The 72,089-nt window shown below is 37.9% G+C and overlaps 3 protein-coding genes across 5 annotated transcripts; 2 read left to right on the forward strand and 1 right to left on the reverse strand.

Annotated features, from left to right (window-relative positions):
* Positions 1 to 24,906: 24,906 nt before the first annotated feature.
* LOC132839356 (interferon-induced protein 44-like) lies at positions 24,907 to 27,495 on the forward strand. The gene is made up of 4 exons (XM_060860293.1): positions 24,907 to 25,206; positions 25,573 to 25,719; positions 26,057 to 26,228; positions 26,670 to 27,495. Exons 1-4 carry the CDS (start codon positions 25,078 to 25,080, stop codon positions 26,831 to 26,833), a joined length of 612 nt encoding a protein of 203 aa, XP_060716276.1. The 5' UTR covers positions 24,907 to 25,077; the 3' UTR covers positions 26,834 to 27,495.
* Positions 27,496 to 32,265: 4,770 nt separating this feature from the next.
* On the reverse strand, positions 32,266 to 35,479 carry LOC132839882 (interferon-induced protein 44-like). The gene is made up of 7 exons (XM_060861110.1): positions 35,456 to 35,479; positions 35,256 to 35,362; positions 34,724 to 34,757; positions 34,316 to 34,511; positions 33,442 to 33,591; positions 33,200 to 33,283; positions 32,266 to 32,448 (listed from the first exon to the last, which is right to left on the reverse strand). The coding sequence occupies exons 2-7, from the start codon at positions 35,347 to 35,349 to the stop codon at positions 32,266 to 32,268; spliced, it is 741 nt and encodes a 246-aa protein (XP_060717093.1). The 5' UTR covers positions 35,350 to 35,362; positions 35,456 to 35,479.
* A 16,287-nt stretch (positions 35,480 to 51,766) lies between these two features.
* Positions 51,767 to 58,948, forward strand: LOC132839345 (uncharacterized). Of its 3 annotated transcripts, XM_060860275.1 has the most exons (13): positions 51,767 to 51,784; positions 52,343 to 52,400; positions 53,716 to 53,749; positions 54,176 to 54,380; positions 54,504 to 54,650; positions 54,857 to 55,016; positions 55,297 to 55,397; positions 55,874 to 56,097; positions 56,524 to 56,722; positions 56,853 to 56,999; positions 57,134 to 57,293; positions 57,599 to 57,699; positions 58,176 to 58,948. In XM_060860275.1, exons 2-13 carry the CDS (start codon positions 52,358 to 52,360, stop codon positions 58,359 to 58,361), a joined length of 1,707 nt encoding a protein of 568 aa, XP_060716258.1. In that variant the 5' UTR covers positions 51,767 to 51,784; positions 52,343 to 52,357; the 3' UTR covers positions 58,362 to 58,948. The 3 variants fall into 3 exon arrangements, with proteins under 3 accessions (XP_060716258.1, XP_060716260.1, XP_060716259.1); XM_060860277.1 differs by lacking the exon at positions 51,767 to 51,784 and having other exon boundaries at positions 52,370 to 52,411; XM_060860276.1 differs by lacking the exons at positions 51,767 to 51,784; positions 52,343 to 52,400 and adding an exon at positions 53,306 to 53,330.
* The last annotated feature ends 13,141 nt before the right edge of the window (positions 58,949 to 72,089 follow it).

Genomic DNA, 72,089 nt, shown 5'->3' on the forward strand with positions numbered 1-72,089 from the left:
GTATTTAATTTAAGTTATTAAAAAAAAGATGTATATAATAACAGTTTGCACTACCTGTATAACCAAATGATTACCTTCTCCTTGATCTTCTTGCTGGTGTAGATCTTCCTTAAGTCCTGTTGAACCAGTGGACATACTACATCTGGTCTTGTCATGATGATTACTTGAGGCATATCTGGATGATATGATAAATCATTTACAAACAATCCATACAGTATGAACAACATTCAATACAAACTAATTAGTCAGTAATGTAAAAGTTGATTAAAGGTAGATTTAACTTGCTTTTAATTGATGGAACATTATTACTATTATTGTGTTAAAGGTCTGTATTTCTTCCCTGAGATTTTGTCCTAACACAGAGAAGATTATCATCTGTAATAAACATTCTTACTCCGTTCTGTAGCAGCCTGACAGATTTTTTTCAGCTTATCAATGACCCCATCCTTCATCATTGATATTTTTTCTGCAGCAATAATGTTGACCAGGCATGTGGTTTGATCCTCGACACTTGGGTTGCTTCTGTAGTTAAAATCTGTCATAGGTGTATCAAGCTGAATGTGAACAGCGAAGAATATATATACTGTATATATATATATATATATATATATATATATATATATATATATATATATATAGATAGATAGATAGATAGATAGATAGATAGATACAGATATAATTCACATGTTAATATCATATACTTTAACTGCATGTACACTTTACTTACATTGTGTCCTTCCTGAAGTAACCCGTATATGGCTCTGATGATGTCGTCTGCTTTTGCACCAGACTCTCTGTCCTCAAGTCCCATGATATCATTAAAGACAAAAGGCAAACTGGAGCCATCTTCTGCTTCAATATAATGAGTTTTGTACTGTAAGACAAATTCAGATGTATCATTTACTTTGTGTTCCTTTAATTCCGTATTATCTGTTTTTTTTTTGCTGCTGGTATCTCATTAAAATCTAATTGTGCCTGAAGTAGTATTTAAACATTAGAAAATGCTTACCTTTGTTGTGAATCTGGTACCTCCTGTGCTGTCAACAAGAGCCCCAGAGGTGATTCGTCCTTGAAACGCATTATTGACTGAGTTTATAAAACTGGACTTTCCTGCTCCGACTTCACCAACAACCAGAATCCTGACAAACCGAGCACTTGTTCCCTTGAGCCTGAATGTCCTCAGTTTATGTTCAATTTTGTCCTTTTCTCTATTAAAATCAGAAAGTCACAAACTTCCCCTTAAATAAATGATATAAAGCATGACACTGAGCATGCAGATAAGTTTGTGTACTAATGTAAAGTGTAATATGAGCTACAGAGGCTGTTCATTCATTACATAACCCAAAGAGAGATAAGCAGATTATTGTGTTTATTTCTTATTCATCTGTCTACAGGATAAAGAAAGAAATAAAGTAAGAAACATTTTTTAATAAATGGTTTCAAATAAAGAAGATCAATCCTTTTGGTTTCTGAGCAAATGTATGTTGTAACAGGTTCTGTTCAGAAGTGAGGATGCATATTAATTACAGTTTAGGGGTAAAATTAACACCATGGGAACATTAAAGAGGAAAAATAGTCATTTCTCGCTCAAGGCAATGAGATTTTCTTCTGTATAATTAAAGAAACTTACCCCCAAGGCATTCTCCTCCATGGTTGATCAAATTCTGAAGAACAGACAACCATATTCAGTATTTACACAAACAGTGCAGTCGAACGTATGTGTTCAGTATTCAGAATGTTTACAGTCTTCTGGTTCTGCAGCAAACCTAATGTGATTTTTCTGTCTCAATCACTTCAACCAGTCACAATGAAATATTCATTTGTAGTGAATTTAAAACACAAAGCATGAATTTTAATGTAACACTTTGTGATTACAGGTATACTGTCAGTGATGTGAGTAAAAACAGACCCAAATGCAGGAAGGGTAAAAATAAACAGGTTTATTAACTAAATCAACAATACAGGAACACAGAAAAGACAAGATACGACAAAAGACGGCAAGGATTCCGTGCTGCCATAGGCAACGTGACACAGCTAAATACCCATGACAATCACACGTAAGTAACAGGTGTGCAGAGGCGGGGAGGAAGATACAAGGGCAGGCAGACATGTGACAGAACATAAACAAACACACATGGCCAAAAGTCCAGGCTGGATCCTGACAGTACCACCACCCCCCACTCCCCAAAGGCACGACTCCCGAAACGCCAATCCCGTATCAAACCATATCCATGGAGACCATGATCCAGGAGGGGGGGAGCAAGGCACACGGAGGTGCAGCGAGAGTGTGTCGAGCAACGTAAATGGCAGTGCAGTCAAGCAGACTTCCACAGCTGAGCAGAAGGGTCGAAAGACATCCACAGCTGAGCAGAAGGGCCGAGCACAACCCCTGACACACCGCATCCAGACCCACGACTGAAAAAGCAGAATGGGAGGGCGGGAGGGCGGGAAAAAATCCTCCGCCACGGAGCAAAAAAATAAACAAAAATATAGGGCAAAATATAGGGCCTGCAACACCCCCGAACCCCAATAGGAAGTGAGGCGGCATCCTCCACCGGAAACCAGGAAGTGAATCGACGTCCCCCACTAGAACAGGTGCGGGGCGATGTTGCAGGACACCGAATAAAACAAACAAAACTCGGGCTGGTGACATCATCCGCCGGCAAAAAGTGATGCGGCGTCCCCCACGGGAACAGATGCAGACCGATGTCACACAAATAACAAAAGTCCAGGGATAAACAGGGCAGGAAAAACAGTCCGGAGTAAACTGTAAAATTACTCCCACAGAGCCGGTCCAGGCTGAAGCTATCCTGCTGGGTCTTTAAATGACGGAATCATTCTGTCAGCTCGGCAGGATAAAACAGACCCAAATGCAGGAAAGCATAAAAATAAACAGGTTTATTAACTAAAACAACAAAACAGAAAGACAGAAAAGACAAGACGCGACAAAAGACAACAAGGTTTCCACGCCGCCATAGGCAATGCGGCACGGCTAAATACACATAATTAGATCTCAGATGGATGTTGGTGCTGATGGGAATTATAACTATTGTATAAAACAATCATGTTACAATAGTGCAGCAGTAATTCAACAAGTTTTTTTCAGTGTGTCATTGCTGCTGGACTTGAGTTCTGATCACAGTTTCTGTCTTACCTTCTTGTTACGTCTGTAAAACTCGGCTGTGTAATTTGATAAATGATCTACTGCATGCACACGATTAGAAAAGCTGTTTTAAACTGAAATTTCTGCTTTAAACTGAATTCTCAAAGCATGAATCATGAATCAAAGCATGAATCCAAGTGTTTATCCAAGAAGTCGGCACAGCATTAGCACGCAGCGGCCACTCTGGAGTCAATATGGTGCTATTTACATTTTTCAAGATTTTATTTTAGGTTTCATTTTAGCCCGACTATTTATTGTCTGAACATACAGTATTTACACTGGTCGGTGCTGTTTCTGTCTATTGTCTCTTGTGTAATGTCTTTGTGTATTGTCTTGTAATTTTTTGTCTGCACTGTCTTTTGTCCTGCACTGTCTTTTCTGTCTTGTTTGTCTTGTCCTACACTGTTTACACCAGAATGCACAGTTGCACTTTAAGTGCCTAGGACTAACTGAGTCCTTATAGCTCTGTCTTTGTTTTATGTAACCCTGATCCTGGAGAAACATTGTTTCATGTCACTGTGTACTGTAACAGCTACAGTATATATGGTTGTAATGACAATAAAAGCTTCTTGACTTGACTTGAAAGTAGGAACATGTTTCCCATTCTGTATATTTGTTTCCACTTAGTCACTGTGAATCACACTGGCTCCAATTATGCCAAGAAACACTGATCACAATCACAACTTCTGTATGAATGTGTGAAATTTTTTTTTACATTTGTCTTACCAAGTTTGGGAGGTTGAGATGAATGTGGTCCAGAATGCTCAGGTCCCATTTTATACAATTAATTCTGTTGAAAAGTCATGATAGAAATAACGAAGCTGGAATCAACTTGAAATTCTGGATTATTTAAAATGAACTAAACAGAAGAGCAGTGTATGTTTTTATTTCCTTGTTCTACACAGGTATACATCTCTACTTAAATTATAAATCTGAGAGCTCCCGTTGTTATAGAATTCATTATTGGACTGAAAATGTAATAAGTAAATAATTGTTACATTTTCTAATGGTATAAATGGTAAGTTGTATAAATTCTAATGAGTGAATATCACTATATTTGTTTCCCAGTTGCAAAATCATGTTAGATGCAAACACATACACACATGTCCATATTTAATTAACTTCTGTTTAACACCCAAGAAAATTCTTAAAGCCTAATTGACATAATTTAAGATCAAAATGTTTATGTAAAGATCAGATAACAGTAAAAATAAACCCACATATACTCACAGTTTATGGCTGCACAGATCTATTGCATCTCTCCGCAGTGCCAGTTATATAGCATCAGTTGGGGGCTCCTCCTCTTCCTCCTCCTCCTGGGCTATTCTCATTCTAGTTTATTTGAAATGGAGGCATTTCCTGGAAATGGAAAGTGAAAATAAATTCCACATGCTGTTCAAAGAAAATCAGTAAATGCCATACACACACACACACACACACACACACACACACATCATTTTTTTAAACCACGTTCATTACCTTTTGCCATGAGACAAAAAGTTGAAGCTGAACTGGATCGTTTAATTCAAGAGAAAATAATTGAACCTGTGAAATTTTCAGAGTGGGCAGCTCCTGTCGTGCCTGTATTGAAGCCAGATGGATCTTTGAGACCTTGTGGAGATTATAGAGTGACTGTTAATCGGGAATCATCACTAGAGCAGTATCCTATTCCTCTGATGGAAGATATGTTAACAGTTCTGTCTGGGGGGGGGACAAATACACTAAACTAGACATGAGTCATGCATATCAACAGATGCTGTTGGATGAAACTTCTAAGAAATATGTTACCGTGAATAATTCACTTACACAAGATTACCTTTTGGAGTGAGTTCCAGTCCAGCAATTTTTCAGAGAACTATGGAGGGAATTCTAAAGGATATTCCAAGAGTAACAGTGTACTTAGATGACATTCTGTTGACCGAAAACAATGATCAGGATCATCTGAGGACATTGGATCGAGTGTTGCAACGTCTTGAGGAGTATGGATTAAGGTTGAAAAGAGGAAAATGTAAGTTCATTCAAAAAAGAAGTGGTGTTTTTAGGACATAAAGTTGATGCCACAGGTATTCATCCTGTTCCAGAGAAGATGCAAGCGGTAAAGGATGCACTGAGGCCAACATCAGTGACGGAGCTGAAAGCACACTTAGGTTTGTTGAACTTTTATAAAAGATTTCAGGACAGAAGCAGGACAGCATCAGCCTTGACCGGCCGATATTGGGAACATTTTTTTTTCTTATTGGATTTTTTTTTTCCCCTGGACTTTGCGGTTTTGGTGACATCGGTCCGCATTTTTCCGGTGAGGGACGCCGCCGCCGCGGGGGGCACCGCCTCACTTCCTGGTTGCGGGCCATGTCACCAGCCCGAGTTTTGTTTTGTTTTTTCGGTGTCCTGTGACATCGCCCCGCACCTGTCCGGTGGGGGGCGTCGCTTCACATCTGGTTTCCGTGAAGGACGCCGCCCCACTTCCTGTCCGCGGGGGGTGTTGCAGGCCCGTGTTTTGCCCTTTGGATTTTTTCTGTTTTTTTTTTTGTTCTGTGGTGGATTTTTTTTTCCCGCCCTTCCTCCCTCCCTCCCCTTTCCTGGTTTCTGAGAGGTGGGTCTGGCCGTGGTGCGTCGGGGGTTGCGCTCGGCCCTCCTGTTCGGCTGTGGACGTCGCTCGGCCCTCCTGTTCGGCTGTGGATGTCTCTCAGCCCTCCTGTTCGGCTGTGGACGTCGCTTGGCCCCCCTGTTCGGCTGTGGACGTCGCTCGGCCCTCTCGTTCGGCTGTGGACGTCGCTCGGCCCTCTCGTTCGGCTGTGGACGTCGCTCTGGCTGCGCCGCCGTGTGCCTTGCTCCCCCCACCTGCCTCGCTTTGTGTTTTGCCGCGACAAATTCATTGGCTGCCATTTACAACCAAGTAATGAATGGGACTGTAAACTTAATGACTGACATTTCTTTGTCATTGTAAGGAAGGTAAAGTAGGTAAACTTCAAATGGCATAGAAGTCATTTGGGCCATCACGACCAGACTGTATAACAGTTTCTTTCCACAAGCCATCAGACTCCTCAATAACTGAACACACACAGACGCACGCATGCACACACACATGCACACACATACACACGTCGGGGCCCTCTATGTACAAATATTCAATCAATTTAAAATGACAAAGACGTACAGAGAAATAATAAATTGTAAAAATGTTTGTGCGCGCCAACTACGAGAAAGGAAGAGAGAGAGAGAACAAAAATACATATGCACACGTGTGTTTAAGCTAAAACCAATCAGCAACAAGTAAAGATGATAGCCTGCCATGTGATCAGCTACTTCCAACCCTTCCAGCGAATAGCGTGTCGTCATGGAGCCTACGTCATTTCCCATACCCAATATAGTGTGCATTCTCTATGAACACTAGCAGATAATGTATAATTTTTGTGTTGAAGTTATGTTAACATTTACCATTACAAAATAGTAAATTAACTAATGAATGTTTATGTGAATTAAAATTAAAAATGTAAAAATTATTTTCAGACATTCATACACACGTTTCTTGGCATAATTGGAGCCAGTGTGATTCACAATAAACCCCAATGAATTCACTGGTATAATTCTGAATTCATTGAACAATGAATGATGGCAAGTTGTCCTGGACCATTTGCAGCAATACAGAGCCAAAGCATGATACAACCACCACTATGTTTCACAGAAGGTATGAGTTTCTTATGCTTGAATTCAGTACTTTACTTTTCCTCAAAAATATTGCTTCTCATTTAAACTAAAAGATTTTATTTTGGTCTTATTCATCCATAAATATTTTTTTCCAATAGTCCTCCAACTTGTCTACATGATCTTTAGCAAATCTCAAATGGGCAGCAATGTTCTTTTTGGAGAGTAGTCGCTTTCTACTTGAAAAATCTTCCATGCAGTAAAAGAGGCCTTTAGTTGCTTTAAAGTTACCCTGTATTCCTTTCTGACCAATCAGACTAATACATGTCTTGCTTTTTGACTGATTTTTGTTGGTTGAACACTTCTAGGTAGCATTGCAATGGCCTTAAACTTCCTCCATTTGTACAGAATCTGTCTGACTATAGATTTTTGTAATCCAGATACTTTAGATATGGTTTGTAACCTTTTTCAGGCAGATGAGCAACAATACCTTTTTCTGAAGTTTTCAGAAATGTCCCTTGTTTTTGCCAAGTTCCATTTCCACAAACACATGTTGTGAATATCTGACTCTGATATGTTCTTTAAATAAAATAGGGCACTTACAGTACAGCCACCTGATTGTCATCTAATTGATTAAAAACATATAAACTCTAATTTGAGGTTCACATACTTTTGCCACTCACATATATGTAATATTGGAACATATTTTCTACCGCTTTATCCGAACTTCTCGGGTCACGGGGAGCCTGTGCCTATCTCAGGCGTCTATTGGCATCAAGGCTCACTATAACATTTTCGTCTTAAATTTTCGCCCACAAATTAATTCTGTGATTTTGTCAAGGTGTTAACGATCAGTCTAATTGCTAGAAACATATAAATCCTCCGGTGACCCGGGTATGTAATGCTTCATGATGGCACTGCTGGCACTGTTGGAGGATTACGCCAATGGCAGAATAAGGAGAGATTGAGTTTTCAGGGACCATGATGATGACTGGCTAATAAGCCGATTTAGATTCCCTAGAGCTCTGCTCTTAGATCTATGTGATGAATTGGGTCCAGTATTAGAGAGGGCAACATGCCGGAACCATGCCATCCCAGTCCAAATACAAGTCCTCACCACTCTGGGGTTCTTGGCAACCGGCTGTTTCCAGCGGGAATTGGCAGACAGGTAAATTATTTATATAAAAAAAACTATAAGTAATCCTCAACTTTGTCTCTAAGACCTTTTTGTATATGAAATAATTCTATTGGAATCTATCATCTCACCCTATAGGTCTGGTATATCACAGCCGTCCCTGAGTGCCATAATATCTGTCGTTTTGAATGGTATACTTAATATGGGTAGTCGATACATCAGGTTCCCCTACACTGTGCGACAACAGGCCGAAATTAAAATGCAATTTGCAGCAATGTCTGGTTTCCCAAATGTAATCGGCGCAATTGACTACAGTCATGTTGCTATAAGTTCACATCTGAAAATGCGATGTTTGCTTATGTTTAACAATATTAAAAAGTAGAAACTGTAACAATTTTGTTTTTAATATAATTATAACAATGTTGTTTTTAATATAATTATAACCTGCAGGCGACTGTGGCTACCCCCTGAGACGCTGGCTCTTCACCCCATTTTTAAACCCGCAGAGCGCAGAGGAAACTCATTATAACGAGGTCCACTCTCGTGCCCGCGCAGTGATTTGCATTGACTATTTATGGTTAAAAATGGGCATGTACAGGGCGGGATTTGAGGCTGGTTCACGTACGCACATCTGCGGGTGATCTGTGATTTATAAAGGGAACATTGCTTAGAGGTGTGCGTACGCACGGTTTTATAAATCTGAATATTTTTTGGCATACGCCATTTTTGACTTTTGGGCGTACGCAAACTTTTAGTAGGGATCCTACGCACAGTTTTATAAATGAGACCCCTGATATAAATTAACTTCATAAGTTGCTTGATGTTCTCCATGCCAAATCTTTTAAAAATTTCTTCCTTTTTCAGCCATTTATTGCTCATGCCAACTTTTTTGAGACCTGTAGTAGGCATTAAATTTGAAATTAGGTAATTTAGTGAATAAAAGTATAGCTTTTTGCCTTTAAGTTGTCTACGTTCTATTGTGAATAAAATATTGGATCATGTGATTTCATTTTATTGCATTCAAATTTAAAAAAGTGCCAAACTTTTAGGGTTTTTGGGGCTTTTAGGGTTTTTTTTATATATATATATATATATATATATATATATATATATATACATATATGTGTGTGTGTGTGTGTGTGTGAAAAAAGGCTTATAAATTGTGCATTTTAATGACTGAAATTACTATTTGATCCCCTATCAACCAGCAAGATTTCTGGCTCCCAGGTCAGTCCCTTTAAGGGAGTCATTCATCTTGAAAACATTATTCCAGATCCCAGTGAAGCAGCATCATGTTAAAGAAATCTTGTAGTAGTGAGTGTTAAAGTTGAAGTCATGGTGAGTTGGTGAGCCAAACAAGTCATGGTGAGTTCGTGTGGATCCAATAAGGTGTTAGAATGAGCAAATTAATATAAACCTGTCATATATGTTAAATTTGTAATATTTAATGTTTTATATACATTATAATGTATAAGAAACAGTTGCACCTCCACAATTTTAATAAGTCCAGCCAACATTCCCTGTTAGTGTGTCTCTCTGAAAGAACATTATTGTAAGTGAAAGCTTAACCCCTGGAACTTAGCATCCACCTCTTAAAATAAAGTTATTGATCGCTTCACATTAATCACATGGTTTCCAGGAATACTGACTGTACTGGAAACTGAAAGTGAAATTATTCTCACTCCCTTCCTGCACCGTCCATTCCCATTAAATTAAACCCATTTATTTCTCTGCAATTGGGTCTGTGTTCTGTTTGCTTCATTTCTTTAGTCATACAGTGATACAGTTCTAGCTACTCCTAGCTATTCTATAACATAATTATATATATATATATATATACACCTATTGTGTTGTGCTGTTGTCTGACCTCCTGTGTGCATGACTGGTAGGTGTTTGTGACTAGAAATTGTTATTACCAGAGATTGTTTTTGTAGAATATGTGAGGGACAGAGGGAACTGGAGACGAGTTGGTGAGACTCAGGCTCATAAACAGTTACTAGCAGACCTTGGTAAGGAGCCAGATCAGGAGATGAGCAGACGTTGTGCATCTACATTTTACATTACATTTACAGCATTTGGCAGACGCCCTTATCCAGAGCGACGTACATAAGTGCTTAAATCTCTAACATTGAATACATTAATGCTGGATCACTAAGTTACATACTTAAGATACCATGAGTTTAAAACATTTGTTCAAAGTTACAATGAAAGTGTCAAAGGTGTGTTTTTTTTTTTTTTTTTTTTTTTTTTTTTAAAATGCAAAAGATAATGAAAGAAGTGCTAGTTGAAGTGTTTCCTGAATAAGTAGGTCTTCAACCGCCGCTTGAAAATAGCCAGTGACTCAGCTGTCCGGACCTCTAGGGGAAGTTCGTTCCACCACCTTGGTGCCAGTACAGAGAAGAGTCTTGTAGTATACTTGCCTCTTACCCTGAGAGATGGTGGAACCAGTCTAGCAGTGCTGGTAGATCGGAGGGTGCGGGGTGCAGTGCGAGGAGTGATGAGGGCTTTGAGGTAAGAGGGAGCTGGTCCATTTTTGGCTTTGTAGGCCAGCATCAGTGTTTTGAATCTGATGCGTGCAGCTACCGGAAGCCAGTGGAGGGATCGCAGCAGCGGGGTGGTATGAGAGAACTTTGGCAGGTTGAAAACAAGCCGGGCAGCTGCATTTTGGATCATTTGCAGAGGACGGATTGCGTTCATAGGTAGACCTGCCAGCAGTGCATTGCAGTAATCCAGTCTAGAAATGACAAGAGACTGAACAAGTACCTGAGCAGCCTGTGTGGACAGAAATGGTCGAATCCTTCTAATGTTGTAGAGAAGAAACCGACATGAGCGAGTCACATTAGCAACATGAGAGGAAAAGGACAGTTGATTGTCCATGGTTACCCCAAGGTTGCGAGCTGTGGCTGAAGGGGAGATCAGATCGTTGTGCAAGGATATAGCAAGATCATGACCTGGGGATGAATCACCTGGGATGAAGAGCAGCTCAGTTTTGCTAGGATTAAGCTTTAACTGATGAGCAGTCATCCATGATGAAATTTCTGCCAGACATGCAGAGATCCGGTCAGAAGCTGTGGCATCTGCGGGTGGGAAAGAGAAGATAAGTTGTGTATCATCAGCATAGCAGTGGTAAGAGAACCCATGTGAGGAAATAACTTCACCAAGAGAGTGAGTATACAGGGAGAAAAGAAGAGGACCAAGTACTGAGCCTTGTGGGACGCCAGTGGAGAGTCTGCGTGGAGCAGATGTCACTCCCCTCCATGTTACCTGATATGAGCGTCCTTCCAGGTAGGAAGCGAACCATTCCCAAGCTGATCCGCATATCCCAAGACTCCTGAGGGTGGCTAAGAGAGTCTTATGGTTGACCGTATCAAACGCTGCTGAAAGGTCAAGGAGGATAAGGACAGATGAGAGATTGGCTGATCTAGCAGCATGTAGTTTCTCAGAGACATCTAAAAGGGCTGTCTCTGTGGAATGAGCTGCTTTAAAGCCAGACTGGTTGGGGTCTTGGAGGTTGTTCTGTGAGAGATAGACAGACAGTTGATTAAAGACAATGCGTTCAAGAATTTTTGAAAGAAACGAGAGAAGTGATACCGGTCTGTAGTTACTGATGTCTGATGGATCCAGAGCAGGTTTCTTCAGGATGGGAATAACCCTTGCTCTCTTGAAGGTAGTTGGTACCTGACCAGATGCTATGGATCTATTGGTGATAGTTGTAATGAAGGGCAGAAGGTCTTGCGAGATGGTCTGCAGCAAAGTGGAAGGGAGTGGATCCAATGGGCAGGTGGTAGGATTGCAAGACTGGATGAGTTTTAGAATCTCTTCTGCTGTTACAGTTGAGAAATGTGACAACAAAGGTGTAGGGGAGTCCATACTCTGAGATGTAAGTGCAGTCGGGGCTGAAGTGAAGGTCCGGCAGATTTCCTCAATCTTCTCCTGGTAGAAAGAAGCAAAGTCTTCTGCAGTCAGGGAGGATGAAGAAGGTGGAGCCGGGGGGTTGAGCAGAGAAGAGATGATGTTGTGGAATTTCCGAGGGTCATGTGAGGAAGCTTCAAGCTTTTCCTTGTAGAAGGAAGTCTTGGCAGAAGTCACATCTGAGGAGAACTTGGCCATGAGTGTTCGGTAAGAATCAAGATCTGCATCAAGTTGTGATTTCTTCCACTTTCTCTCTGATGATCTTAGCTCTCTTCGATTGTTGCGCAGCACATCTGAAAGCCAAGGAGCAGAACAAGAAGTTTTCTTGGGTTTAGTGGACATAGGGCAGAGGAAGTCCATAGTTGAGGAAAGAGATGAGAGGAAAGTATCTGTGGCCGAGTCCAAGGGCAGTGAGGAAAAAGACTCAGGATCAGGAAGGGAAGAAAGAGTGCCAGAAGCTACAGAAGAAGGGGAGACAGAGTAAAGGTTGCGGCGGGTTAGAGCGAGGGGGTGAGAGGTAGTTTTAGGTAGGGTAGGGAGAGTGATGGTAAAGGATACCAGGTGATGATCAGAGACGTGTAGTGGGGTAGCAGTCACGTCTGTAGCTGGAGAAGGACGGGTGAAAACCAGGTCCAGCACATTGCCTCCTTTGTGTGTGGGGATGTAGCTGTTGAGTGTGAGTGTGAATGAGTCAAGAAGAGACAGGAGGGAAGAAGAATGTAGCTTGTCAGAGGGGAGGTTGAAGTCACCAAGCACTGTCAGGGGGGAGCTATCAGAAGGGAAAGCACTAAGCAGTGTGTCCATTTCTTCCAAGAAGTCACCTAGGGGACCAGGAGGGCGGTAAACAACAATGATAACAAGGTTAATTGGAGAGGTAACTGAAATGGCATGGAATTCAAAAGAGGAGATGGTTAAATGAGACAAGAGGAGAGGTGTAAAGCACCATTTCTTTGACAGCAATAAACCTGTACCACCACCCCTGCCTGTTTCTCGTGGTGAGTGAGAGAAAGCATAGGCAGAGGATAAAGCAGCTGGTGTAGCAGTGTTCTGTGGGGATATCCAGGTCTCTGTTAGTGCAAGAAAATCAAAGGAGTAATGGGAAGTTAAAGCAGAGATAAAATCAGCTTTTTTCACAGCAGACTGGCAATTCCAGAGCCCACCTACCACCACTGTTTGAGACTTACACAACAGAGGAGGGTAGATGAGGTTACTGGGATTGTGACCTCTGCTCTGTGGACGAGAGTGTCTGCGAGTGTAGGAATTGAGTACAGAGATGGGTTTAAGGCACATATTTGCAGTCAAGAGTGAGAATTAAGGTATGGTAGAATATAGCAAAACAGTATTAGACACAAAGTTTACAATGAGAGAGAGAGAGAGAGAGAGATAGAGAGATAGATATACTTACAAACCGCTACAGACGCTAGCGTCTGTAGCGGAGAACCTTCAATTTAAATAGGTAAGCCCTGCCCCCAATTCACACCTTAAGGTAGACTGAAACTACTCCTGATTAATCAGCTGAGAGAACAACAAGGACCAACACTATAAAAATCAACAATGGTATAGAATATAACAATTCAAATCACACTACTCTAGAACAAAGTGAGTTAAGCAGATAGTATACAAAAGTCAGGAACCTACTTTACCAGAAGACAATATATTCAAATGAAGAGAGTTAAAGCACACTGAAGAGTAGGCTGGTTCACCTTCAATTTAAATAGGTAAGCCCTGCCCCCAATTCACACCTTAAGGTAGACTGAAACTACTCCTGATTAATCAGCTGAGAGAACAACAAGGACCAACACTATAAAAATCAACAATGGTATAGAATATAACAATTCAAATCACACTACTCTAGAACAAAGTGAGTTAAGCAGATAGTATACAAAAGTCAGGAACCTACTTTACCAGAAGACAATATATTCAAATGAAGAGAGTTAAAGCACACTGAAGAGTAGGCTGGTTCACCTTCAATTTAAATAGGTAAGCCCTGCCCCCAATTCACACCTTAAGGTAGACTGAAACTACTCCTGATTAATCAGCTGAGAGAACAACAAGGACCAACACTATAAAAATCAACAATGGTATAGAATATAACAATTCAAATCACACTACTCTAGAACAAAGTGAGTTAAGCAGATAGTATACAAAAGTCAGGAACCTACTTTACCAGAAGACAATATATTCAAATGAAGAGAGTTAAAGCACACTGAAGAGTAGGCTGGTTCACCTTCAATTTAAATAGGTAAGCCCTGCCCCCAATTCACACCTTAAGGTAGACTGAAACTACTCCTGATTAATCAGCTGAGAGAACAACAAGGACCAACACTATAAAAATCAACAATGGTATAGAATATAACAATTCAAATCACACTACTCTAGAACAAAGTGAGTTAAGCAGATAGTATACAAAAGTCAGGAACCTACTTTACCAGAAGACAATATATTCAAATGAAGAGAGTTAAAGCACACTGAAGAGTAGGCTGGTTCACCTTCAATTTAAATAGGTAAGCCCTGCCCCCAATTCACACCTTAAGGTAGACTGAAACTACTCCTGATTAATCAGCTGAGAGAACAACAAGGACCAACACTATAAAAATCAACAATGGTATAGAATATAACAATTCAAATCACACTACTCTAGAACAAAGTGAGTTAAGCAGATAGTATACAAAAGTCAGGAACCTACTTTACCAGAAGACAATATATTCAAATGAAGAGAGTTAAAGCACACTAAGCATCTAAGCCAATGATTGATGATGTTTTTCTCTTACATGTTTGCTTGTTTGAATCAAGCCTATTAATCTTAATGTAATGAATGATCGGGGCCCAAAACCTGTTTTCTGTGTCTAGTTCATGCTCATATTCCGTTTTTGTTGTTTTCATGTCTTTGTGTTCTGTGATTTCTTTTGTTTCTATTTCTTCTGTCACTCAATTCCTAGTGTTTCCTTTATGTTGTTCATTAATAAATGCTTGTTGCCCCTGTTGCTTTATCCTCCATAGGTCTGGACTTCCCCACGATTCTGACAGCTCTCTATAAACTATAAACTGTGGAAACTCTCAAGGGGTTAAATATTTTTTGTAAGGCACTGAAGATCTAGCTATTTAATCGTCTTCGTTCTCTTGTATTTTGCGTTTATTATCTAATTGAATTTATCATAATTCTAATTCCATGTTAAAAAACTGCAGTGTGGCTGGTTGCTACTGATGGAAATTAATCTTAAATTAAAATAGCCACTGATTTTTCCACAACTAAATATTTGCACACTTTATTTAAGCATGTAATTACCTTCTCTTTGATCTTCTTGCTGGTATAGATCTTCCTTATGTCATTATTAACCAGTGGGCACAGTTTGTCTGGTCTTGTCATGATGATTACTTCGGGCATATCTGGATCATATAATAAATGATTTTACTTTGAGCAACATAAGTATTTGTTACAAGCTGATTAGTCTTTATTACAGTGTACACATGGAGATTTAAAGGTAGTATTACTTTATAATTTCTCCCATTTTATGCAAAACAGGCAGAAAGCATTTCTGTGGCTAATTACAGCTTATGCTGAGAAGTTATATACAGGGGAAATTAACAGATAAAAAATGACAGATTGAATTTTTCATGTTGTCTACTGAATAAAACATTTAAGTCAGTTGTACTTCAATTAATCAAACACATTGGATATGTAATCACCGGAGATGATCACTGGAAATAGATTGGGTCATAAACATATTTTTCTCCCATGGAAGTCCTAAGAGGCCATGTGTTATAATTATAGAGCTTTCCAAGTCTCTGCTTTTATACACACAAAGAAAGACACAGACATTTGAAAGTTGACACTGATCCCTTTCCCATAGATGTTATAACTCCTTGTATCCCTTCAACCACTATCAAAAACCTGGGCATAGTGTTTGATTCTTCTCTGTCTTTCTCCTCTCACATCTCATCTCTCACTAAATCTGCCTTCTTTCATCTACGAAATATTAGATTAGATTAGATTCAACTTTATTGTCATTGTGCAAGGTACATGTACAGAGCCAATGAAATGCATTGCCCGATTACGCCCATGTTTAAATATCAATGATGCCGAGACCCTTGTCCATGCTTTCATTACCCCCCGTCTAGATTACTGTAATGCACTTTTTTATGGTTTACCATCAACTTCTTTAAAGAAACTCCAATATATCCAGAATTCAGAGTGCTAAAACACAAAGAAATCCTCCCACATAACCCATTATACCATCTTATACAGTTTACGTTGGCTCCCAATTAGTTTCCGATTTCAATATGGTTCTCCTCACTATATTTACTGTAAAGCTCTCCATAGCTCCTGTCCACAATAAATCACAGATCTTGTTCACACAAATACCCCTGCCAGTGCACTTAGGTCCTCTGACTCTAATTTATTAGAGGTTCCTCGTTATAGGCTGAAATCATTTTGGTGGTAGAGCCTTCTGTATTGCGGCTCCCAGTCTCTGGAATGCTCTCCCCCAGAGCATTCAAGACCTGGAGTCTTTACAGGATTTCAAAACTAATCAGAAAACTTATCTTTTCACTTCTTGTTATTCAAATTCTCAAGTCCATTGACATGGTTTTATGTTCTTTATTTTTCTCTTCTGTATTGTATGTACCATCTGTATTTTCTACTAGAATGTTTGTTGCTCTAATGTACATGTTTGTTGATTGGAATGCTTTGTTAGCTTTTCTATGGTGTATGTGTATGTTTTGTATACGTATAGTGATGTTTACTATATCTCATACTATATGCGCAGCACCCATTTGTCGTTCTCACAGATCAGCGTAACCTTGAATACCTGCACACTGCGACATGCATGAAACCACACCAAGCACGGTGGGCCATGTTCTTTACCCATTTTTACTTCACGGTAACCTACAGACCTGGAAGTACGAACACCAAATCCGATGCCCTGTCACGCGTGCACCGAGAGACAGATCAGAACACACCAGCTGAGCCCATTCCAACCAGTGGGACGTTCTGACCAAGATTTCCCAAGTCAACGCTCAAACACCACCGCCAGTGGAGTGTCCATCAACAAAGACCTACGTGCCCGAGAACCTGTGTTCAGAACTCTTGGAGCTTCTACACGCCAGCCCTAGTTCCGGTCACCCCAGCATTGCCGGAACTACCCACTTGGCCCAAAATCAATTCTGGTGGCCATCACTACCCAGGAACGCACGAGAATTCATCCGAAGCTGTACGGTGTGCAACACCTCCAAAGCCTCCCATCAACGCCCCGCGGGTTTGTTACAGCCTCTACCCGTTCCGCTACGACCATGGTCTCACATCGCCCTAGATTTTATTACCGACCTGCCCCGATCAAACAACTACACGGTCATCCTAACCATCATTGACCGGTTCTCTCACCAGCTGCTCTTTTACTGCATAATACTGCTCTTGTATTAATATAAAGACCTTAGTACCTACAGCCTACTGTTTATACACTACACTGTATACAGTATTTTACTCTATTAAAATACTCTCATATACTCAAATATTACTATTAAATATTGCTATACTACATGCCACATTCAGATCTTTCTTATATTTAAGATTTTTCATCTAGTCCACTGATAATGAGTGTATGTGTGTGTTCTAAGAGGCTCTGACAAACACAGTGACTGAATATACTGTATGCACTGCCACTTGTGCTCCTGTTCTGTATGCTCTCAGAGACAGAAGCAGGCTTTTTGCTCACTGGCTTGAGTTGTTCAGAAACTGGGATTTTACACGACAGTCTACACAGAAAAACATATTGTCAGGACTCTGCCTGGACTTTGGCCATGTGCCTTTTGTTTATGTGTTTATGTGTTTATGTTTCGTGTTCACGTGTCTGCCCCGCCCTTGTCTTTTCCTCCCCGCCTCTGCACACCTGTCCTTTATGTCTAAATGATTGTCTTGTCTATTTATTTGATCCGCGTTGCCTTGTGAAGCGCGGAATCCTCTGTTGTCTTCGTCTTGTTTGGTCCTGTCTCGAGTCCGTGTTCCTGTTTTGTGTTTAAGTTAATAAATCCCTGTTTTTTGTTAAGCTGTCCTGCATTTGGGTCCGTTTTTACCCCCGCAACTCGTGACGGAAGGATTCCGCCAGATCAGGACCCAGCAGGACAGCTGCAGCCTGGACCGGCCGATTTTGGGAGCATTTTTTTTTTTTTTTTTTTTGTGATTGGATTTTATTTTTCGGTTTTGGTGACATTGGTCCGCATTTTTCCGGTGAGGGACGTCGCCCCGCTTCCGGTTTCTAGGCGGGGGGGCGTCGCCCCACTTCCTGGTTGCGGGCCGTGTCACCAGCCCGAGTTTTGTTTTGTTTTTTCGGTTTTTCCTGTTCGGCTGTGGATGTCGCTCGGCCACTCTGGCCGTGTGCCTTGCTCCCCCCACCTGCCTCGACGTGTGCCTTGCTCCCCCCACCTGCCTCGCCGTGTGCCATGCTCCCCCCTCAAAAGTTTTACACTCAAAAGGAAGAGGGCAAAGCCAAAGTTGTGGCATTATTTAATATTTAAAAATTTGAACATAAATAACTTTTGTTAATTGTAGAATCTTATTAATGGCTAATCAGCTAAACTGTCTGTTTGTGCAGGACCAACACAAAGTAGATCTATTATTAAATTTATTATACGGTTACTAATTACATGTTATGTAAACCATAAAGACACAGAAATGTTACTTATTTTTGCAATTGTTCTATTATATTTTAAATAGTTTATAAATCAGTTGAAGTAATGCGTCACTGATGTATTAAGATCTGATATTTTACTCTGGTTTGTCAATGGGGTTAGAGGATGTTTTCTTCATTGCATCAGCAGCGATGTGCACAATCTGATCAAGTGCCTTGAGAATCAGAAGATCCATGTCATCATCTGTGTCTATCTCCTCATGGTAGTTCTTCACTGGAAAGATGTGATTCATAGGAATCTCAAGTCGATAACTACACTCCTGCATCTGAAACAAATACAAATGTACAGCAATGCACAGAAAACTGCAACGTTATTTCCTGTCTGTTAGTGTTCCTGTTTCACTTTCTGATACTCTCAGTCTGACCTTGCCTTCATTAACCTTATCTCACTCCCAATATAAATTTACATCCTGTGCTCCTGTTCTGTATGCTCTCAAAGACAGAAGCAGGCTTGTTGCTCGCTGGCTTGAGTAGTTCAGAAACTGGGATTTTTTCTGAACTACCTCAGGTCACGGGGAGCCTGTGCCTATCTCAGATGTCATCGGGCATCAAGGTAGGACACACCCTGTACGGCGTGCCAACCCATCGCAGGACACACACACACTCTCATTCACTCACGCAATCACACACTACGGACAATTTTTCCAGAGATGCCAATCAACCTACCATGCATGTCTTTGGACCGGGGGAGGAAACCGGAGTACCCGGAGGAAACCCCTGAGGCACGGGGAGAACATGCAAACTCCACACACACAAGGCGGAGGCGGGAATCGAACCCCCAACCCTGGAGGTGTGAGGCGAACGTGCTAACCACTAAGCCTCCATGCCACCCTCAGTGGAAATACATTAATTTATTTTTTTTTAACTTCAGACTAAATTAATGGATGTAATACTGTATAAGCCAAACTGCTTAAAAGTTCAAGTTTAAAAGTTGAAGTGTTTCACTTAGTTCCAGGCTTAGTTCCTTAGTTTCTGGAAGATTTTACTTGTCTGAATGAGACTCTGTCCCACATGTCTTCAGACAAGTCTGGACCAATGGCCCTGGACCCAGTCTTGACGCTAGTTAGAGGTAAGCAGTAATAGGCTCAATCACAACCTCCCTCTACTCTAAATGATCCACTCTGAAATGTAGTTTTCTAGATCACTTTTATAATTGAATATGAGGGTAATAACTAGAAATTTGAGCACTAAGTTGTCATTAGCATTCATTTCACCTCTGTGGACTTTCATAAATAAATACAAAGATACCACCATTTACACAATCAGAAAATTAGCATGCTTGCTACAACACTGACCAAAGTTTATTTTTTTTATTTTTTTGCACATTTGTGACACTTTAATGTTACAGATCATCAAACACATTTAAATATTAGTCAAAGATAACACAAATAAACACAACAAGTAGTTTAGTAAGGGAAAACAAAATCCAAACCTACTGTACATGCCCAAGCTTGATCCCCAAGACTTTTGGGGAAATACTAGACGAGACAAAAGTTTTTGAAAGGTGTGTGTCCCATTACATCTGGTGTAAAAGTAACACTGCATTTCAGAAAAAGAACATCATACCAACAGTAAAATTTGCTGTGATAAATGGAGCCATGGAAACCATGATCTTGCCATATCCTTGCACAACGATCTGATCTCCCCTTCAGCCACAGCTCACAACCTTGGGGTAACCATGGACAATCAACTGTCCTTTTCTCATGTTGCTAATGTGACTCGCTCATGTCGGTTTCTTCTCTACAACATTAGAAGGATTCAGCCATTTTTGTCCACACAGGCTGCTCAGGTACTTGTTCAGTCTCTTGTCATTTCTAGACTGGATTACTGCAACGCACTTCTGGCAGGTTTACCTATGAACGCAATCCGTCCTCTGCAAATGATCCAAAATGCAGCTGCCCAGCTTGTTTTCAACCCACCACACTGCTGCGATCCCTCCACTGGCTTCCGGTAGCTGCACGCATCAGATTCAAAACACTGATGCTGGCCTACAAAGCCAAAAATGGACCATCTCCCTCTTACCTCAAAGCCCTCATCACTCCTCGCACTGCACCACACACCCTCCGATCTACCAGCACTGCTCCACTGGTTCCACCATCTCTCAGTGTAAGAGGCAAGTATACTAAAAGACTCTTCTCTGTTCTGCTCCAAGCTGATGGAATGAACTTCCCCTAGAGGTCCGGACAGCTGAGTCACTGGCTATTTTCAAGCGGCGGTTGAAGACCTACTTATTCAGGAAACACTTTAACTAGCACTTCTTTCATTATCTTTTGCATTTAAAAAATTTAAATTTAAAAACAAAACTTGACACTTTCTCATTGTAACTCTGAACAAATGTTTTAAACTCATGGTATCTTAAGTATGTAACCTAGTGAGCCAGCATTAATGTATTCAATGTTAGAGATTTAAGCACCAAATGCTGTAAATGTAAATGTAAATGAATTCTGCTCTCTACCCAAAAATCCTGAAGGACAATGTGCTGTTCATGACCTCAAGCTGAAGCGAACTTGGGTTCTGCAGCAGGACAATGATCCAGAACACACCAGCAAATCAAATCAAATCAAATACAGTAAAACATTCTCAAGTTCAGTTGTTTTACCGTCTGTTTACATTTTGAGAAATGTTGAGATTACAACATTGTTAATCTGTTATTGCACTTTAAGTTTTTTTTTAATTGAAATACAGACAAAGAATAGGACTATGAAGAATAGGTTTATGTTGTTTTCCACTGCCACTTGCCAATAGTGTTCTGAAAATTAACAAGAAATATCATTTTAATTACTTAATGACCTGTTATTCAATCTATAAATACAGTATGAAAACCAGTCTTTTTATTCTCCTGTAAAATATACAATGTATTGCTGTAGACATTACAGTTTACTGCTGTAACATGAGGTGGCATAACAGCAGGACACTGTATTTGGTAAAACGTGTAGACTACTGGCCTATAAGTTAAAATATTGCCACAGCCAAGTTTGTTTAAACAAAGCAGTGTTTTGTGTGTATTTATTCAATGCGGACATTCTTGGTTACAGTTAATTTAAAAATCTGGTGTCACTAGTATTTTCCCAAACCGAAGAACTATGGGTTTGTTGTGCTTTGAAAGGGGGCACCTGCATTATTATGCTATTACTGTATATTATGATTACATCAGGGGAAAAAAGTGATCTTTAAATGAAATTAATTATTTATGGAACTATATATCATTCAGCGAAAGTAGTTGTAGTGACAGACCTAATTTGTAATCGAATAACAAACAGGAGAAGAGATATTTCATCATGCGGGAAGTGAAACTGTACATATAGTCATGTGTGTGCCATATGATGACAGTAAACACACAGCGTCTCAGCACAACACTGCAAGGTAAGTGAGACTTTTCTATTTTTGTCCAATGTTAATATCAATGCAGATGATTTTATTCCCTTATTACAAAATATTATAGTTCACTTTATTATTATTATTATTATTATTATTATTATTATTATTATTATTATTATTATTAGGCAGTCCAGTTTATAACATAAGGATTCTGACAAGATTGTGTAACACAGAATGGGATCCAGTAATTCCAATCCGACTCGACCTCCTCAATCACGAGGTGAGTTATTTTTTGTAAAAAGTGACTTTGAAAATAAAATTAATCTGAGAGAACAATGAAGTACTCCATCCACACCATGAAGCTATTATTACTCTGTATGAAGACTTAAATGCGTAACATGAATTAGATCCTGTTATTATTTCTTGATTGATGAGTGATAACCTGCAGAGTCCTGTGTAAAAAATGGGTTTGAGTCATTTCCAATCTTGGTTTTGAAACATAATATAAACTAAAATTCCCACACATGTGAGTCTGTGAATGTGGGGTTCTATTTAAAATCTTTCATTTTAATTCCACGTACTTTCATTTAAATTAATTTCATTTAACAAGTCTTGAGAGAAAAGAAAAGATCTCAGGTGTTAAACAAACTTAAAATTTAAACAAATTTGACAAATTTAAAAAGTTATATTTTTTGGTAAAACTTTTCAGAATGAAATCTTTTTGATTAAATCTGACATTTATTTATGTTCTTGCATTTAGAACTCCCTAAGTCTTGGATTGAAACAGATTGAAGGTAAGACTTAATAAATTAGTGGTGACTGGTGGTGTTAAAATATGGGAAGCGCATCGTCTGTGTATATGTCTATGTTTTAGACATACAGACAGTAGATATAAATATAAAAATAAATATAACTAAATAAATATATGCTGCTGTAGTATTTATATATTATAAAGTTTCATATAAGAAAGAAAATTAGCAAAAAAAACAGAAATAAGCTAAATACAATGTTTAGTTATTACTAAGGCAATATTTAGTGCAACACCCGTTTTCTTTCACCATGTTACACAAAAACAAAAGTATTCCTGTAATAATTAAGCATTTCTAGCAGAAAATGTAATTCTATAATCTTGATTAATTTTCTACAATAGCAGCTCAGACAGTAGGTCAGAGGTTTACATTAAAGCTCTCGTTCTAATATTTGATCATTTCTGTAGTGATTTTGTGAGTTAAATGCAGAGTAAATAAATAAATAAAGTCAGTACCCTCAGTGACAGGTTTTACACTGTGAGAAATGCCTCAGGAGTTTAGTTCTGCTTTCTGTTCTTTAGGAAACACAACCTGCATTTTTGGTTTTAAACTTGAAAAAGCTGGTGACTGAATGACAATGTAGTGAACCTAATAACAAAAAGTTATTACATGGATTGTTTCCTATTCCATGTGTCAAATACAAAGAGAAACACAGAATATTCATTGCAGTGAAATGTTTGGTAGCACATTAAACATCACAGCATTAAACAACATCTTAGCGTGTTGAAATTTATTGAATTTTATCAATTATAACAGCAGCAACAACAACAACCAGTCGTAGGTGTCAAGCTAAACAAGATCCAGAGAACGGCATAAATGCACTGTGTAATATTAAATACATATAGTGACTAGTGTTAAAGGCATACAGGTAGATCTGTACCAGGAGTGGAAAGACATTAGAGACATTAAATTCTGGTTGGAGTCTGCCAGGGATTGATCTGCATGTTCAGCCAGAGTCTCATGGGATTGTTGTGTATGAAGAATGTCATGCTTTGAACCAGTGTTGTGTCAGTCAGCTGTATGTTCTGGTGTTTATCAGCAATCAGGTCTGTGCTGAACTCAGAGTTTATGATGACCCATTAGTTCCTCAGGTGCTCTCGGTTGCACTATTATACATTGCTGTAGAAAGGACATTATTTACATTTACACTATTTACTGTAGAATGTCACCCAAATGAGGATGAGGTTCGCCTCTGTGTCTGGTTCCTCTTAAAGTTTCTTCCTTATACCATCTCAGGGAGTTTTCTTTGCCCCATTGCTTCCGGATTGCTCATTAGGAATAGGGATAGATATAAAATATTTTAAAATTTAAATTAATATTTTTACATTAATTTTACATTTTAATTGTATCTATTCATTTATTTATTTTTATTCTTAATTTTTCTTTTTATTATTATTATTATTATTATTATTATTATTATTATTATTATTATTATTATTATTATGTATTTCTTTTTTCCTCTCTCTTCTGTTTCTATACTTTTGTAAAGCTGTTTTGAGACAACGGGAATTGTTAAAATGAGAGAAATTAGTGACATAAGCGCAATAGAACAAAGTATGTGAATAAAAAACCCCCACAAGAGATGGTGGTAGGCACAGTGTGGCCATTCAGAGTGTCACTGATTATTACAACATGTGCAGAGAAAGAATACAACACAAGCTCTGGTGTTTTATTTGTTAAATATTTATTGAATTCTAGTTGTTACTTCAACTTTTAGGGCCTTTTTACACCTGGTCACTCCATGTGTTGTCTCTGATCCGATAGCTATTTGATTTGTTAAAACCGTTCCATTTACATTAGGCCACATAAATGCGTCTCGGCGAATCGGACATCGATCCGATCTTTCTACTCCCGCCCAAAATGCTAATATATTTTACCTCATTTCCGGGGTAATTGAAATGGAACACGCTTTGGTGTATATACTTAAATATACTTTTGTTTCTATATGTTTTACAAAGCTTTTGTTGGACACTTACAAAACTGTATATGCTAAGTGCCTGCGTGTCATCCATATTATTTGTTTCTGGCGCGATGCACGACTCGTGAGTCACCTGCGAGTGACGTACTTCCGTTTGGGAGGAGTATAGTGCTGACGTATGTGGCTTGAACAACCACATTCATTTACACCTGTCCAGTTTCATCTGAAATGCGTCCCAGACCACCTCCTGAAGTGGTTTGAACCATCGGATTTATATCCGTCTCGAAAACGTTTCGGAGGGCATTTAGACCCGGTCTTTTTACCATCGGGTAGCTATCGGATCACAGAAAACGCATGAAGTGACCAGGTGTAAAAAGCCCCTTAATGACTGTAGTCTCCTCTTAATAAAACTCTTTCTGCTGATTCCTAGTGAAAAAGATGAACTACTGCATTGTGTGAATGAATTCAATCCCAGTCGTGAGGTCCTGAGGATCATGTTGTATGGACCGGTTGGTGCTGGGAAATCATCCTTCATCAACTCGGTCCAGAGGGCCATACTAGGCCGCAATGCCATGAGCGCTCTGGAAAACTCCTCACGTCAAGGAACAAGCTTCACAAAAAATGTAAGCAGCAACCAATTACTATGTACAGAGACATACACAAGATACTGTTTCAAATAATAACCTTGAATTAAGTTTCCAATAATTCTAATTACTAGACTTTTGTTTTTTTATTCCTGAAAACTGTATTAATTGTAAGAACATTATAAATATACAAAGACCCAGAAGTAGAAGCATGACCCCGTGGTATTAGAATTCTGGTGATGGCTCCTTCTGATTAGTGCCGTTATCTTAATCTAAAGTAAATTTGGTTTAATGTTGATCGGTATTTATAGCAGATTAGAATTATACACACTTGCCTTCTCAATCCTAATTACTACAGATATTAAGAATTAAAGACAACATCTAACATGTCTAAATGGACTTTAGTTTACCATTCACAAGCTGAAGAAGGGCAGAGGTGCGCATTATCCTCTAGAGATTGTGGACATCATGGGGATTGAACCGTTAGAAGGAGGAATCAAATGTGACGACATCATCAATGCTTTAGAGGGACATATTTTAGATGAGTACACGGTAAGTACATTTATATTCTGGTCATTTGCTACTGCAACAATGCCATTTCTAATGGTATTTTTTCTAATGTTATGGTATTTTTTCTAATGTATTCTAATATCATGTTTAATTAAAATTTTTAATATGTTTATTATTACGTTTAATTTTACTAATAGTGTTTCTAGCAGATCATTAACCTTGTCTCTAAACAAAGTAATCGCATATTACTACAGTAAGGATTAGGATTTTATTGTGAGACACTAAATTGTATTTATTGTTATAATCAGATTCTTCATTAATTTATAAATCTAATCAAATGCAAAATCTTCATAATTCATAACTAACTTTTTTGTTGTAGTTTAATCCTGTGAAATCCATATCTAATGTTGACCCAAAATACAACAAGGACCCAACTTTGAGCGATAAAGTTCACTGTCTGGTGTGTGTTCTGCCTGCGGACTCAGTCTCAAGAATGGAAGATGACGTCTTTGCAAAAATGAAGCGTGTTAGAGCTCATGCTAGCCTGCTTGGTAAAATAAATGATTAATTTGAATGATTTTCCTTGTTTTTCCTGCTAAAGCTTTGCCCTGAACCTATTATTGTGGTCGTGTTATAAAATTTTTAATTGTTTTGAGACCCTCTATTAAACAAGTTGGGTGTGTAGAGTATGTGAGAGTTTATTATTAGTATTAACATGACAGAATGAGAACAAAGTAGAACAAAAATCACAAACTTTAAATTGTCAAATGAGAAACCTGCCCCTGTAGAATATTCTCCTTATATGAAACTTCACCTTATCAAAGATTACACACATTTATTAATGCAATTACAAAATAAAATCTACAAATATTGTTCTTAATTACATGTAACCCATGTATATTTGAGTGTTCAGGGTTTAACTAGAGCAGAAACACAAGAAACCAAGCTTGAAAATGAATTGAACATTAAAGAATTCAGTTTTCATTTTGTAGGAATCCCTCAAGTTATCATGACCAAAGCGGATAAAGCGTGTGAGCTGGTTAACCAGGATTTAAAGACAACCTACTACAGCAGGAAGATCAAAGCGAAGGTGTGTGTACTGTATGTGTGTGTGTATGTGTGTGGCACTGAGAGATATACTAAATTTTGCCAATGATTATGTGGAACGAGAGATGGAAAAAGAAGAGTCATGAGAGATATATAAATAAAGTAAGATGTTGAATAATCTTCAAGAATTTATAGCTTAGCGTAGAAAATAGTCATTAATAATAAAAATGTATTAATATTAAAAGTATAGTAGACAGAGCCCAGTAGAAGTGCCCAATACAGGGTTCTTCAGAAAAATTAAGTCTAGAGAACCATCGCTTACCTACTGTATAAACTAAGGAAAATGTAGTTTCAGTAAGAGAATGTTAAAAGATAGCTGATATAAGAATAAGAAAAGTTGAAGGAATAGTTGTCATTTTTATACTAATCACTAAAAATGTGGTTTCATTTAACAATATGGCTTCCATGGCCTCAATACTGCTTTTTTATCGGCAGAAATGTCCACAATTTTGTGTTATAATGAAATTTCTTTAAGTGATTAAGCTGCAACTTCATTCAGATAATTGCTGTTGTTCTGTCTAAATGTTGCAATTTGTGCTGAGCTGTGAGCAAAATTCAAGTAGACTCTCGCTTCATCTTTTAAAAAACAGGGCCTCCATCTCTCTTTCACTTCATTGTTTTACATCGCAGCAAACAGACGTCCAAACGTTTCAATTGTGTACTGCAACAGCTATATATGGTTAAAATGACAATAAAAGCTTCTTGACTTGACCCTTGAATTTTGCATTGTATTACATCCTCAAAATGGTCACCATGATGGCACCTGAATGACACGGTGTTCTCACATAACACTGATAAGTTCCTTAAATTTGCTTTTCCATCCTGCTAACAATGGGAAAGTGTAATAAAGTGCCAAGAGAACGAGTTTCACTTCAGCCATGCCACTTCCAGCATTCTCATTATACTGTACGTACTTTCTTACATCGTGACCAAACCAATGAGGATAAAGATGTGGTATATTTTGTTTCACTTCTTAAAAATCCATTTTTAACTCATAGAATTTATTCACATACCATCATGTTTAATAAACTATTTATTGTCACATTGTATTGCAATCATGTATTGCATCTCCTGTTCATCTCCATCCACTCCAGGATCTTCTACATAAAAATAAGGATATTCTCTATAACCCGGACTCCTGTGACTTTCCCGTGTATGTGTGTGTGTTTATGTGTGTGTGTCTGTGTGTGCTGCAACGATCCATTCATCTATATGTTCATCAAACTTCAATAAATATCTATACTGTTTTACGCACCTCTCTGTCATCAGTGTGTCTATCATTACATGTATTAAAACTAAAACTGTAGAACACATAGAACACATAGAATAATTGTAAATGACACTAGGGGACATTTATTCATTTCCTCCTTTATGATATCAAAACCATATTTGCTGTACATATACTTGTTCACATAGATTTATAATAGGTGTAGAATGATATGACTAAGATATTCATTATATGTGCTGTAAAATATCTTTTTCCTGTGCCCTAGGTGGGCTAATATTTTTTACTGTCTCTAAAAATCTCTCTTTTTTACTTTGCAAGAATGTACATTTATATCATTTATTGTTATATTTTGTAAAGCACTTTGTGATTTTATTTGTGAAAGGTGCTATATAAATAAACTTTAGAACAGAACAGGGGCATAGAAGCCTTTATTATCGCCACATATACATTACAGCACAGTGGAATTCTTTTCTTCACATACCCCAACTGAGGAGGTTAGGGTCAGAGTGCAGGGGCAGCTATGATACAGCGCCCCTGGAGCAGGGAGGGTTGAGGGCCTTGCTCAAGGGCCCAGCAGTGGCAGCTTGGCTGTGCTGGGGCTTGAACCCCGATCCTCCGATCAACAACCCAGAGCCTTAGCCAGTTGTTGCACAACTGCCCTAAAAAATAAACTTTTTTTAAACTTACTTACTAATATAACTTTTTTACTTCCTATTTAGTTTGAGGAGAAATTGATAATTGTGTTTTGGCCCTGACCCGAAAGAGGTGGGGAACAAAACTGGGTCACTAGCAGGAGAACTAGTGAAGTACTCACTGTACAAAGTTCCAGACCCAATTGCAGGATAAAACACACATGGTTTATTAGAAACATAAAAACCTGCCATCATAAATAAACCAAAATACAATAGTAAATAAATTCAAATATACTCACAGGAATCAAAAAGGGCATCACAGATAAACACACTAGTAAATAATAAACTAGGAATAGTAAAGTAAAGCAGAAACCTGACACAGAGAACAACATTAAAACATCAACTTAACTAATGTCTCAGCAAAAATAACTGAAACACTGGAAGATATTTAGGACTGATAATCAGGAGAACATGAGGAACAGGTGACGAGCGCAACATTGTCTTAGGGCCACTATTGTAAGACAATTCCTTCCACATTTCTGTTCTTTTTCTTCTAAATAAAAGCATCTTTTTCAACATTTCCCTGAGCAGCACCATTGTCTCTACATGCCTAAAGTCCACCAGCATTGTCCCTGTCTCATCATGAGTCACATCAAGACCGTGCTGCCAAATTCACTGGACCCCATACAGTTTGCATGTCATTTAAACCTCACTACAGACGATGCCATTGCCATGACCCTCCATCTGGCCTTCACACATCTGGACAAAATGTACACTTATGTACGGATGCTGTTCAGACTTCACTTCAGCATTCAACAGAATCATCTTCAGCACCTTATCAAAAAAGCTGTGCCTGCTGGGTCTGAATACCCCCCTTCGCAACTGGTTCTTCTCAGGTTCAGCAACTGGCGATTACCAAGATGGCTGTGGAAAGGTTGGAAAAGGCTAATCGGTTGCATACAAAATTACCATAAATAAACAACAACAGAAATCACATAGGTGGACACAACACTTGCGTTGGTTTTACTTTGCTGTGCTGTACAATGCAAATCTTATTTACAATAATATATACAATTATATGCAAAATGCTTTAGAACTACTACAACAGATGGGACTGGACAATGGCGGTGCTAAAGAAAAGAAACAAACAGAAAATCAAAACCTGCTTACCTGAAACTGCTTTATTTTAGTCATGCTCCTCTACAAACAAAAGTGAAACCAAAATCCAAACTAGGCTATACTTTCCTTGTTAACTAAAATACAGGGGAAGGTGCCCGCCCCATTACCTAGGCAGAGAAGTATACTACGTGGTGTACAATGTATGAGCGTGCTCCTTCTTACCTCTTCCAACCACATACATAGAACAATGATGTACACAAACAATTCTAATAGCAACGTCTCAGCAACACCGGAATACACAGCAGAATCAATCACTTCCTTCACACAACTTTCATGACACACCAACCAACAACCCAGCAATGAGTTGACACGATGTTTACTCTTTTATTGTTTCGGACCTCTTCCAGGGTGGTGTCCGTACGCTGTGTCTCCTCCCCGCATTGACTGGGATTGGCCAAACTGCAAAACACTCCTGCTGCCAATCCACTGTAATAAGAGCATTTCAGAAGAACCTACAAAATAAGTGCCGTGGCATGTATCAATGCCTGAGGGGATGAAAGCCCACACCCCCGACACAGAGCATAGAGACCTCATATGGGCAAACACATCATCTTGATGTCTGGCCACCATAGCCTCTGACTGGGACTAGAATAAGCCAGTCATCCAGGTAATTTAGTATATGGATCCATGCACTTTGTAAGTTTGTGTGGTGAAAGGGCTAGACCAAAAGGAAGAACACAATACTCTATACTTCACCCCAAAAGCAAACTTGAAGAACTTCCTGTTCTCTGTCAGAATACCTATGTGAAATGTTGTCTGTGGTGATCTCCCCGGTGCCATAAAGCAGCAAGCTGGCTGTCAGACGCTGACCGGGGGGTAGACCCAACTGACCTCCGTAATGCCAGATCTGACAGGGCAGGATTTAGGGGGAAGCCACCTAGGGAGGACACTCCTAGGGAGCCCTTCTCAAGCCATCAGGCATCAGGATTCCTTCTTGGCCTTCGTGGCAGTGATGACAGACCTAAGGTGCTCTCTTGCCTGACAGGCCTGGTCTTGGGATAGCTTACCAGCCTCCCTAGACTTTGATGTGTGGGCTCGGGCTGCAACACTAGTTCTTTCCACTCTAAGTGAGCTTGGTGGGGCAGGTCGGCTGTAACACTGGCTTGGCCTGCTGCCATGTTGGCCTTCCCACAGGGGCTGAGGTGGCTTTACATGGCTAAGAAGGGAGTGTAGGCTTCCTCAATGTAGGCGAGAGATAGCTCGAGAGCATCTCTTTAACCCTAGACATTGCAGCATACCCATAGTTTCTGAGCCCCACAATGGCCAAACAATTAGAAGTGGCCAAAACAAAGCAGAATAGGGATTCCACCAAGACCTCAATACCTTGGCATGGAGATTTGGCAAAAATTGGCAGTTACCTGTGTGGGAGTGGCATGCAGTCTGAAGTCTCGAAGAGATCATCAAACAGAACAGGCGAATCTTAACTGCATTGAGCTCCTCAGACCCCAATATGGACAACAACATATAGTTTTCTGGGACAGGGGAAATCGTAGAGTGACCTCATAAATCCAAAATGGGGATATCAGAGGACAAGACAAAGGGAAGGATAAAATCTCTTATTTCGCTTTCACCAACTCAACCTGCAAACCCAATGATCAAAGCTAAGCCATGAGTGCTTCCTGAAGACAAAGAAGCTGGAGCAATCAGACGTAGATGCCCTTATATGGACTTGTGGCGTTTATTCCTTTCATCACATGTCTTGATGCTTAGTTAAGTAGTTTGGTAAAAACCCTTAAGCTGATCTCATTCGGTTTCTGCAGTCACTCTGCACTTGTCTCAAGGAGTTTGTCTGGGTTTTACATGTTACTTTCTTTATGAGAAAGTCCTTTCTCATCATTTGTTCACTTTACACTTCTTTGTATGTTTTGGTTTGGTAGCTTACTGGGCTGCATTTTGGACTCTCAATTCTCCAGCCCCAGGGTCAAGCCCATCTGGCATAAAACTTTGTCTTTCCCCTGGTGGTGTTCTTACATAAGTGTACTTCTTAAGGCCTAGCACTATTTCTCCAGGGCTTAATTAATAGCGAGTAAATAATTTCAGAAACTTTGTTCATTAATGAAATATGATTAATTTTTTGGGCCTAAATAGTTATGTAATAACTATGAAATAGGATGATAGTTACGTGTAAATATAATGACATGTTTTGTGTAATGTTATTGATCTTAAATATAAGTAGGATCAAACATAATAATAACTGAACATTGTATTGTATTTTATTTAAATAAAAGTACAATGTACAAAGCAAATATTAATAATCACAAACCAGGTATGATTAAAGTAGAGAAAATGAGCTTAAATTACAGATTATCTGTGAAACGATTCTTTATGTCTCTCTATTATTGCCCTTCATCCTTTGATTTGACGTATTGTACAATTTCTTGCTGATTAATTTTTTTTTCACTATGTTGACTCTTCTCATGAGTGTAAAAGTGAAAAAAGTCTTCACTCCCATTTTTCACAAGAGGTTTGGTTTTCCAGCTGATCATTGGCAAGATTCACAATCTGATCAAGTGCCTTGAGGATCAGAACATCCATGTCATCACTTGTGTCAGTCTCCTTGTGGTAATTCTTCACAGGGAAGATGTGGCTCATTGGAATCCCCAGTACATTACTGCACCCCTGCATCTTAAAAAAAAAAAAAAAAAACAACAGTAACAAACCATTTATTTAAAAGAAATTTATAAATAAGAAACCTTATTAAAACATTAATTTTTTTCCCACAAATGAGAACAAATACAGAAGAACAGAACTTTATTTAAATCCTTAAACAGACACCTTGTGAAATAATCTAGCAAGCTTTTTATAGTTGACAGCAGTCACCTCATAATATTTCACAGGAAATATTATTACTTATAAATATTATTATTACTTTATGTATTAATATTTAAAATAAAAAGTTCACTGGACTTGGAATCTTGGAAGCCTTTATGATTTCCAGGAAGAATTTTCAGGAAGTTTATATTAATCAGTTATTTTCTGGAGAGCAAAATGCTGTGAGATGGACATTTTATAAATATATAAGATAAATAATAGTGGTACTGTCTAATTGTGTGTTTTTATACAGTTAGAACATATCTTTTCAATGCCACATTTTGTAATCAGTTACAGTGCTAGTATACATATACTTTAAGAACACAATTACCTTTTATTTAATCTTCTTACTGGTGTACACCTTTCTTATGTCCTTTTTAACCAGTGGGCAAATTTCATCAACTTTTGTCATGATGATTACTTGAGGCAAATCTGCAAAGTAGGATGAAGATCACTCCAGTGTGTAATTCTTATATCACAACAATTTGTCATGATTTCATTTTTTTTAAGTTTTATTAATTAGTTACATTTAGTATAGAACTTATATTACACCCGTTGTAATTACACCGTTGACCAGGCAGAAGGTTTGGTCAGAAACCCTGGGATTGTTTTTGGAGTCTTTCCCAGATGCAGGATGAAGAGGATTAAACTGAAAATTGGTGAAAGAATAAATCTTCAGTTCAATTTGGGTTAATTGCTACAGAAAATCAGTTGTACTATGAACCTAATACAATATACTAACAATATACATTGTAAAAAGTCTGAAAGTTATTGTTTTATCTCATTGTGAAAGTTGAATGTCCTCACGTTGTATCCTTCCTCAATTAGCCCCTTTAAGGCTGAGATAATGTCATCTACACATATGCCTTTGCCACCTTCACGTTCAAGTCCCATGATATCATTGAAGACAAAAGGCAAACGGGAGCCATCCTTCCCTTTGATATGATGAGTTTGATACTGAAAGACAAAGACACAAATTGTATACCATTTATTGCAATTTTTTTTTTTTTTTACTTAAGATGAAATAATCCTGAAAATCCAAACATCCTGAAAGTTAAACATAATATTGAACTGTACAATGCTGTGCCTCTTTAGGTGCTGAGGCTGACACCTTGTGGTGCCTTTACACCTAGTTGTCTGTTTGGAGAATGAATTAGATTTCTTTCATTTGCTATTTTTTACCCAAGTTTAAGAGTCAATTAAACTGAAAAAGATTTCTTGTTTAAAATAACTGTTTAAAAGGTGCTGTATCCTCACCTGACTACAGAACTCTACTGAGGTTGAGAACACACAAAGGTTCCACTCAGATAGAATGAAACCCTATTCACACTAATGTCATATTTGTTAAAGCTCCATATAACCTTTTTGCATATTTGAGTCTGCACATATAGCTGATTCTGGGCTCATTTGGGTGGGTTTTGCTTTTAAATGATTCTTTTTAAACTGTGCAGTTCCAAATATCCAGGTTTCTGCACTAAAGCAAAAAAGAACAGTGCTTTTTTAATGCATGGGATGTCGTTGAATGATCGTTTTCAAAAGGTCCAGGTTTTGTCTCTCTTCACACTTAATATAAAAAATATAAAATATTTTTGTCTATAAATGTGAGATGACTTTAATTTAAACAAAACTGTGGTTTATTTGATTGAAATTTACAATCAAATCATTGAGCATGTTGTATTACCTTTTTTGTGAAACTGGTTCCACATGTTCCAGCAAGTGCCCCAGAGGTGATTCGCTCTTGGAAAGCATCATTGATTGTATTTATAAAGCTGGACTTTCCTGCTCCAACTTCACCAACGATCAGAATCCTGACAAACTTAACATCAGTAGTGTTGAGCTTAAAGTTCCTCAGTTTCTCTTCTAAAGCGTCTTTTTTCCTATTACATACAAAAAGTCACAAAAAAACAAACTACAATTTACTCACAGTTAGTGATTTGAAGAAAAAAAAACTTTTAAAAATTAAATTGACTATATGTTGATATTTAAGTATAAATTTATAAATGTGTTGAAGACATTTGATAAGTTTTGAGGCTGAAATATGAGCAGAATTGCTCATAAACAAAAGCTCCATTGCTTTAATAAAACCTACCCCCAAGGCATTTTCCTCCATGGCGTATCATATTCTGAAAAGAAACAAAAAGAAAAGTTACATTTTTGCAATTGTCTGTGAAATATAGCAAACCTGTACATGGGCAAGTCCAGGAAAATGCACATTGTTAGATGTATACCAAGGAGTTCTCATTTACAGCAGAGAGAACCTGTTATAAATGGATCATTTTAAACTATTCAATAGAAATAATCAACAAACGGGTGTGTGGTGTTAAACCTGTTCATTCACTTGTGAGTTACACATTCCTACTGTAAGGAAAGCTAGACTGATGTAGACGGGAGTTCAGCTATTAAAAGAACTGGCAACTCCAAATTGTGAGGCAAGACGTGCAAACAGGAAACAGGCAACAGTCAGGGGATGAGCAAACCACACAAACTGGGAAAATCCAAAATACAAGAATAGGTAGCAAAGCAAGATCAAATCCAGAATATCAGTGTACAGGATGAACAGCTTGGTAAGATCAGGCAGATACACAATGAGCATTGGATTGAGGTGTGGTCACTACGCTCACCTGGTGGAGGAGGTGGTGGTGGTGATGGTGGTGTATAACTGTGGTAGATTCTTGTTGGGGAGGGTTGAACAGGTGTGGACTCAGACGCTCCCATTTTATGATCAATCCTGAGGTGAAAAGTAGAAATAGATGTTTCATGTTAGATTTAAAAAAAAAAAAAGAAAGAAAGAAAAAAAAAAGAAATACTCACAGCTACTCACACACTGTTAGAAGAGCTTTCCAAGTCTCTGCTTTTATACACACAAACAAACACACACCGACATTTAAAAGTTGAAAATATTCTAACCAGCATATAACCAGAAGTGGTATATTTTCTCTCAGAAATACTCACGGTTTATGGCTGCACAGATTTACTGCAGCTTTCCGCAGTGCCAGTTACTGTATATAGCATCAGTTGGGGGCTCCTCCTCCTCCTCCTCCTAGCCTATCTATTTTCTCTTTGTGCATTCTTTCAAATGGAGGCATTTCATGGAAATAGAAAGTGAACATAAGTTTATATAGCCACCCCCCACACACACCTGATACCTGACGGAAGTGATAAAATGCTTAAAATGCACTTCTATAAATGTAAAATAATCTCCTTACAGTAAACATCACCATAGAAACAATTCTACACATTCATTATAAATTCAGTTGAACTCCAGTGTGGGTTTTGTGACTATTCTAGTTAATAACATATTAGCACAGGTGTGTTGATGTAAACCTGGGTTGTGGTTTGCAGTACTGTAGGAGCTACAGGTACAGAAAATTAACATCACTTACACGTGTTCACCACATTGACTTTTACATATTTTGTTGATTTTGAACTGAATGTTGTTCACATCCTGCGCAGAAAATCTCAGTGAATCATATGTTTATAAATGTGTAGGAAACTGTAGAGAAATAAAGCCACAGTTTAGTACTTTTTTTTTATTGCTGTCTTGCACAATACTTTATAATAATACAATATCTCAGGTACCTGTGCTATAATACTGTGTTTATTCCAGTATTTCTGCACAAGCAATATTGTTTTAACATGCAGTATTTACACTGGTCGGCGCAGTTTTTGTGTATTGTCTTGTTTGTCTTGTCCTGCACTTTGTTGCACACCAGGTTGCACAGTTGCACTTTATGTGTCTAGGACTAACTTACTAAGTCCTTATAGCCCTGTCTTTGTTCTATGTAGCTCCCTGGTCCTGGAGAAACATTGTCTCATGTCACTGTGTACCAGGGGCGTAGCCATCATTTAAAAAGTGGGGGGGGACAAAATGTCTAGTGTTATCTGTTTTTTTTTTCAGTTAACCGTTGTGTAAATGACAGGTTTTATTTTTAATCATGATTTTTTTAAATCATGCTTTATATGCGTTATGATTATATATGATTATAAAACAGAAAGAAAGAAATACTTGCTACTGGGACAGTACCCTTAAAAGGACATCTTTTTACCTTATTTACCTGCTCCTTATTATTAAAATGACATCTTTAATGTCACTATTCGTCGTCCTCGTCTCTGTTGTGTACATACAGTGACACATACTTGATATTATGTAGAATTGGCAGAGTGACATGCTGTAAAATCTCAGTTCAACATTATCTTTATTCTTATTTGAAGGGTTTTGATAACACACTTGTTAAAACAAAAGACGTTATAAAAGAGTTTATATAACGTTTGTCAAAGCAGCTATTTTTCCTTATAATTCTTTAAATTAAAACTTGCTAATTATTCAACAAGAGCAACAGGCAGAGTTACTAAACATTGTGCAACACAATTCAGATACCGTATGCCAACTTACACTGCTTGACATTTTTATAAAAAAGGAGTGAAGCGTTTTTTGCCACTTTGAGCTCATCGTAACCGAATGCTGGACCGCGGGTGTGACTCGAGCTACAGTACTGAGGGCGCGTGATGATGACGTGACAAGTGAGTGACTGATTGCCGTGAACGTCATGTATAGACTATCTTAAACTTTCTTGTCTCTTTGAATTTTAAATCACTCTGCATTTATATACATTTCTCCATTAAAACCTCAACATGTGGTGAACACAACTCTCCACTAAAAAAGTGAGGGGGACGAATTTACATTTTATAAAAAGTGCGGGGGACATGTCCCCCGCGTCCCCCGCGTAATCTACGCCCCTGCTGTGTACTGCAACAGCTATATATGGCTGAAATGAAAATAAAAGCTTCTTGACTTGACTTGACTTGGCCTACTTGTTGAGCATAACCACTGACAACACCACATTCTAACTTCAAACTGATGACCCTGTCTGAAACTCTTTTCACCTCTAAAACATTCCTCACAAACTCATGCTTCATGATCAGGACTACCCCATTTCTCTTCCTATCCACACCATAATAAAACAGTCTGTATCCCTCTTCAATACTACAAACCTTGCTCCCATTTCACCTGGTTTCCTGCACACACAGTATATCTACCTTCTTTCTCTCCATCATTTCATCATGACTTGACTTAACTTTTGGGAGGGTTGCAACATTAACCCCGTTACAACCTTCCCAGTCTCTCCATATAACACACACACTCACACACCTTGAAAAAGCTCGATTTACTGTAAACTGAATGTATTTTGTTGATAAACTGACCTCTGACAAAAAGATGTACTTCTATTAAGGTAACATCCAAACAGCAAAAAGTAACATTTATTTTTTGGCTTTTTATTTTCTAATCTGTTCATGTTTTCTTGTGTGGACGTTATACCACCTTGCTGACTGGATGAATCAGTAGGTGCATAAACACGTTCTGGTTAGTCCAGAATATCCAGCATTTCCTCCCTGGTAACGATCGTTTGAAACGATAGATGAAACAAAATATTCAAGTGACTGATAAGCCCATTAGATAATTACTGACATATTAGTTACACATTCTCCTTGTTTTTACAATCTTCTATATCATATTTTAACTTGTCTGTCAATTGGTGCCACATTTCACAGCTACGTTACAAACAGCTGACATCTGACTGGAATTCTAAAATGTCCCTATGTTTAAATCTAGTTGCGGACACTGCATTAGGCAAATCCCAAGGCTGTACAAATGGGGAACGAGAGCAATGAATACACTTATTTATTACAAGCAGAAATGTATGTTTTATCAGCTATATACACATGTCCTGTTACAGAGGCCCAGCAAAGTATAAACTCCCCTGTTCTGAAGTCTTCTGGCAAAATGTGAATTTTGTGAATTTCAGATGTGGGTTACTGATGAGTCGGGGATCAATGCCAAGCTGCCCAAAGACTGCAAAGCTACCACTAGTGGGACTTTTGAGCAGAACAAGCCAATGGGCACCTGCTAATGAATTTTTAACTCTTACTCAGTTGTCATGTCCAGTATCACTAAGAAGGTCTCTAGTCCTTTACATAGATTTCTTTATTGGTGATCCAGGAACTTTTAGAACTGTTACAATAACTGGCTGGTAAAATGCTCAGGTGTTTATCAAAAATTTCTAGAAATACAGGAAGTAAACACTAAACCACTGCAACTGCTGTCTTTGATGAAGCCACTACTGAGTGTCAACTTTTTTTCGTTTGTTTTTTTGGGGGATAAATGTTTTCCTTAATGTGTGCAATTTAAAAACTCAATTTGCCTCAATTTGATAAAGTTCCTGTAAACCCTGACTCACAAAGATGTTATGTTTGATATGTCTAGTTAATGTCACCTTCAGTGTACATAAGATTGGAAGACAAAAATGAAAGTAATACAAGTTGAACCACAATTTTGCATGCATGCAATGTCAGGTATGTACCAGACCGAACCCTCTGCTTCTCACTAGGCCATATAAAACCACCTTGGTGTGGACTTTTTAATATAACAGCACACCTTATCATGATTGATTTAAATACATCTAGTTTATACCTGTCATACAATTACTCTAACTTCCTCGAGTATATTATATTTACCTTTAACGCTAGTTCTCTTGGAGAAGTTCAAGAGTTCATTATATTCCTAATGAATATCAAATCATGGTATCATGTATCATAACTAATAAATATCACAATGATTTATTGCAAAAGGAACATTTGCTAAATTTTAAATCTATCAGATGTTTGGTCCTTTGTAACGGTGTGCCAGATAGTGTGCCAGAGAGTTTGACACCTAACCCTAAGGCTGTGGGTTCAAGTCTCTGTCCGGCAATACCATGACTGAGGTGCCCTTGAGCAATTTTACTGTTCTTTTCTTTGTCCTCAGTTTAATCCTGCTTCTCCACTGACTGATGCTGATCCAAACTACATACATGAACCCAGTCTGAATGACAAAGTTCACTGTTTGGTGAGTGTAGTGCCTGCAAACAAAATCTCCTTAATGGAGGATGAGATGATTCAGAAGATGCAAACTGTCAGAAAATCTGCCCTCAGATTGGGTGAGTTACTAAATGATGTGTTATAATATATGTAAGAATATTACATTCGTTATATTATTATATTCCTTGTTTTTTCTGGATTGATTGTATTTAATAGTTAGTGTGTATTTTTTGTAGAAGATATTTGTTTGTTTGTTTGTTTCTATTCTCATAAAATGTAAAAGCTTTCAAGTTTATATAAAAAGGACTGTAGTTGCTTTCAGAAAACTTTTCAGAAAACTAGGGGCCAACTGAAAATAAAGAAGAACATTATTAAAACCTTCATAAATGCATTCATTAAGAATATATTTAATTTCCCATTCAGTATTACTTTCCTGCTGTTTTTGATGCCGCCAACTTTATGAGGTATTTTGGGATTTCAGCTAATTTGTCTGTCTGAAGTTTTCTGGCATGAATGCGTTGTTGAATGTTAGCGCTTTTCACAGATGCATTTAAATAAATAAAAATAAAACATTGCTTAGGTCTGAATCTCTACTTCACACTGAGTGCTGTGAGCTGAGCTGAGCAGCACACATCATTACGTCACTCGATTCAGCTTCTGTTCCATATTTTTATTGCTTTTTTCCTTTTACACATTGTGTTTTGGTTCATATCTTTTCTCTGCTCTGTCTTATCGCTGATCATCATGGTTCAGGATTAATTTCACCTCTTTCCAGTTTAGTTCCTGATTTATTTTATTAAAACTTTCGTATATTGTATTTCCTTGTGAAATTTACACTTTAGCGCCCCCTGCCGAAGCAAACGTGGCAGACTCCCAAGCCCTGTTCCAGGACAAGGTTAAACCCTGCATGAGATGTGTTCAGTGAATACATATTGTTCCTCAAACCTTTCCTTTACACAAAGCGATGAAAGCCGAGTTGTGCAGCAGCCCACAGCACAACACACACTTGTTAACCCACTTCTGTTCCATGCTTTCATGTTTCTACATGTGTTTTTTTTTTTTTATTTATGTCTTGTCTTCGCCCACGTCCTGCCACTCATCACTGATTTCCCTTGTGTGTCAGGATTAATCTCACCTCTTCTCTGACTAGTGTCTCTGTATCCTCTGTGCACCCTGACAGCTTTCTTTAACTTATCTGTAAACCCCAGGCATCCCTCATGTGGTTCTGATGACAAAAATTGATGCTGCTCTCTGCCCACTGGTTACAAATGATCTAGCTGAGGTTTACAATAGCCGGAAAATCAAAGAAAAGGTTTTTACTTCTTACACATATTTTCCTACTTTTGTTTAAAGTTTTTTTTATTTTTCTTGTAATCAATACAAATTTGATCTTGTTTTCTGCTGTTTTTGTGCAAATAGAAATTTTTGTTAGCATTCTTCTGACTGTTTGTAATTTCTATATGTCTAGATGCAGTTATGTAGCCACCGAGTTGGTCCAGCACTGAAATACATCTTCCCAGTGAGCAACTATTATGAGGAGACTGAAATAGATGTCAAAAAAGATGTCCTTATTCTCTCTGCATTGAAGGCAATTGTAGGATTTGTTAAGGATTACTTTGAAGAGGGTAACATCTGAGTATCTGCTAAAACCCTAGGTCTTTATTTTCATCAAATCTTTATGTAGCTCATATATTAATCATGATTAACTACTTCAACTATAACTACAATCACAAAGTCATAAAATTGTAATTTGTGACTGGGATTACTAGTGTAGACTAATTAAGAGCATATTTAATTGGCTTTTATTAAATTTAAGTCTCTCATCTGTTTATGCTACAGCTCACTGTTATTTTGAATGTTATTCATACATTCAGTGTTTCAGTATTTGAGAAAAATGATATCTTCTATTACATCCTGCTTGATAACCACTTTTTGTGGACATTAAAAAAAAAACAATAATAATAATGACTTTATCAGTGATGTCATATTTGACCATGATTAACAGTTTTTTTTATCTACTTTTTTCTCTATAATATTTGGTTTATTTTTTTAATGGGGTTTAAAGCTGTGTTGTTTTTTCTTATTCATTATTATAGCATCACCAAAATATGAACAATTGTGCCATTAATGTGTCATTAATGTAAACAAACAAAACAGTAGAAATGTTATAAATAATAATTACCGTGAAGTCCTGCCAACTCCTGTTTGGTACCTGATGTCTCCAGCTCCTTTAGAAGTTAATTTCTACTTGTCTTGAGGTCTATTGAAAAAGGCCCTGGCTCTAGTAGTAAGGTCTTTTACACAGATAAAGGCATCACATCAATTAAGTCAATCTGACTGTTTAAACCTGGTGCATATTAACATCTATTATTATCTATTAACATGTATTTTATCTTTATATTATTCTTTATAATAACCTTTTGTTCTATGGTTATGTTCGGTTCAGCTGCTTTGAGATGATGTCAATTGTAAAAAGCGCTGTACAAATAAATTTGATTTGAATAGAACATCTGATAGAGTGAAATGGAGCTTATAATTGATTACTTTAAAAATACTACTGTTGTGAGCACATTCTTTTGCAACTGCAAGAAAGCACATTTAACAAAAAGGACTGAACTTAAATAGAACTGAATAAAATACAAGAATTTTTTCATATGAAAATTGAATATAGAAATAGTATACTTCTTTATTACATACTGTATGTATTTATTTATATTTACATTTTATAGCATTTGGGCGATCCCCTTGTACGGAGAGACTTTCAGTAGTGCAGTGAAGTCTCCATCAATAAATCATTATACTAGTTCACTAGTCACAGGCTAAGAATTCTATCAGTCTAAAAAGTATTTTGGGAAGTAATATTATAAGATAAGCATAAAGACACCACAGAATTTTGTCTTCCTTATATCCTGGGACCAATGAAGCAGTTCTAGAGGTGTGATAAGTTCTATGTGAAAAGGGGGTTCTGGTCTGTTTCTGGCTTCGTAGACAATCACCAGTGGTTTATACCTGATGTGGGCAGCCTAATGGGATTGTTTGGGAGAACTGTAGAAGACCGACAATAATTTATGCAGCTGCATTTTGGATCATTTGAAGAGATCAAATGTTGCTCAGATGGAGACCTGAAGTGAGCTGCAGCAGTCAATTCACAAACTGACCTGGGACTGAACACGAATCTGAATGGCCTGTGTAAATAAAAATGGATAAATTGTACTGATGTTCTAAAGGATATATTGTCAACTGCCTTTCAGTATTCTACTTAATGCTACATAAATACAAGATATTTACAAGCACTCTGCTCCCTCTTGTGATTTATCCAATAAATTAAATTGAATCAGGCTTTTGTGAATTAAGATATAATTACAGTCGAAATCCACCGATGTTTGATATGTACCACTTTGAATACTTGCAGCATCGTGTGCATTGGCAGCTGTCCTCACTGTGATTCAAGCTAAAACTAACAAAATTAGTCTGAACACCACCCTTCACCCCAGTTATTACTGCTGCCACATCATACCAGTGGACTGATCAGTTATCTGGCACACTGTTACTAAGGACCAAACAGCTGATAGATTAAAAATTTAGCAAATGTTTCTTTTGCAATAAATCATTGTGATATTTATGATACATGATAATTATGATACATCATGATACCATGATTTGATGTTCATTAGGAATATGATGAACTCTTGAACTTCTCCAAGAGAACTAGCGTTAAAGGTATATATAATATACTCGAGGAAGTTAGAGTAATTGTATGACAGGTATAAACTAGATGTATTTAAATCAATCATGATAAGGGGTGTTACATATATATTAAAAAATCCACACCAGGGTTCTTTTATATGGTCTAGTGAAAAGCAAAGGGTTTGGTCTGGTACATACCTGACATTGCATGCACGTACAAAATTGTGGTTCAACTTGTATTACTTTCATTTTTGTCTTCCTATCTTATGTGCACTAAAGGTGACATTAACTAGACATATCAAACATAACATCTTTGTGAGTCAGGGTTTACAGGAACTTTACCAAATTGAGGCAAACTGAGCTCTTGTAACAGTTCTAAAAGTTCCTGGATCACCCATAAAGAAATCTATGTTAAGGACTAGAGACCTTGTTAGTGATTCTGGGCATGACCACTGAGTAAGAGTTAAAAACTCATTAGCAGGTGCCCACTAGCTTGGTGGAGAGCTACCCATGACTGTTGTGACAGTGGATCAACTTTACACTGACACTGAAGACTAAATTTTCACTGAAGGCAAATTCTCATATGTTTTTCATTCTCATACAGTTTTCAGTCTTCTTAAACAAGGCTGCCAACTCTCACGCATTCAGCGTGAGACTCACGCAATTGACCCAATTGTCCTCCTCTCACGCCACACCCCCATATTCTCACGCAGACTCGTGCAGCCATGAGGGAAATAAATTGCGCCGCATGATCTCGCAAAGCAATGCGCAGAGAGACCAGACATAAGCCCCCCATAACCATAGCCCCGCCCCCAAAATCTCACTCTAAGCTGAACTCAAATGTTGGCAGCCCTTTTCTTAAATTTCAGGATAAACTGTTTGCAGATAAAAGCTTGAGGATAAGATTCTATATTTAAATAACCAGTGATGGTATTCCTTAGGCAAAGTCATTAATCCTAAACTAGTAAGATTAATAGAGATAGAAAAAAGAAAGAAAAGAAAAATAGAAGAAAGAAATCATTAAAAAAGTGTTCATTTTTTTTGCATACAGACTTCAAGCAACCTTGGAGAAACACTGACTGGAAATGCATAATCAATTCAGTAATGTTTTGTTTTACTGAAATCAGGCTTTATATTCCATATACAGTGGTGAGAAAAAGTGTTTGCCCCTCTTAAAACATAACATAACTTTGGTTTATCACACCTCAGTTCAATTTCTCTAGCCACACCCAGGTCTGATTACTGCCTCACCTGTCTGCAATCAAGAAATCACTTAAATAAGAGATGCTGAGATCCAAAGAAATTCAGGAACAAATGAGACTCTATCAGTCTGGAAAAGGTTATGATGCAGTTTATAAAGCTTTGGGACTCCAGCAAACCACAGTGAGAGCCATTAGATTAGATTCAACTTTATTGTCATTACATTTCAATTCAGAAAAATAACATCATGGTCAAAGTCCTTACCTGAATCCTACTGAGATGCTGTAGCATGACCTTAAAAAGGTGGTTCATGCTCGAAAACCCTTCAATGTGGCTGAATTACAACAATTCTGTAAAAATGAGTGGACCAAAATTCCCCCACAGAGCTGTAACAGACTCCTTGCAAGTTATCGCAACACTTTAACACTTTCACCCCGCTGTATCTACATATGACAAATCTGCATGGTTTGCAAGAAAATATACCAAAAATATAGTAAAGGGTTTGATTATATACATCATCGTTGTTGTTGTGAAACTAAATTAGTTTGGTCAGAGGTCACGTCATTAGTTCAGTAGCAGTGATCTGTGTGTAATTTAAATGCCTGAAAATTATTAGACAACGTAGTGTCATGAAAACCAAGTCAATGAGAAAATTCTGGCAAAGTGTCAATCAGGACTGATTTAAAGAAAAACACACCCCACTCTGCAGGTCAAGGCAAACATTTTTCTTGGTAAATACATACATATATATATATATATATATATATATATATATATATATATATATATATATATATATATATATATATATACATACATTATGTTCACATACAGCATGATGATCAAACATTTAACTGATTATTATAGGCCTTGAGAAAGTTATATTTCCCAGTTATATTTGAAACTCTCAGTGTGTTTATCCCAAACAGGCCATATAATCTGAAATCTGAGTTAAGTGAACTTCTTCTTAAATTTATGGAAAACCGCCAAGACATCAGGCAGTTCAGAATACTGCTTCATGGACCAGGCGGAGCTGGGAAGTCCTGCTTTGTAAACTCAGTGAGGAGCGTATACAAGGAAAGAATTGTATTCGGGGAAGCGGAGGGGACATCCTCATTACATTACATTACATTATTCTCATTACATTCATGGAACAATGAACAGAATAAGAAAATTAATCAGTTGTTCAAATCTTAAATACTGGAGTCATGTTTTAAATACTATATTGTGCATTGTGCAGTGTAAGTGCATTGTAAAGGGAGTCTGAAAGGTCAAGAAGTTATTTATTTATTTATTCATTCATTAATTATATTTCATAACAAATGCTCTACTGTACATAATTCACCCTTTCACTCTGATCACATTCTTAACCACACTGTCATGCTGTGGTTATCATGGACTGCTGAACAGTTCCCTGTATAAACACCAGAGGTCCACCAGCCATAAATTTAGTCTGAAGTTCATTCATTCATTCATCTTCTACCGCTTATCCGAACTACCTCGGGTCACGGGGAGCCTGTGCCTATCTCAGGCGTCATTGGGCATCAAGGCAGGATACACCCTGGACGGAGTGCCAACCCATCGCAGGGCACACACTCTCATTCACTCACGCAATCACACACTAGGGACAATTTTCCAGAGATGCCAATCAACCTACCATGCATGTCTTTGGACCGAGGGAGGAAACCGGAGTACCCTGAGGAAACCCCCGAGGCACGGGGAGAACATGCAAAGTCCACACACACAAGGCGGAGGCGGGAATCGAACCCCCAACTCTGGAGGTGTGAGGCGAACGTGCTAACCACTAAGCCACCGTGCCCCCCGGTCTGAAGTACTGATTAAAATAATGTGCTAGCTGCAAGTAAAAATAGCATGGATAGGATTTTTGACTGTGTTCGATGTGGTATGTCTCTTTATGACACCAATAAGTATGCAAACAGTTTTATAAATGTTACAAACAGTGGCGGAGCCAGAGGGGTGTCCAGGGTGGCACTGAACACCCCTGACATCTGATTGGCCACCCCAGGTGCCACCCCGAATTTTTATTTGATATCATTGGAAGTTTGATGCTAACTGACATCTCATTTCACCTATCAAAAGAAGTCTACGTTTGACGTTTGGTCACAGCGATGCTCAACATTTCAAATCCATCAATCAATGACAAGAAAGAGTTGGGAGGTAGAGAAGAATACTGTAATGTCAGATTTCGGTAAGTTTTGAGATTAAACATCAGGATTTAGTTTTCCAGAAAAATATTTTCAAAGTTGAGTCGCTTTATAAATTGACGTTAGACGCTATTAACAGATTAATCAGACAAGAGAGATCGGTTCGTTCCCCAGTTTAGCCATAATATACATGACGTTGACATTTGTGCTAGTTATACATGTATACAGTGCAGTGTGTGTGTGTAGCTCTTTAACTGTTTAGCTAATATGAGGTAACTAGTTTTACAGCTGTCAGTGTTTATTGTTGTTATTAAACTATGTATCTGGTAATGTTACTCAAAAGATTACTGCAATTGCAGACAGCCTGTTAGCTATCATAAATTTGCCTGTTAGCTATCATTTAAGCTGACAGTTGATTTTAAAGTGCAATTATTATAGTGGGATTTGTAGTTAAAGTTGAGTTTTAATTAAAAAAACGATGTTTTGATGCTTAAATGTATTATATCCAAGTGTCATATTTTTAAATAGGGTCAAAAAAAAAAATAAATGAAAAGAAAGGCAGAGATATCAGACTTTTTAAAGAAGCAAACACATACAGATCAGGTGCAAACAGCCCCCAGCCCAGCCCCCAGCCTCCAGCCCCTACATCACCACAGTACCCCAGAGCAGCTTCCTGCCTGATGCTAGTAGTCAGACTTCACAAGAACCACCAACAGGTTTGCGAAGCCACCAGGCATTCAGTCAGTTAGTCACATGTCCAGTTCAGAATTTAGCTTGTTTATAGATGGTTTCTTCAATTTAGGCTTTACATAAAAATGTAATTAGGTGTTGATTTATGTGTGACATACACAAGATAAAATTATAACATAATATATTAAAAAATTTTAAAATAGATTATGAGAAATATATTCTACCTTTAATGAGCAATTATGTGATTCATCCATGCTCCTTGTTAGGGTAATTTGTGTCATAGTCTGTGGACCCCATAAAATTGCCATGGTCACCCCCTGGCCACCCCATTTTCAAGAAATGTTTCTGTACATTGGAATGATTCTTCCTACCGGATGAAGTGCCTCTTATGCCTACCGAAAATCACAAAAACTTTACTTTTTACTTTTAATTCAAATACTTAAGTACATTAAATGTCAGAAAATGACTTTTGATACTTAAGTACAGTAAATATCAGATACTTTAAGACTTTTACTTGAGTAATATTCTAAAAGGTAACTTTCACTTCTACCAAAGTCTTTTTCTAGTACGATACTTGAATTTTTACTCAAGTATTGCTTTCTAGTACTTTATACAACACTGCACAATACATACAAAATGTATTTATTATTAAAGCTTTTGTAGTATTCAGGTATAGGTGAAAACAGTTCATAATTCAGATTATATGATAGTAATAAAGCATGATTGGGTGATGTATTTAATAACAGGTCATTGTTTAGCTTCTTTATCTTAGGTATGTGAAACAACTCTTTTGTGTTCTGGCACCAAGGTGGTGGAATGAACTTCCCCTAGAGGTCCGGACAGCTGAGACACTGGCTATTTTCAAACAGCGGTTGAAGACCTACTTATTCAGGAAACACTTCAACTAACACTTCTTTCCCTATCTTCTGCATTTATTTAAAAATAACAAAAAAACTTTGAAACTTTTTCATTGTATCTTTGATATTTGTATTTTTAAACTCATGGTATCTTAAGTATGTAACCTAGTGAACCAGCATTAATGTATCCAATGATAGAGATTTAAGCACGTCACTCTGGATAAGGGCGTCTGCCAAATGCTGTAAATGTAAATAAATTGTGCGAGAAGTGAGAGAAGATACAGAATGTGAGAGGGAAAGAAATCAGAAGAATGAAAAGGAATGAGAGAGATTCACAGAAGATGAAGACAGTCAGAGCATAAGGTCAGATATGAAATGGTGTAACTGAAGCAGAGAGAGTTAAGGAATCTGCTCAAAAGTCCCACTAATGGTAGCTTGGCAGTCTTTGGGCAGCTTGGCATTGATCCTGACTCATCAGTAACCCACATCTGAAATTCACAAAATTCTAATTTTGCCTTCAGAACAGGGGAGTTTATACTTTGCTGGGCCTCTGTAACAGGACATATGTGTATATAGCTGATAAAACATACATTTCTGCTTGTAATAAATAAGTGTATTCATTGCTCACGTTCCCCATTTGTACAGCATTGGGATTTGCCTAATGCAGTGTCCGCAACTAGATTTAAACATAGGGACATTTTAGAATTCCAGTCAGATGTCAGCTGTTTGTAACTGTGAGAATGTGTGGTCAGCTGTGAAATTCTCAGCTGTCAGAGAATGTCAGCTGTGAAATGTGGCACCAATTGACAGACAAGTTAAAATATGATATAGAAGATTGTAAAAACAAGGAGAATGTGTAACTAATATGTCAGTAATTATCTAATGGACTTATCAATCATCTTCAACCACTTGAACTTGAATATTTTGTTTTTAAATTGCAAATGCACTTATTTGCATGAATATATAAAAATACTTTCTAGGCTTTTATAAAATGCATCTGCCCCAGTCATGGGTCACTTACTGACATTTCAGTGGATGACGTGTTGCTTTTACATGAACAGGAATCTCTAGATTTTCGAGTTTTGTTCCTTCACAGAGCAAAGAGCGTATCATTGGTACAGTATGTGATCTGACACAAAGCTCTAGAAACACTTATTACCAGGGGGAAGATGTTTTCATAAGATCTTAGAATGTATTTGTATACACTGATTGCTGAATATTCTGAACTAAAAAAAACTTTACAAAAACAATGCACCTACTGATTCATCCAGTCAGCAAGGTGTTATAACGTCCACACAAGAAAACATGAACAGATTAGAAAATAAAAGCCTAAAAAATAAATGTTACTTTTTGCTGTTTGGATGCTACCATAATAGCAGTACATCTTTTTGTCAGAGGTCAGTTTATCAACAAAATACATTCAGTTTACAGTAAATCGAGCTTTTTCAAGGTGTGTTAAAAATAAAATGCTTGAACATGTGTGTGTGTGTTATATGGAGAGACTGGGAAGGTTGTAACAGGGTTAATGTTGCAACCCTCCCAAAAGTTAAGTCAAGTCATGATGAAATGATGGAGAGAAGGAAGGTAGATATACTGTGTGTGCAGGAAACCAGGTGAAATGGGAGCAAGGTTTGTAGTATTGAAGAGGAATACAGACTGTTTTATTATGGTGTGGATAGGAAGAGAAATGGGGTAGTCCTGATCATGAAGCATGAGTTTGTGAGGAATGTTTTAGAGGTGAAAAGATTTTCAGACAGGGTCATCAGTTGAAGTTATAATGTGATGTCGTCAGTGGTTATGCTCAACAAGTAGGCCAAGTCAAGTCAAGTCAAGAAGCTTTTATTTTCATTTCAGCCATATATAGCTGTTGCAGTACACAGTGACATGAGACAATGTTTCTCCAGGATCATGGTGCTACATGAAACAAAGACAGGGCTATAAGACTTAGTAAGTTAGTCCTGGACACATAAAGTGTATCTGTACATCCTGGTATAAACAGTGCAGGACAAGACAAAAAAAAAGACAGTGCAAACAAAAAATGCAAGACAATACACAAAAGACAATAAACAAAAACAGCGCCGACCAGTGTAAAAACCGTATGTTCAAACAATACTGCTTGTACAGAAATACTGGAATGAAAATAAATACTTACTGAATGTTTTATAGCTGCAGTGACCTGAGCAGTGTTGGGCAGTAACGCGTTACTGTAACGCGGTTACTTTTGACAGTAACTAATACTGTAACGCATTACTTTTTAAAGTAACTCCGTTACCGTTACCATATGGTGCGTTTGTCCGTTACTTTTTTAAAATAATTCATTTAGGCTGAAGTGTAGCCTACAGACTAACCTGTTTACAGCAACGACACATTGTAGGATTGGTGGATGCCAACCTGTAAACACGAAGAAGACGTGCTGTGGGCGTGTTTCTGTTTATTCATGTATGTGTGGCAGTAATGGGCGGTATTCCGAAACACATGGGATATAGCCCGGCCACACTGACAATTGATTGGTTGACTTACCGAAACAGGCCAATCAGGATTGGCCCCTCCCTCTCTGCCGTGCACGTGCTACAAAGTTTGGAGCACAGTCTTTGTCGCGCATGCGCGCTCTTGCTCGCTCGCTCCAGATTCCGGGAGATTGTAACTAATTTGCGGGCATCAGGGAGCCGCTATCAATATGCGGGAGACTCCTGGAACATCCGGATCACTTGGGATGTCTGGTTTTGTGTTTGTATAGACAATAAAAGGACACTAACGGGAGCATTAAAGAACGTTCTATAAAACAGTAACTAAAAAGTTACTTTTAACAGTAACGCGTTACTTTTTGTTGTAATTAAAGTAATCGCGATACTTTTTGAATGAAATAACTAGTAACGGTAACTAGTAACTATTTCTTAGTAACAAGCACAACACTGGACCTGAGATATTGTAAAGGATTGTGCAAGACAGCAATCAAAAAAGTACTAAACTGTGGCTTTATTTATCTACATTTTCCTACAAATTTATAAACATATGATTCACAGAAATTTTCTGCACAGGATGTGAACAACATTCAGTGAAAATCAACAAAATATGTAAAAGTCAATGTGGTGAACACATGTGTAAGTGATGTTACATTTTCTGTACCTGTAGCTCCTACTGCAAGCCACAACCCAGGTTTACATCAACACACCTGTTCTAATATGTTATTAACTAGAATAGTCACAAAACCCACACTGGAGTTCAACTGAATTTATAATGAATGTGTAGAATTGTTCCTATGGTGATGTTTTCTGTAAGGAGATGATTATTTTATATTTATAGAAGTGACTGTGTGTGTGTGTGTGTGTGTGTGTGTGTGTGTGTGTGTGTGTGTGTGTGTGTGCGCCTATATAAACTCCACAATATACAGAGAAGGTAAAGTATTCTGGAGATACTGAAACATCATAATAGTGTTAATAATAATAACTTAATTAATAATAACTTAATCATTTCACCAAACATCTACTGATTTTCTTTGAACAGCATGTGGATTTATTTTCACTTTCCATTTCCATGAAATGCCTCCATTTGAAAGAATCTAGAATGAGAATAGCCCAGGAGGAGGAGGAAGAGGAGTAGGAAGAGGAGGAGGAGGAGGAGCCCCCAACTGATGCTATATAACTGGCACTGTGTAAAGCTGCAGTAGATCTGTGTAACCATAAACCGTGAGTATATGTGGGTTTATTTTTACTGTTATTTGATCTTTACATAAACATTTTAATCTTAAATTATGTCAATTAGGCTTTAAGAATTTTCTTGGATGTTAAACAGAAGTTAATTAAATATGGACATGTGTGTATGTGTTTGCATCTATCATGATTTTGCAACTGGGAAACAAATATAGTGATATTCACTCATTAGAATTTATACAACTTACCATTTATACCATTAGAAAATGTAACACTTATGAACTTATGGTTATATTCTTTCTGCATTTCATTGTCTTTGAACATTGGCTTTAGACAATGACAATAAGCTGAAATCTAATCTAATGTAATAGAATCTAATCTAATTAGAATTAATTCAGCACTCTCTGATTCTCTGTCACTTTCTTGCTTCTGCCTCTCCATGCTTTTTTCTGAAGCAGGTCTTTTTGTTTTAAATTAAATTTACAGTCCAATAATGAATTCTATAACAACGGGAGCTGTCAGATTTATAATTTAAGTAGAGATGTGTACCTGTGTAGAAAAAGGAAATAAAAAGTTTTATTTTTCTATCATGATTTTTCAACAGAATTAATTGGAGAAAATGGGAAACAATAATCCACCTCCACCTCCACCTCCCAAACTTGGTAACACAAATGTAAAAAATTTTTCAGACATTCATACAGAAATTGTGATTGTGATCAGTGTTTCTTGGCATAATTGGAGCCAGTGTGATTCACAGTGACTAAGTGGAAACAAATATACAGAATGGGGAAACATGTTCCTACTTTCAAGTTTTGAGAATTCAGTTTAAAGCAGAAATTTCAGTTTAAAACAGCTTTTCTAATCGTGTGCATGCAGTAGATCATTTATCAAATTACACAGCTGAGTTTTACAGACGTAACAAGAATGTAAGACAGAATTTGTGCTTAGAATTCAGATATAACTACTGTAGATGTACAATGTATTCACAGTTTCTCAGGATTTTTCAGTGTTTACAGGAGTAGGTCTCAGTTAGATTCTAGCCCATTTTATTGTCTGACAAACTGAAAAAAACTTGTTGAATTACTGCTGCACTATTGTAACATGATTGTTTTATACAATAGTTATAACTCCCATCAGCAACATCCAACATCCGTCTGAGATTTCATACCGTACTCAGTTTACATTAATATGTGAATTGATCACATTCACTCTGCATCATTCAATAAACTTCTTTAATTTAGTAAGCAATTAACTTCTAAGCAAATAATCATGTTTTGTTGATTTATGTAAACTGTTTTTTTTTCTTCAATCTTACTGACCACTTATTCCTTTTTTTAGTAAACCTTTAATCACAAAACATTACATTAAAATTCATGGTTTGTGTTTTAAATTCACTACAAATTAATATTTCATTGTGACTGATTGAAGTGGGCACGGTGGCTTAGTGGTTAGCACGTTCGCCTCACACCTCCAGGGTTGAGGGTTCGATTCCCACCTCCACCTTGTGTGTGTGGAGTTTGCATGTTCTCCCTGTGCCTCGGGGGTTTCCTCAGAGTACTCCGGTTTCCTCCCACGGTCCAAAGGCATGCATGGTAGGTTGATTGGCATCTCTGGAAAATTGTCCGTAGTGTGTGATTGCGTGAGTGAATGAGAGTGTGTGTGTGTGTGTGTGTGTGTGTGTGTGTGTGTGTGTGTGTGCCCTGCGATGGGTTGGCACTCCGTCCAGGGTGTATCCTGCCTTGATGTCCGATGACGCCTGAGATAAGCACAGGCTCCCCGGGACCCGAGGTAGTTCGGATAAGCGGCAGAAAGTGAATGAGAGTGAGAGAGATTGATTGAAGCGATTGAGACAGAAAAATCACATTAGGTGATCACATTTGCTGCAGAACCAGAAGACTGTAGACATTCTGAATAATGAACACATACGTTCGACTGCACTGTTTATGTAAATGTTGATGTTGGTTGTCTGTTCTTCAGAATTTGATCAACCATGGAGGAGAATGCCTTGGGGGTAAGTTTCTTTAATTATATAGAAGAAAACCTCATTGCCTTGAGCGAGAAATGACTATTTTCCCTCTTTAATGTTCCCATGGTGTTAATTCTACCCCTAAACTGTAATTAATATGTATCCTCACTTCTGAACAGAACCTGTTACAACATACATTTGCTCTGAAACCAAAAGGATTGATTTTCTTTATTTGATACCGTTTATTAAAAAATGTTTCTTACTTTCTTTATTTCTTTCTTTATCCTGTAGATAGATGAATAAGAAATAAACACAATAATTTGCTTTACTCTCCTTGGGTTATGTAATGAATGAACAGCCTCTGTAGCTCATATTACACTTTACATTAGTACACAAACTTATCTGCATGCTCAGTGTCATGCTTTATATCATTTATTTAAGGGAAAGTTTGTGACTTTCTGATTGTAACAGAGAAAAGGACAAAATTGAAAAGAAACTGAGGACATTCAAGCTCAAGGGAACAAGTGCTCGGTTCGTCAGGATTCTGGTTGTTGGTGAAGTCGGAGCAGGAAAGTCCAGTTTTATAAACTCAGTCAATAATGTGTTTCAAAGACGAATCACCTCTGGGGCTCTTGTTGACAAGACAGGAGGTACAAGTACCAGTTTCACAAAGAATGTAAGCATTTTCTAAAGTTTAAATACTACTTCAAGTACAATTAGATTTTAATGAGATACCAGCAGCTAAAAAAACAGACAAAAGGAACACAAAGTAAATGATACGTCTGAATTTGTCTTACAGTACAAAACTCATTATATTGAAGCAGAAGATGGCTCCAGTTTGCCTTTTGTCTTTAATGATATCATGGGACTTGAGGACAGAGAGTCTGGTGCAAAAGCAGACGACATCATCAGAGCCATAAAAGGGTTACTTGAGGAAGGACACAATGTAAGTAAAGTGTACATGCAGTCAAACAATGACATATTAACATGTGAATTATATCTATCTCTCTCTCTCTCTCTCTCTCTCTCTCTCTCTCTCTATCTATATATATATATATATATATATATATATATATATATGGTAAATATATATATATAAATAAATATATAAATATATATATATATATATACTTCTTCCCTGTTCACATTCAGCTTGATACACCTGTGACGGACATTCATTATAGAAGCAACCCAACTGTCGAGGATCACACCACATGCCTGGTCAACATTGTTGCTGCAGACAAAATATCAATGATGAATGATGGGGTCATTGATAAGCTTAAAAAAATTCGTGTGGCTGCTACGGAACGGAGTAAGAATGTTTATTACAGATGATAATCTTCTCTGTTTTAGGAGAAAATCTCAGGGAAGAAATACAGACCTTTAACAGAGGAGTTACTCTTGATAAATTTTTGTCTAAGCTTAAATAGGAAAACAGAATGTTGGCTTCTACAAAGCGACATAATAATGCTCCATCAATTAAAAGAAAGTTAAAAACTTTAATTAACTTTTACATTACTGACTAATTAGTTTGTATTGAATGTTGTTCATACTGTAAGGATTGTTTGTAAATGATTTATCATATCATCCAGATATGCCTCAAGTAATCATCATGACAAGACCAGATGTAGCATGTCCACTGGTTCAACAGGACTTAAGGAAGATCTACACCAGCAAGAAGATCAAGGAGAAGGTAATCATTCGGTTATATAGTCCAAAGTTTTGCATAGTTTTCCAAATTCTTCACCACCTAAAAAAGCTAAAAGCAACTAAGTATTAACCTGCCTGAGAAGAACCAACACTGACTGTTATTACAGACAATTACAGTCCTTAGGGACACGTGTCCTTACCATCTTTGTACATGTGAACAGTCTAGTCTTCACACCTTCATATGTGGTCTGGGAAGCTAATGTCCTGTAATAAAACCTGGATTTAAGTTCCTGCTCAGAACTGCACACATCTGACATCTGACACTTCATCAAACTCTACCATGCATGCAAGTCCATAGTTTAATCTCAGGTCTGATTCCTCAGTATTTGTTCCTCCCTAAGTGCACATACCTCAACTATGACTATGTCCATGTCTGGCATAATTAGTGAGAAACTGAACATCTATCTTACTCTGTTCACTCTTACATTATCAATCTTACCAGTGTTTGAATTTTTACAGATGGAAGTGTGTAGTTATAGGCTGGGGATTCCTATGAATAACATTTTCCCTGTAAAGAACTACCATGAGGAGATAGACACAGATGATGACATGGATCTTCTGATTCTCAAGGCACTTGATCAGATTGTACACATGGCTGCTGACTTGTTGAAGGAAAAATCATTTAAATCTGGTGAAGAAATTTTACCAGAATTTGATCGTCCATGGAGGAGAATGCCTTGGGGGTAAGTTTCTTTAATTTTATAGAAGAAAATCTCATTGCCTTGAGTGACAAATGACTATTTTTCCTCTTTAACATTCCCATGGTGTTAATTCTACCCCTAAACTGTAATTAATATGTATCCTCACTTCTGAACAGAACCTGTTACAACATACATTTGCTCAGAAACCTAAAGGATTGATTTTCTTTATTTGATACCGTTTATTAAAAAATGTTTCTTACTTTCTTTATTTCTTTCTTTATCCTGTAGATAGATGAATAAGAAATAAACACAATAATCTGCTTATCTGTCCTTGGGTTATGTAATGAATGAACAGCCTCTGTAGCTCATGTTACACTTTACATTAGTACAGAAACTTATCTGCATGATCAGTGTCATGCATTATATCATTTATTTAAGGGAAAGTTTGTGACTTTCTGATTGTAACAGAGAAAAGGACAAAATTGAACAGAAACTGAGGACATTCAAGCTCAAGGGAACAAGTGCTCGGTTCGTCAGGATTTTGGTTGTTGGTGAAGTCGGAGCAGGAAAGTCCAGTTTTATAAACTCAGTCAATAATGCTTTCCAAGGACGAATCACCTCTGAGGCTCTTGTTGACAGGACAGGAGGTATCAGTTTCACAAAGAACGTAAGCATTTTCTAAAGTTTAAATACTTCAGGTATAATTAGGTATTTAGTGAGATACCAGCAGCAAATAAACAGATAATAGGGAATTAAAGGAACACAAAGTATATGATACGTCTGAATTTGTCTTACAGTACAAAACTCATTATATTGAAGCAAAGGATGGCTCCAGTTTGCCTTTTGTCTTTAATGATATTATGGGACTTGAGGACAGAAAGTCTGGTGCAAAAGCAGAGGACATCATCAGAGCCATAAATGGGTTACTTGAGGAAGGACACAATGTAAGTAAAGTCTACATGCAGTCAAACAATGACATATTAACATGTGAATTTTATATATATATATATATATATATATATATATATATATATATATATATATATATATATATATATTCTTCCCTGTTCACATTCAGCTTGATACACCTGTGACAGACGTTAACTACAGAAGCAACCCAAGTGTCGAGGATCAAACCACATGCCTGGTCAACATTGTTGCTGCAGACAAAATATCAATGATGAAGGATGGGGTCATTGATAAGCTGAAAAAAATCCGTCAGGCTGCTTCGGAACGGAGTAAGAATGTTTATTACAGATGATAATCTTTTCTGTGTTAGGACAAAATCTCAGGGAAAAAATACAGACCTTTAACACAGTAATAGTAATAATTTTCCATCAATTAAAAGCAAGTTAAATCTACCTTGGGTTAGGGTTAGGGTCAGTTTAACTTAAACTAAAACTTAACTTAAAATAGTTTAACTTAAACTTAACTTAAACTTAAACTTTTTTAAATTAACTTTTACATTACTGACTAATTAGTTTGTACTGAATGTTGTTCATACTGTATGGATTGTTTGTAAATGATTTATCATATCACCCAGATATGCCTCAAGTAATCATCATGACAAGACCAGATTTAGCATGTCCACTGGTTCAAAAGGACTTAAGGAAGATTTACACCAGCAAGAAGATCAAGGAGAAGGTAATCATTCAGTTATATAGTCCAAAGTTTTGCACAGTTTTCCAAATTCTTCACCACCTAAAAAAGCTAAAAACAACTAAGTATTAACCTGCCTGAGAAGAACCTACACTGACTGTTATTACAGACAAGTACAGTCCTTAGGGGCACGTGTCCTTAGCATCTTTGTACATGTGAACAGTCTAGTCTTCACACCTTCATATGTGGTCTGGGAAGCTAATGTCCTGTAATAAAACTTAGATTTAAGTTCCTGCTCAGAACTGCACACATCTGACATCTGACATTTCAGCAAACTCTGCCATTCATGCAAGTCCATAGTTTAATCTCAGGTCTGATTCCTCAGTATTAGTTCCTCCCTAAGTCCACATACCTCAACTATGACTATGTCCATGTCTGGCATAATTAGTGAGAAACTGAACATATATCTGACTTTGTTCACTCTTACATTATCAATCTTACCAGTGTTTGATTTTTTACAGATGGAAGTGTGTAGTAATACTGTGGGGATTCCTATGAATCACATTTTCCCTGTGAAGAACTACAATGAGGAGATAGAAACAGATGATGACATGGATCTTCTGATTCTCAAGGCACTTGATCAGATTGTGCACATCGCTGCTGACTTGTTGAAGGAAAAATCATTTAAATCTGGTGAAACTGATTAGGGACTCAGATCACAATGCCTCTGTGTATAAATGTAACCCAAAGTGATTTACACAGCATTTAAAAAACACAGTAGGAGACACGACTATAAACAGAGATCTAAAATTACAGAACAGACTGATATCAAATCAGTAGGTGGATAGGTGGATAGGTGGATCAGATAGGTGGATTCTATCATTAGAGGGTTTAGCAAACTATTAACAAACGGGTCAATGATAATAAATATATTCTCTGATCATTTACATTTCAGCTTTTTACTGCAAATGTCACATCCACAACACTGGAATTGGTCAACTATGAGAAAGTTTTGTTGTGAAGTATTAATGTCAGTCTCAGTCATGCAGACAATCAGATCAGTTCAGCCACTGGACAATCAGATTTGAAAATCAGATAAATTAGCATTAAGGTCTGTTTCTGTCTTTGGTTTGCTTTGTGTTTGGTGCATTGTTGTCTTTATTTACACAATTTAACAGATTTCTAATGTTTAATATCCTTTTTGCTCCACAAAACACAACATAAAAAAACACAGATGTAATATTAGACATATCTAAACTTCTATACTATATAAATAAATTCTGAGGTGTTAAAACTCCCTACATTATTACAACACAACTGCTAAACAAATTGACCATCTGATGTAAAGAGCAAAGAGTTTTATTTAAAGAGTAAGTTCATGTTTAAAAATTTAATATAGCAAAGATAACGACTGAAATTCTGGGGCCAGTTGTTCAAAAAGTTTAATCCGGATCAAAATGATCCGCATTTGGAAATCCCATTTTCTCCTATTCAGGATCAGGTAATCCGTCTTACTTTTATGCCGGTTTTTCAAAGCAACATTGGATTGGATCACCCTGATCCAGATACGCCGTTTTCAAGATTACCAAATCCAGATTACCTGTGCTCTAAATGGGACAACATATCAGAAGGTGGGCTACTAGCTATGTAAAGAACAGGTAGAAAAGCCAAAATGGGTCACTGTAAGAGTTTTTTATTTTGAGACAAAACACAAAAATAACAAACATCCACTTCCATTCATAATTTCTTTTATGACCCCTCATCTGAGTCACAAAAAATAAATATACATTAACAAATACATTGTGGATATTTTAAAAACGTCTTAAAAAAATAAAATGGCTAAATGTCCAATAGTTAACAAAATAAAGAATGTTCAGGGTTCTTTTTCATCTGAGGAGGAGAGACCAGCATTTCCAAGCTCTGCTTTTAGGAGGCGGATCTGAAGTTTTCCTTTGTTTTGCTGCAGTTTGGTCAGCTTGATTTGTTCCTCTGCCAGGAGTATCTGTGTTTCTGCTCTTTCAGTCTCTTATTTTAGAAGTAATTCATAGGCATCATCATTATTATTATTCGGCAAAGGATGCTTCAAGCCTCTTTTCTGAGCTTCTGAGACTGCTGGCTCTACCAGTGAGGATCCAGGTTGTATTTCAATAATAGGGTTGAGATCCAGAATGAAGGTTTCCTCTGCATTAGGAGGAACTGGCTCACTTTCCTCTACAATCGTAGGCTCACCATCCCCTACAACACCTTGAATCCCGTGCAGAGCTTTAGGGTTCTCAACTCCAATAATGTCCAGAACCACATCTGTGTATTCACCTTTCTTAAAAGGTTTGTTGCCTGTTTGGGTTGCCTGTTTTTTGCTTCAGCAAGGTCCTTTGTTGTTCTGGCCCTCAGATTCTTCTATCTAAATTTCACTTGCTCCAAGGTCCTCTTCTGTCCAGACCCCATTGCATTCACATTCTGGGTGATTTCAACCCAAATGTCTTTCTTCCTTTTGTTAGTCACCATTCCACCCACAACAGAGCTTCCTACTATTGAGGCATAATGGCACTTAACACCCTCCAGCAGTGCATGGGTTTCTGCAACAGTGAAATTAGGTCCTTTTGAGTCTATGGTTCCAGCTCATCTGTTGCAGTGAACATAGTATTTATAGGCCTTGGGCATGATTGATTTAACTGAACACAAGCCACAGCACATCAGCCAATTGGTGTGTGGGTATTTGACAGCCATCTTATATTCAGCCTTTCTCAGAGGACTTAGAGAGAGGCACTGACATGGCAAGTATTGTCCATCGCTACCACCGTTTTGGTGGAAGAGGATACCGTCAAAGGGTGTATGTTGAGCGTGCACAACCACTGGAGCAATACACTACTGAAGAACTGTATGCTCACTGAATGCTGATATTAAGTACATTGCAGACCTTGTCAGGCCAAAACTTTAACGGAACCCGAAGGAGTCACAGTCTGTCTGTGAAAGAACAGGTCCTCATTGGTCTGCGCTTCTATACATATGGGACTTTCTACCAAGTAGTTGGTGACAATATAGGAGTAGACAAATCAACTGTAAGTGATGTAGTGAAAGCTGTGTCAATTGCATTGGCCAACCTGGTCAATCAGTTTGTTTCACTTCCAAAGGATGTCCAGATTGCCCAGAGCACAAGTTTTTTTCTTTTGGGGAACATGCCCAATACTATTTGGGTTATTGACTGCACTCATGTGCAAATCCAAGCACTTCATGAGAGGGATTGGGAGTACATCAACCGAAAGGGGAGGCGCAGCATCAACATCCGACTTGTGGGCGATGCTGAGCTCATCGTCACAAACTGTGTCATGAAGTGGCCTGGGTCTGTTCATGATAGACGTATCCTGAGAGAGAGAGTGCTTTATACAGAGAGCTCCAAACCAACCGACCAGATGGCATAATATTAGGAGACAGTGCCTATCCACTCCTACCCTGGCTGATGACTCCTTTTCTTGCAGCAACCACACCTGAGCAGGCATGCTTCAACACTGCTCATTGCAAAACAAGATGTGCAACTGAGCGTTTAAATGGAGTTCTGAAGAGACGCTTTGCATGCCTTAACTACTTGCGAGTGGAACCACAGGGAGCATGCAACATAATACTAGCGTGTATCATCCTGCACAACATCGCTACCAGGCACAATGTCCCTGTCTGTGATGATGTTTATGATGCACCTGAGACTGTTTAAGAACCAGACCAATGTCTGGCATTCTGTCCGAATGAGGGACTGACTGGACGTATAGTGAGGGATGCAATTGTTAGACATTATTTTTGACAGGCTCATCTCTGATTGTTTCTTTGAAATTAATATACAGTGATGAATGACAGAAAAATGGAATATATTATTTTTGTTTGTTATTGAAATCTGTTTGGGAGATTTTCATATTTCATTATTTTTACTTTACTATACTGAATAGCTTAATTGGTAGCCTATGTCTACTATATCTACTTTATCACTGTTACAACGGTTACACAAGTCAAGTGCAAAATATAAATGCAACGTATACACTAAAAAGTATACACTAAATGATACAAATGTATTATTTGACCAATTTTAAAGTTTTACTACATTTTCCTCCTGAAATCCACCTTGAAATCCTACCCCCTGTTGGGATCAGGATAACTCAGTTTTTTTGGATCAAAGTTATCCAAATCCTACTGACAAGTTTTGAACCACACAAACTGAAGGTTTAATCCAGATTAAAACTAGGATTGGATTCTGTAATCTAATCAGATTTCAGAATCCTTCTTTCCCTTTTGAACAACCCATTTTCAAGATTTGATCCAATCCGATAACCAAAATCCGATCAGCTTACCTTTGAACAACTGGCCCCTGATGATGGTCTAAAATACATTGACTTTTAGTTTACATTAAATTGTGCTCTTTCAAAAAAATATTATTCAAACATCTGTGTGTGTGTGTGTGTCATACAGGGTAATGACCCAAAAGTACTAAACTGTGGCTGTATTTATCTAATTTCATACACATTTAAAGTGACAGACAAGATGAAGGGACCCATATGCAGGACGCCAGGCATGAGTCAGGTTAAGGGGGTTTACTAACAGTCTTTGCAAACACAGGACAAGAGCAGGATGAGCAATCAATACAATCCAAGAAGACAGAGTTCTGGATAGTATGATCCACACAGGAGAAAGTGCCAAACAAAATGTCACAAAACAGGTTAGCATGAAATAAAAGAGTTCACAAACAATAATCCAAACCTGGGTAATAATCCACACAGGACGTAATAATCCACACAGGTGAAAAAGTGCATAATACAATATTCACCAAACTGGAAATCATGTAGTATTCAAGTCTAAACGATAATCCACAACTCGGTTGACATGAAGCAGCAACATTCATAAACAACAATCTGTGCTAGTGTTCTATTCCACACAGGGCAAAAACACTGATAATCCACGATTCAGAAAATACGGAGGACAGGCACAGACACTAGAGCATAAAACAGCCTGATGACTCACAATCAAAGGAAGTGTAGCTACTGCAGTGAAATGAGACGACATTTCTCCAGGACCATGGAGACCAAGCTAAGGACTTAAGTAAGTAGTTCTAGCCAGATGAAGTGCATCAGTGTTACCTGGTGCAAACAGTTCACACTTTGCAGCAAATTACCTCAATTTTTTAAGTGGGTTCAACTTAATTTTCTTCTTTTAATGTACAGCTTTAAATCTTCCATTCAATCTTCTTCCACAAATTACTGTATGGCATTCACATTAAAAATCCAACACAGAGATTGCAAACCATACTGCAAACACAATAAAAACTGTCATTTTTACAGAAAAATATTTATTTTACAATTCTGCCAAGCAACACATTTTCTGTCAACATGAACTGCAAAAATTGGACTCAGATATAGTTCTACTCCAGTCATCAAAATAAAATAAAAATTAAAATAAAATATATATATAAAATTGTTGTAGAATAAAAGGAAAAAAAAGGCTTTTAATCTGTTGAAAAAAAAATACAAAAAAAAAAACGCTTTTAAAGTGCTGGAGTAAAAAGTAAGTAGTCCTCTCACTCTCTCTCTGCTTATCCGAACTACCTCGGGTCACGGGGAGCCTGTGCCTATCTCAGGCGTCATCGGGCATCAAGGCAGGATACACCCTGGACGGAGTGCCAACCCATCGCAGGGCACACACACACACACACACACACACACTCTCATTCACACACTACGGACAATTTTCCAGAGATGCCAATCAACCTACCATGCATGTCTTTGGACCAGGGGAGGAAACCGGAGTACCCGGAGGAAACCCCCGAGGCACGGGGAGAACATGCAAACTCCACACACACAAGGCGGAGGCGGGAATCAAACCCCCTAACCCTGGAGGTGTGAGGCGAACGTGCTAACCACTAAGCCACCGTGCCCCCAGTAAGTAGTCCTAATAGTCCTAAAAATTATAACCCATAATTTATTGAATTCTGCTGGACCACAAAGAGATTTTTATATTGTTTGAGATAGGTCACCCAAAAATCACACATGCTGCAATTTTCCATTGTGTTTGCTTGGATATACTATAACCTCTCTGATCAAACTTAAATCAAAGCTAGCTATATATCTGAATTTGGGGGATTTCACATAAGTGATGATCCAGACCACTCATTAAAATAAGGCAGCCAGAAACCAATCTCTTTGCTTAGAGTTATTTATATGAAACTCTCACCTACAGTACTTTTACCCTCATTACATATGACACCACAGTGATATTCAGCATTACAATGTGACACAAGTCATTGAACAACATAGTTTAGGGAATTCCAACTGAAAAACAAAAACAAACTCTTATCTGGGTAGATGTCCAGTTTTAAGAAGGCCAGCAAATGATGGCAAAAGCAAAAATGTTCTTGCAAGGAATTGAGTTTATCCGTATTGTGTTATTGTTAAAACGAAATGACTGATTCAGAGGGGGCACAGTGGCTTAGTGGTTAGCACGTTCGCCTCACACCTCCAGGGTTGGGGGTACGATTCCCGCCTCCGCCTTGTGTGTGTGGAGTTTGCATGTTCTCCCCATGCCTTGGGGGTTTCCTCCGGGTACTCTGGTTTCCTTCCCCAGTCCAAAGACATGCATGGTAGGTTGATTGGCATCTCTGGAAAATTGTCTGTAGTGTGTGAATGAGAGTGTGTGTGCGCCCTGCGTCGGGTTGGCACGCTGTCCAGGGTGTATCCTGCCTTGATGCCCGATGACGCCTGAGATAGGCGAACACGTACTTACACTATATGGACAAAAGTATTGGGACACACCCTTTTTTAGAACAGAAAAAAGGCAATTCCAATTATTTTGGAGATCAATTCCTGTATTTCTGAGTCACTTTCCTGTGCAGTTGCTATCTGTGTTAGATCCACTGGCATGGAGACTGATGGCACAAAAGATTTGGAAGCTTGCGCGACTGCAATGATGTTAGGTGAAATGGTGAGACTGGGAACCCTAGATAGAATATCAAGTACCACATTACACTGACCTTTTCTATATTTGACTGTGAAGTGAAACCCTTGCAGTCGTATAGTCCACCGGACGAGGCGTGATGATGGTTTTGGATGCTGATAAGCCCAAGTCAGTGCTGCATGATCAGTTACTACTTCAAATGGTCGCCCTTCTAGATATGGCCTCCACTGCCCACACCACTGCCAAACACTCTTTCTCTGCTAAAGAGTAGGACTTTTCAGCCCCTCTCAGTAGTCTAGATGCATATGCAATAACATGTTCTCCTCCTGCAGATTCTTTTTTTTTTTTTTTTTTCTTTCAGTGGGGTTGCTATTTTATTTTCTAAACACATAAACAACATTTTATTTTATTTTATTTTATTTTATTTTTTATCAATATTTTTATTATTTATTTATTGCAAAATACCAAACTAAATACAACAGATGCCATGACTAAGAAATAGTATCGTACAACAGTATGTAATATGATATTAAGATCAAAGCCCTTATAGTCGTTTAAATCGTTATCAGCGTTTCAGTTTGTCCAGTAAGATTTCAGCCATTTCTTCCCAGCACCGGATAGTCCGATCCTGTGCACCATTGAGTTTGGCAGTGGTACATTCTAACAGAACAATGTCTCTGAAGAAAGATAGCCAGATGAAGTTCGTAGAGATGGATGTGTCAAACCACAGTTTCAGAATAGTCTTTTTGGCAGCCGTACTGGCCGCCAAGAGTATCCTTTTTTGACCGGTATTTAGTTTAAGAGTCGAGTCATCCAGTAACAGAAGAAGGTATGTCCATATACAAAATGTCAGAGAGAGTGGAGGATACATTAGTCCATAAAGAAAGTATTCTAGGACATTCCCAGAACATATGCATATATGAACCTATTATAGAGTTGTTGCAAATATGACAATAGGGATCAGATCTAAACCTCATCTTGTACAGAACACTAGGAGTAAGATAAGCCTTATTAATAGATTTGTAATGGATCATCTGGTGTGCCAGATTCTTAGATGCAGTGAAACAATTTCCCCATACCGTGTCCCAGTCGGGTTTGGCTAGGTCTTCACGTTCCCAGGAGTATGTGGCCAGGACAGATGAATATTGAGAACAAAGAATTGAGTCATAGATTTTGGATACTAAGCCACTGGTAGGGATCTTAAGGTCCAGCCAATCCCAAAGGGGATGTATCCGTAACTCGGAGGACCAGGGGACACCGTATGCTTTAAGGGCTGATCTTAATCTTAAATATAAAAAAAAAGAAAATCCAGGTATAGAAAACTCTGTGCTTAAATCTTGGAACGACTTGAGGCCTTTGTCATTAAAAATGTCCCTTAGAGTATAAATACCAGAATAAGACCAGGCTTTGAATACAAATGGCTTGTTACCGGTCTGTATAATAACATTGTGCCATATAGGTGTTGATTTTGTATATAAGAAGGGACCACCCTTGATTTTTTCAATCTGTTTAAAAGTTTCTAAGGAAAATTCAATTATAGGTCCAAGCTTCTTCCTGAAATCTTTTGTTATGGCAGAGAATGGCAGATCTTGTAAGCGAACCGGATGAACAATGTTTGCTTCTATGCTGCGCCATGGAACTAAAGAGTCAGGGTTAACCCATAATTTAAGTGGTCTCATCTGGAAAGCCATCTTATATACTTTAAAATCCGGAAATGATAACCCTCCATCGGGTTTCTTACGTTGCATTGTTTTAAGCCTAATTCTGGGTCTTTTCTTATTCCATATAAATCTACTAATGGCCATTCTGAGAAATTGGGAATGAACCGATGGTACCAACCAGCTAAGCCCAAAAACCTTTGGACATCTTTGAGAGACTGTGGAACGGGAAAGGAACTAACTGCTGACACTTTTGCAGGATCCGTTTTGATCCCATCATTGAAACAACATGGCCTAAGAATGTGAGAGATTTCTGAATGAAATTACACTTTTTGAGGTTGAGGGTGAGACCTGCTTTGTGGAGACAATTGAAAACTTGCTGAAGATGTTGACGATGGTCTTGCTTATTCTTGGAGAAAACCACAACATCATCAATGTAAACCATGCAACATTTACCTTCTAATTCCCGTAGTACATGTTCCATAAGTCTCTGGAAGGAAGCTGCTGCATTTTTTAACCAAAAAGGAAGACGAAGAAATTCATATAGCCCTGAAGATGTAGTAAAGGCTGTTTTTTGAACGCTATCTGCTTCCATTTCCAGTTGCCAATAGCCACTCCTTAAGTGGTTGAAATGACAATAAAAGCTTCTTGACTTGACTTGCTTATATATTAGATTTGTACTCATAGACATTACTAAAGTAGTCAAACCTGTTCTTAAAGGGGAGTGTCCCAATACTTTCGGCAATATAGTGTAACACTTTTTTAATTTGTGCTGTCAGACTCATTACTGATAAGTATTCAACCAGGATTATTCAATAAATACATTTTTGCCAACACTTTGCCTTCTCCATTCTACTCTTTCCCCTGCTGTTTAGCTTATAGAACAGTTAGTAGATTAGTTTCGGACACCAGACAAAACTGTTTTCTCTTTACAGGATCTGTACCTAAGGTATGAAAGTACAGTATACAGTGTTGTATAAAGTAGTAGAAAGCAATACTTGAGTAAAAGTACAAGTATCGTACTAGAAAATGACTTTGGTAGAAGTGAAAGTTACCTTTTAGAATATTACTCAAGTAAAAGTCTTAACGTATCTGATATTTACTGTACTTAAGTATCAAAAGTAATTTTCTGATATTTAATGTACTTAAGTATTTGAAGTAAAAGTAAAAAGTAAAATTTCAGTGATTTTCAGTAGGCATAAGAGGCACTTCATCCGGTAGGAAGAATCTTTCATTCCAATGTACAGAAACATTTCTTGCAAATACGGCCACGATGTATAACGTTATCTTCTTCACCCTGTTCACCATCGTCGGGGTGGTCGTCTACGACAGAGGTGGCTAAACCGCGGCTCCCGAGCCGCATGCGGCTCTTTGCCCGGTTTCATGCGGTTCTTACGTTCATATCGAAGTTTGTGTGTCTTTTTATTTTGCGTGTTCGCTTCGCTTGAGTTCAATACGGTATTTTCGTCAAACGCGCATGTGAGTGGGATGAAAATACCTCAAAGTTTCCCAGTAGGAGCAAGATCATTTGAGTAAACAATTTGTGTCAAGTTCGCTCTCAAAATGGCAGGGAAAAAAGGTGATGATCATTTGTGCCCATGTGTATGATGTGGCTCTTTGTGGTAACACAGTAAAAAATGTGGCTCTGTTGTGGCTCAGGTTCAGTTGTGCTTCCGCCTCCTTTTGGCAACATTACGCTGAAATAGAGCGTGCGGAGCTGCGTAATGCAATCTAGGAGCAGTGATTCGCCAAACCTCCCTTATTGCAGTCGCAATTTTATTATTTTTTTTTATTTATTTATTTATTTTTTTATTTTGTAGTAACGAGTAACGAAGATGCTTAGTGGAAATATAGCGGAGTAAAAGTATACATTTTATCTAGAAAATGTAGTGGAGTAAAAGTGAAAGTTGACATAAATTTAAATAGCGAAGTAAAGTACAGATACGTGAAATTTCTACTTAAGTACGGTAACGAAGTATTTATACTTCGTTACGAAGTACTTAACGAAGTTAAACAATATATGTATGAAACAATATATGTATACGAAACAATATATGTATACGAAACAATATATGTATGAAAAGTGCAATTGCGGGGGCACGGTGGCTTAGTGGTTAGCACGTTCGCCTCACACCTCCAGGGTCGGGGTTCGATTCCCACCTCCACCTTGTGTGTGTGGATTTTGCATGTTCTCCCTGTGCCTCGGTGGTTTCCTCCGGGTACTCCGGTTTCCTCCCCCGGTCCAAAGACATGCATGGTAGGTTGATTGGCATCTCTGGAAAATTGTCCCTAGTGTGTGATTGCGTGAGTGAATGAGTGTGTGTGTGTGCCCTGCGATGGGTTGGCACTCCGTCCAGGGTGTATCCTGCCCTGATGCCCAATGATGCCTGAGATGGGCACAGGCTCCCCGTGACCCGAGGTAGTTCGGATAAGCGGTAGAAGATGAATGAATGAATGAAAGTGCAATTGCTGAAGATTTGGTAATTGCCAACTACTAGATATACCAGCCACTAAACTTTGGTCAGTGTTGTAGCAAGCATGCTAATTTTCTGATTGTGTAAATGGTGCTATCTTTGTATTTCTTTATGAAAGTCCACAGAGGTGAACTGAGTGCTAATGACTACTTACTGCTCACATTTCTAGTTATTACCCTCATTTTCAATTATAAACATGATCTACAAAACTATATTTCAGAGTGGATCATTTAGAGTGGAGGGAGGTTGTGATTAACTAGTGTCAAGACTGGGTCCAGGGTCCAGGGTCCAGACTTGTCTTAATACATGTGGGACAGAGTCTCATTCAGACATGTACAATGTTCCAAAAACTGGAACTAAGTGAAACACTTCAACTTTTAAACTTGTTATGATGGCAGTTTGGCTTATACAGTATTACATTCTACAATCTTAGCAATGCCATCAGCCATTAATTTAGCCTGAAGTTAAAAAAATAATAAATGAATGCATTTCAACTGATAGTTGGGGCTCAGAAATGATGCTTAATGAGATAATGGGGTTGAAAGTTCACTTTCCGCTAATGGTGCAGGACAGTTTCTCTCCTCAATCCTAGTAAAGTTATGCTGTGATCTGAAGAACTGATTAAATTAATGTGCTAGCTGCAAGTTAAAATACTGTAGCATGGATAGGATTTTTGTCTGTGTTCGATGGGGTATGTCTCTTTATGACACCAATAAGTATGCAAATAATTTTATAAATATGCACAGACAAGTTCAGATCTTATATGGGAGACTGTGGGGAAAATATGAGCGGATATGAAATGATTATCAGGTTAATAACAATTCTACTGGCTCTCGCAGTCTTCATACCAATTTTGATTTTCAGTCATTGTTACTGTGATGAGTCAGTGGGAGGAACCAGCATCTACATTGCAGAAAAAAGGCAGCAGGAGGAAACTGTCACAAATGCAATAGTATAGACATTTTTGTGAGTAAACCACAGTTTGACTTGTTGAGGCCAAATAAACATGATAAAACACACGAAGTGAAAAAGCAACACAGAAACTGCAACACAGATGAATGAGCAGCTCTACAGTGGGCACAGATTGTATGAAACCATGTGTTACGATCCCAGAAGGTGTTTAGGGGTATGGATGGGATGGAACAACATGAAATGATTATTAGGTTTGATTTTTGGTGTGTATGTGGTAATCAACGACCAGGACAACAAATAGTGTGCAAAACCTGTATGTATTAATATACAAGTGGTGGTCACAGAAGTGAAAGAAAAGGTGATGATAATATTTACAGAAAACAGATAACAAAAGACATAAAGGGGGAAAGGGACACGAGCTGTGCCAAAACAAAGAAATAAGCAAAACAAAAACCGCTCTAACTTGAATTAAACCCTCTAACCTAAACTACAAAGGAAAAATAATGAGACAGATCTTCAGCGTCGAACGATGCCCTAACTAACCTACACTACCTACCCAAACAAAACGTACAGAGGGTGGCACACGCTCCTAACCTAGTGTGTCTAATACAGAAATGATTACCTACGTGTTGCACAATGTATGTCACGTGACGTACTTACCTGTCCACTTTCCCCAATATACACAAAGTTACACACAGGGCGAATGAACACTAACATACAGATGCAGAACGAGTGAATAACAAGTTGGGTTACATGAACAGTCTAGTTCAACAGGCGCACAGGCGAACTGGCATGAATAAATGGTGGCGGGTTTAAATAGGCGGGATCAGGTGTTGATTGGTGGATGGACGAGTGACGTCACATAGGATAATCAAGACTGACAGGAAAGGTGTCCAATGGCACAGATCTGAGGAGACAGATAGCGGAGCAAAGGGAGAGAGTGGGAAAAAACAGAAAAAAACACAGCACGTAACACCATGCTATGTGTCAATTGCAAGTATAAAACATAAAACTAGCATCAACACTCTTCATTAAAATGTGGCTTGTTGTGTTGTTCCTAATATTTACTTGTAAAATAAAGAAATTAAACAAAATAAAAATTGTACATATCTCCTTAGATGACGTTTGCAAATTAAGCCACCCAACATGGGTCATGACCCCTAGTTTGAAAACCCCTGTATTAATATTAAAAGGTCCAAAGGTATAAATGAGAAAGTACAAAGAGACTGCAGAGGATAAAGATCATTACCAATCAAACTAACAGCTTGTCGAGTTGTTCAAATTACTCCGAATTTTACAGCCTAACTCTTTTGAATGTCTTTTAGAATTTGATAAGCCATGGAGGACAAATTGGGGGTAAGTGTCTTAACACTTCTAGAAAAAAGTTTGTTTGTTTTATTTTACATTGGCATGTGTCACGGCTACCTCGATCAATTCCCTACCAGACCACCAGAGGGCAGCCCAGCCCCATCTAGAAAAACAGGCAGGGTCAAACCAGGCAGAAGTATCTCAGGGCAGGATCAGGGACAAGGAACTTTAACAATGGTGGGATGATTAAACAGGAGAACAAGGCAGACTAAAAAGACCATCTGGTAAAGAACTATGTGTAGGCAGCATCCTTATATAGTGCCATAGATATATACCATAGATGTCACCTTGGGGTCCTAAAAATGTGTCAAAACCGCCGCCATCTTTGTACAGGTGTCTTGTACTTTAAATGCATGCATGATGCCAGATTTCTGTGCTGCGTTTGGATGTTCAAACGAAAGAAATATAAAAACCAGACAGTAAGGGATTACATTTCACAAGTGAGAATGTGTTTTATGATACTGAATGTTAGGAAATTATATTTCTGGTTACCTTGGTTTGTTTTAGTCCTTGGTTAATGACCGCAGCTAATCCATGCTAGTTACCCATTCGTTTTTGATAGTTAGGAAAACCGACAATGTTTGTAGATTCCGAAGCTCTTAATAAAGATGTTAAAAATTGACCCATGCTTTTTTTGCTTAAAGGTGAAAAGACCCAACTTTATGTATGTTCTGTAAGATTCCCTTATCTGTCAAACATATTTTATTAGATTGTCCTGGACTTAACACAAGCAGAATGCTCTTTTATTAAGTTACTTCACTTAAGTACATATTTAATGACATTATGCCTGAAAAGGACTTGGATATTGGATTATATTTGTTTTGGTTTTATTGTATTGTATTAGTTTTTGTAATTGAATTTTTGCCATGAAAATAGCTTTGATTGCTGACACAGCATTAAATAAAATAATCTGAATCCAAATCTAAAGCAGAAGTAGGCTCAGAGGACATATTTGGTCTTCGTGATCACATTGTTGAGACTCAAGAAGATGTCATAGACAACCATCACTTTAGCTTAATGCCACTGGCTGTCTGTAACTTTCATAAGTTGAGACAACACCATGTCTCAAAGGTTCATACTCTGCAACTGCAGAGCA

Source organism: Tachysurus vachellii, chromosome 24 (genome assembly GCF_030014155.1).
Source record: "Tachysurus vachellii isolate PV-2020 chromosome 24, HZAU_Pvac_v1, whole genome shotgun sequence".
Taxonomy (NCBI): Eukaryota; Metazoa; Chordata; class Actinopteri; order Siluriformes; family Bagridae; genus Tachysurus; species Tachysurus vachellii.

Bases quoted from the DNA above. Each gene is read 5' to 3' on its own strand.
- LOC132839882 (XM_060861110.1), bottom strand. From the start codon at position 35,349: ATGGGAGCGTCTGAGTCCACACCTGTTCAACCCTCCCCAACAAGAATC. The intron at 34,758-35,255 runs GTGAGCGTAGTG...GTTTCTTTTCAG, and splicing joins ACCACCACCTCCTCCACCAG to AATATGATACGCCATGGAGG. The intron at 33,284-33,441 runs GTGAGGACATTC...ACCAATTTTCAG, and splicing joins TAATTGAGGAAGGATACAAC to TTTAATCCTCTTCATCCTGC.
- LOC132839356 (XM_060860293.1), top strand. From the start codon at position 25,078: ATGTTGTATGGACCGGTTGGTGCTGGGAAATCATCCTTCATCAACTCG. The intron at 25,207-25,572 runs GTAAGCAGCAAC...AATGGACTTTAG, and splicing joins GAACAAGCTTCACAAAAAAT to TTTACCATTCACAAGCTGAA. The intron at 26,229-26,669 runs GTAAAATAAATG...TTCATTTTGTAG, and splicing joins AGCTCATGCTAGCCTGCTTG to GAATCCCTCAAGTTATCATG.
- LOC132839345 (XM_060860275.1), top strand. From the start codon at position 52,358: ATGGGAAACAATAATCCACCTCCACCTCCACCTCCCAAACTTG. The intron at 55,398-55,873 runs GTAATCATTCGG...GAATTTTTACAG, and splicing joins GCAAGAAGATCAAGGAGAAG to ATGGAAGTGTGTAGTTATAG. The intron at 56,723-56,852 runs GTAAGCATTTTC...TTTGTCTTACAG, and splicing joins GTATCAGTTTCACAAAGAAC to TACAAAACTCATTATATTGA.